Genomic DNA, 72089 nt, shown 5'->3' with positions numbered 1-72089 from the left:
ATATATATATATATATATACACATATATATATATATATATATGTATGTATGTATGTATATATACATATATATATATATATATATATATATATATATATATATATATATATATATATATATATATCAGTATGTATGTATGTATGTATGTATGTATGTATGTATGTATGTATGTATGTATGTATGTATGTATGTATGTATGTATGTATATATATATATATATATATATATATATATATATATATATATATATATATATATATATATATATATATATATATATATATATATATATATACACACATGTATATACAGTATATACATATATATATATATCATCAGACTTCAACTGTATATAAATTAAACTAGAAATCCCCATAATTAAAACTACAGATAATACATCTATAAAAACCTTTATAAAAGAAATATTTTCAATTTAAATTAAAATGAAATAAATAATCTCCTTAAGGTATATAATTATGGCTATAGAGTGACAACTGATATATTTATATTTTGTGTGTACTGTAAGCTGTCTGCTTTTATGAAGATCTCATTGATTTAAATAAGTTTTCAGACTTCCATCTGTATTTCCAACATAAATTACAGCACATCTACAAAATTGTCTATTTTTGCTCAGTTTGAGCCTAAGCAAAACCATAGTTAACTTATCCTGTGTAAATGTTTCTGTCTCATCGTAGACGGAGTCATCACACCTTTAATAACACCTACACAGATATGAGGTCAGCATCACAGAACTATTTTAGTCAAATTCACAAATGCATTATTATGATTGAACTGAGCTGTCAGATCCAATTCACACACCAGAGTCCAAACCACGCAGGCTGCTGCTGGGTGACATTTTACCCTTTTTACCCACAGCGTCTCTTGGGCTCACATCTTTGTCTCACACTTTTAAGACCTTATATTCCTCAGAGATGCATAGCGCCAGCAGCTGATCTGAGTTCAAACGCTTCATGGATAAATCCTCATGGATTTATTTTTGCCCTCAAAATATTTAATGTAACTCCGTCCCAAACCTTACTGGCTTTTGACTGACTATTGATACAACAATTTAGAATTTTCATATTTTTTTTAAGCTTGAAATGTTCTTAGTCAAAAATAATGGGCTCACAATTATATTTTTAGAAATCTCCCAATATGCTATTTTAAACTATAATAAATTCTGAGATTCACACAATTCCTTCATTAGTCCCACACAAATCATTTTTTAACGTACACAACAACTATTTACGCCAATAGATTATAACTAGTAATTAATTTACAATCAATCATTTACAGGCAGGCAGGGGCATAGCAATCGGGGGGATGGGGGGATACGTCCCCCTTTTAGAGACAGACCATTTAGAAACAGGTGATTAATCATTATATGAACGTAAACTTGAGGATCTCATACAGCTGCCTCCTCCCCCCACTTTTAAAATGCCTGCTACGCCCCTGTAGGCAGGTCAGTTCACAAGTCTTTTCCAGGAATCTGAACACACACAAAAGTGTTAAAACTAAACTAATTCTCCAGTCCAGCACTCAATACTCCTCACTTTCCTCCCAACCCAAGGACCAGTTTTCTCTAGAGGCTTTCTGCTAACTGCTAAACGGCTCCTTTTCACTGTTACAAGCACTCCAACATCCGCAAAGCCATTTCCATCTCGCAGTCTCCGGGTGCCTCTATAACCTATCGCAAATGTTCCAACGTAAGGGACGGGGAATGAAGGAGTCGCTCAGCTCAACTTCACAGCGAGACTCATTCAAGGTCGACATGAGAGAATATGACTGTATTTCACACACCGCCTGATAATGACTCTCTCTTTCTCATCTCACCCGAGAGTCATAACCTCTACTTGTTTCTCAGCTCTGAGTTCCTACATCTCAAAAAAAAACTCCATCTATTAAACAGCAGCTCTGGTTAATGGATGCGGCGCTGCGGTGTGTGTTTGCTGGACTGCACCCGGTAGTATTGAAGAATATAGACTTCCTTAAGCCTATTTCAGAGCCAGACCAGGGAATTAATTACCTTATAAAAATGGTTTGCAATCGAGTCATAATCTATATTTCTAATTTATATTTTATATCCCTTTAAGTCCAGTACTCAACTATATATATTATAGATTACATTTTTTACAATTTTAAAGGGATAGTTCACACAAAAATTTCAATGTAATGCATGGGATGCAACGATTATAGATTTTGGTTGTACGATTATTGTGTAAGGAATAATTTGGGTTTCCTGGTTATCACGATTATACAGTCATTAATTTCAAAACACTAGTTTAGAAAATCACATGAAAACTCCTTGTATTTTAAAGTGTTATTTATTGCTGCTCAGTAACCGAATAATATAGCACAAAATAATGATAATAATAATAATAATAATAATAATAATAATAATAATAATAATAATAATAATAATAAACAACAGTGCATTTCTCTTTGGACTTAAAAATAAGTGAAAAAACCTGACATTGACATTTTAACATAAGTAATATATTTTTTTAATTTACGTCAGAACAATGAATAAACAAATAAATAAGACATACTAGGCATCAACAAAATTGTATTCGTCTAATGTAAATCTAAGCTACACTCACCGGCCACTTTATTGGGAACACCTAACTAGTACCGGGTTGGACCCCCTTTTGCCTTCAGAGCTGCCTAAATACTTTATGGCATAGATTCAACAAGGTACTGGAAACATTCCTGACAGAATTTGCTCCATATTGACATGACAGCATCACGCAGTTGCTGCAGATTTGTCACATCACATCCATGATGTGAATCTCCCGTTCTACCACATCCCAAAGGTGCTCTATTGCAACGGTTCCCAACAAGGGGATCCCGGCCCACAAGGTCGTGTCATATTTTAAATATTTCTTAGCAGTGGACAATTAGGAGGATGATCATGTTGCCTTAGTTCATTTTATCCCACAGCTCAGTGGTCCTCAACCACCGGGCCATGGAACAATTGGTACCGGGTCGTACAAGAAATCATTAATTATTTCTGTTTTATTTATTATCTAAAGCTGACCAATCTTTTATTTTGAAAAGTCTTTTTTTGTAGAATGACCGTATTCTCTCGCTTACATCTTGGTCACTTGAGCGCCCAAATTTAACCCACATGCAGCAAAATGAGTAAGAAACAGACGTCTTTGGAAAGTTTCTTTGCTAAGGGCAAAAAGCCCAGTAAATGACCCACGAACTGCCAAGGTATGGATTCGCAACCCATGTGTCAATAAATCAGTTGAATCCACCATGGCTCTGCAAGAAGATCAACTGCTGGAGATCGCAAATGATGGCTGTTTGCATATCGCGTCCTTTGTAGAGTTTGCACAAGTTTGTTGTTTTCAATGGAGGAGCGCGCACAAGCGGCGTGAATACCGCGAGCGCACCGCGAGTTGCGTGACAAGAATTGCCCGATCAGCTTCAGCTTGTACGGAATATTCACATTTTGGTAAGACTAATTTTCTCAGACAAATACAGAACACCCAAACACTGCAGTGCTTTGTAATTTTCTCTATAAATAAAACTTGTATCAGAGTGACAGCAATGTTTTGTCAGCTTGTCATCCTCTGAGAAAACGGTTAATGATCGCCTAGCAACCTACAAAACAGTAAAATTTGTGCATAAACACATCAAGATATAGTAATAAACAATACCGTTTATTTGAAAACAACATGTTTTGTCATCATTACTGAAAACTTATATAAGCAATAATATCATTAAATGTTGAGGGGGGCCTTACAATATTTTCCAGGGGAAAAGGGGGTCTCAGGCAAAAAAAGTTGGGAACCACTGCTCTATCGGATTGAGTTCTGGGGACTGTGGAGGCCATTTGAGTACAGTGAACTCATTATCATGTTCAAGAAACCAGTCTGAGATGATTTACACTTTATGACATGTTGCAATATCCTTGTGGAAGTAAACCCTAGAAATGGTTGTGCGTGAAAATTCCAGTAGATCAGCAGTTTCTAAAATACTCAGACCGGCCCGTCTGGCACCAACAACCATGCCACCCCTGCTGAAAAATCCAGCTTAAACCAGCCTAGGCTGGTTGGCTGGTTTTAGCTGGTTTTGGCCATTTCCAGCCTGATCTTAGCTGGTTTAAGCTGGACATAGTTGGTTTTGGCTGGGCTCCCAGCCTGGCTAGGCTGGTCAAGCTGGTTTTACCTGGTCATCTCCCAGCCTGACCAGCTAAGACCAGGCTGGAAATGGCCAAAACCCCTCTAAAACCAGCCTGGTCAACCAGCTAAAACCAGCCAACCAGCCTAGGCTGGTTTAAGCTGTTTTTTTCAGTAAGGACATTTAAAGTCATGCAAATCCCCTTTCTTCCCCATCCTGATGCTCGGTTTGAACTGCAGCAGATTACCTTGACCATGTCTACATGCCTGAATGCATGTTGCTGCCATGTGATTGTGTTAGAGCAGTTGGACAGGTGTACCTAATAAAGTGGCCGGTGAGTGTTCATGTTAGCTTAGTATTTTCCTTTTAATGAAAACAAATGTAGTCAAAGGCTGCTGAAACTCTGTTTGAAAGGCACCTTTGATCAACTATATTACAAAATTGTTTGGTATTCTACTCTTTGGAGTAGAAATGTGTATACTCCATACAAAATATGAAGCTGACCAGTCAGTTCTTGTCACCTGACTTGCGGCATTCTTTCAACGAGGTGAGCACGTTTCCATTGGAAATAACAGACTTGTGCACGCAAAAGATGCAGTATGCAAATGCCCCTCATAGCCAGAGCCATGGTTAATCCAGTGTGTACTTATTAGCCTCAGTGTACAAGCTTGAAACTTTAAACTAGCACACAGTTGGCGTAGCTTTGTTTAGTTGCTGCAGTTGAGAAGCCGTTACAATTTATTAACCGTGGTGAAATAGTTGTAGTTAATCGTTGCATCCCAAAATGTAATCAATATTTACTTTCTCTCAAGTGGTTCCAAATATTTATGAGTATCTTTTTTCTCTATTGAACACAAAAGAATACATTTTGAACAAAGCTGGAAACCAATGACTTCCATAAAAGAAAACAAGTACTAAGGAAGTCAATGATTACAGTTTTCCAAAATTCTTCAAAATATCTTCTTTTCTGTTTAACAGAAGACACCAATAAAGATTTGAAACAAGTAAAGGGTGAGTAAATGATGACAGAATCTTCATTTTTGCTTGAACTATTCCTTTAAGCAAATTAAAAATCATTTAAATGAGCTCATTTGTTGATATGATGCTAAATACAGTTGAATTATTAGCCCCCTGAATTATTCTCCCCCCAGTTTATTTTTCCCCAAATTTCTGTTTAATCGAGAGCAGATTTTTTTCAACACATTTCTAAACATAATAGTTTTAATAACTCATTTCTAATAACTGATTTATTTCATCTTTGCCATGATGACAGTAAATAATATTTTACTTGATATATTTCAAGACACTTCTATACAGTTTAAAGTGACATTTAAAGGCTTAACTAGGTTCATTAGGTTAACCAGACAGGTTAGGGTAATTAGGCGAGTTATTGTATAACAGTGGTTTGTTAAGCAAAATATTGGGCTAATAATATTGACATTAAAATGGTTCATAAAAAATTTAAAACTGCTTTTATTTTAGCCAAAATAAAACAAATAATCCTTTCTCTAGAAGAAAAATATTATCAGACACACTGTGAAAATGTCCTTGCTCTGTTAAACATCCTTTGATAAATATTTAAAAAAGAAAAATAAAATTCAAAGGGGGGCTAATAATTCTCATTAATGAATCGTTAACATCATGAAATAAAATGTTTTTAAAGACTTTTACTGTCACTTTTTAATCAGCCTAATGCATGTTTTCTGAATTGAAAGTATTCAATTCTTTAAAAAAATACAAATATAAACTACTGTCCGCAAATGTCTGAGTGTTAGTGTATCTAATTAAAAAAACAGGTAAAGATTTAGAAAGCTGGTTAAAATTGTTCAAGAACACAAATAAAACAGACAAAAATATTATTTGATGTAGTTTAATTTGAAAACTAAAGCTTCTAAATTAAATTAAATTAAATTAAATTAAATTAAATTAAATTAAATTAAATTAAATTAAATTAAATTAAATTAAATTAAATTAAATTAAATTAAATTAAATTAAATTAAATTAACTTTGACTTCTGCAGATGTCTGCAAACCTACTACAAACTGTTTTTTCCAATGCACTAAATGTAAAGTGCCTGCATCAGTTTGTGTGATGAAGCCGTTGACAAGAAACTTTACTTGGCATTTCAACGACAGCCGGGATGAATGAAAACCTTCACAAGACTAAATGAAACTGCTTTTTAATGAACACAGAGTCCTGGTAAACTGCAGCCCAGTTTTATGAATGTGACAAAAAAAAAATCATCAAAGAGAGAAGCTGTCTGTTCATGCTCCAGCTGAAACTGCCTTACCCCAAACAGATATTATGAACAAGCTGGCATTTACAGTCTGACACCTTGCCAGGTTTCTCTCTCTCTTTCACTTCTTCTCAGCAGCAATGCGCATATGCTCTCCGAGCCGCACGACACCATTTGAAGTGCTAAACTTAATCCATCCATAATCCCTCACACGGAAAAAATGTAATCAAAGCAAAAACTGAATGATGAAGCACCCACGTTGCACAAAGAAGATGAGTTCGCTGAGATGGCTTTAATTGTGGATCACCATCTCCAGCGTTCGGCCACACATCTGCGACCAGCATCCTCGGAAAAACACTATGGACAAAAACGCTCCTCAGACGCTGACATTTCTGTGTGTTTAATCCTGTTTAATGCGGCTAAATTTAGCCTGTGTGTTGCACTGTGAAGGTGACTGGTCCCCACAGGAGGTCTTTAAAACATCCGAGGGGACCAAATGCACATCCCTGACGCCATTATGGCTTATGGGTTGAGGTTCACAACAGGTTTCCAGTTTTAATGGGAGAAATAATAAATGTGCTTTCTGAAGATTTGTATTAGGTACACCACACCTTGCTAATACTGGGTTGGACCAGTATTACCAGCTAAAAACGAATAAGTTAACTTATTTCCTTTATGTTCATCTAAAACAAATCATTTGTGCGGAACCCAACAATTACTGTACGATTAAAAAAGTCCCTACAATGTATGTTCTGTTTCTGGTTCTAGAATCTGATTGGCTGATAGCCGTGTGATATTCTGTAACAGCACTCCTACAGCCTCTTCACTCTTGTGTATTACTCCGCCCACACATAGAGTGACAGCAGATCAATAACCTCACTACAGTTTGACAAATATTGCAGCTGTTGGACAACATAATGTACTTCTGAGGCTTTTTAATGTGAGAATGTAGTTGTTTAGATTGCATCTATGCAGTTTATTTATGAGGATAGTGCTTATTTTGAATATTTATAATTTCTGAGATACAGCACGTCGGCATCCATCAGCCTGCCATACTTAGCTGAGCAAAGACGGTTGATGTTCCGCCACAAGGTGGCGACAGAGACTGCATAATAAGCCTTTAGAGGAGAAAAATTCAGAGTAATTTCAAGCTACAGCTGATCAAATCATTATAAAACAGATAAATAACTTCCTAAGTTGATCTTTCTTTTGTTTGTTGTAGTGCTGTATTTATACCATTGGCTGGTAGTGTTTCTGGGAGTGTTTCTGGTAGTGTTTGCTTTGCTTTGGATTTTTAAGGGTTAATTATTGTGATATCCCTATTGCAACAGAGAAATACTGTGAAATCTCTGTAGACTGATGGCATTTCATGCCTTATAATCTTAAAATGCGAGTAGAATCACCCGTTTTGTCATCACTTTAGACATTTATGCTAGAGAATCATTCAAATATTAGCTCTAAAGTGAACTAATTGAATTAGTAATGGTTTCTGCTGTTCTGATGTCAGCTGCAGATGTGAATAAATGGCAGAAGAAAGTAGTTCCTCATGCCAAAGGATTTTTAGACTTTCCGTGTTCGATTTTCTTTTTTATATACACGATTATGCCATCGAACTATTGTATAAACACAATATCACACTAGTAGCAGCGCGATGTGGCTGTATATCGTCACTGGTGGGATTCTAAGCCATGTGGCTAGAATGAATGCTTCCCACCAGTGCTGATATACAGCCATATCACCATACCTGCCAACACTCCCATTTTTCCCGGGAGTCTCCCGTATTTCAGTTCCATCTCCCATTTTGTTCTGCCCCCCACCCCCCACCTTTTAAACTTTTTGGTACTGTCTATAACACCCCCAAATCGCTGTTATTGGTGTAATGTCCGATGTCCGATCGCAGCGGCTGCCTGTCATAGTACATAGTACAGGTGCATAGTACAGACCAGGGACCCCAATCACATCACAAAAACAATTTTTTAACCGGTTTAAGAAACTTAATTTTGGCCTAAGCTTTTTCAATAACTTGTTATTGTGTATATCAAAGGCTAATCTCTCGTCAATCCAAGTGTCTAGATATTCATAAGAGCTAACTCTTTCTATTTGTACACCATTCGAAGATGTGATTTTTTGGTCTGTTACCTTAGTGCGGCCATGGCTAAAAATCATATATTTAGTCTTATTTAAATTGAAAAGTTACATTGTTGACAAAGACCAATGGAAAATGAAAAGTCTCTATTTTCTATGTCGATATATTTACAATATACTCTCAATATGGCGTAGTAATCAAGGAACTTTGCTGACTTTATTATTGTTTTTGTTGTCATTTTTTACTGTCTTTACTATCATTACATTACTAACATTGTTGGCATTCCATACCACTGATTGGTTATGTTTTATGCTTTATTTTTGCTTTATTTTATTCAGTTTTTGATATTTATGACCTATAATAATATGCCTTCCACTGTTATGCAAATTGTATGTATGCAATTTTTGTTTTCTTATTTACGTAGTCTTGTCTTGTCCACCTAGTATCTTTATATGCACACACACCTGCCGGTATCTGACTGTTTTTTTCAATCTCTGTTCTTTGTTTTCCCCTCTCTATATGTATGTGTTTCAATGTAATTTGTGTAATATAATAATAATAATAATAATAACAACAATAATAACAATAATTAAAAAAAATTACAAAAGGAACTTTGCTGCCGTACCATGCCTGCAGAAGGCACAATGATATTTTACAGATTCTATGGTGGTGCAAGCATAGGGCTTGGTTCTGGGGACTGTTTTTAAGTCCTGCGTAATATCATTGCTCCTGCTGCAGTCATGGTACAGCAGCAAAGTTCCTTGATTATTACATTAGAATGAGAGTATAGTTTCTAGCCAAATCAACTTAAAGTATGTAAATATCAACTTTTAATTTTCCATTAGTCTTAGTACAGGATGTAACTACAGAAGATTGGCTGAATGGATTCAAAAATGGTCAAACTCAAATGTTTAACTCTCTGGGAGTGGTAAAATTATTATTATTATTATTTCACTTAAGTAGAGCGGTCCTTTAAAAGGACATTGAACCTGCGTACCTAATAAAGTGGCCAGTTATTTATCACCTCTAACAAGCAGCACTAGTTTTTACAACTCTAATGGACAATGGTAGGTGGAAGTGACTTAAATATTGGCTGTGCACAATGGCGCGTTTACAATAACCATTTCACACCGTAAACACTGAAAATAAACAGGAAGTAAAAGGTGCTAAATGCTTCTGATATTCTGAAGTTTCACACAAGCGCAGTGGTTTGCCAGGAGGATGAGGAGGAAGCAGATGGTGAACTGCATTTAGCCATCTCCCCCTCCAGCCCCAATGAAGCAGACACACACTGTTTCTGCTGGCACCTCTGCATTTACTGACGGAATGAGGTTTATCTGTGCATTCGCCCGTCAAGTCGTCTGTCTGTCGGTCTGTCTGTCTCAAACTCTTTATCCAAATGTATCGACATAACTACAGCTATGGAAATAAAATAACAGATAAAAAGAGACAATTAAAAAAAAAAATTCTCTGGATGTAATGGATTTACTGTGATTACATACACAGAAAAAAATATGTTAGCTGTTTGTTCAAACTTATTTCAAATGAGCTTAACACAATTCTTACGTTTTTTGAGGGGCAACGTAATTGTTTTGTGTTCAATCTATTTCAATTTGTAAATAAATTACAAAAGTTAACTTGATTCCTTTATGTTGTCCCAAAACAAATCAATAATGTGGAACCCAGCAGTTTTTACGCGTGTCATGAGTTTGCCAAGTATGACGCGATCCTGGATTAACATTTATGTTGATCCTGGAACATTATTTTTGTTCGAAAATGTAATCCATACTACCCTCTAACCCTAAACCCAACCATAACTGTAAATTATTTCCAAAGAGGGATAACCATCATGTACAATCATGTCATTTTTTTACTTGTTCAAACTACTTAATTAAAATGAGCTGAAACAACAGTTCTTGAGATTTCACTGGGACAACTTAATTTTTTATGTTCAATTCACATAAATTTGTTAAAAGTGTTAAGTTAACTTGTGTTGGGACAACATGAATGAATTGTGTGGAACCCTGCATTTTTTACAGTAAGGAATGATGTTTCAAGATCGACATAGATGTTAATCCACGAACATGTCCTGCTTGGTGAAATCAGGTTGGTGAGTTTTTACAGTGTACACTGTAAAAAATGCAGGGTTCCACAAAATTCCTTCATGTTGTCCCAACACAAATCTATTAAGTTAACTGAATTATAAATTTAAGTGAATTGATTATAAAACAATTAAGTTGTCTAAAAAAAACCTTCAAGAATTGTGTTGTTTCATTCTCGTGCTCATTTTAAATAAGTAGTTTCAACAAGCAGAAAAACTCTTTTTTTGAGTGCATGAGTAAAATGTTCTATACATGTCTGATAAGAGTTCTTTTAAAACAAAACACAATAAAAAAAATGGTTCATTGCAAAATGTTGCAAACAATTTATATAAGCTGAATTTAGACAAACAAACTGAGTTAAACATTACTAAATTTCATTTGTTTGTTTAAATTTAGCCCATATAAATTGTTTACAACCACTTACCTTAAAAATATTCAATCATTTTTATTTTCAATTAATGATTTTTTATAGTGCATATTGTAACATTTTTTACACAAGATGGCATTTGTTAAAAATTACAAATGTCTTCATTTGTTGTGATTGAAAGTCAGGTTTGTTGCAGTAAATATTGCTTTCCTAACTTTTAAAATTAAAACATTGACTCAAAAAATATTGTTGCTTCTTGTTCAGACTACTTATTTAAAATGAGATGAACAACACAATTCTGGAGTTTATTTTGGGACAACTTAATTGTTTTATGTTTAATCAACTTAAAATCGTAAAAACAAGTACTGGATTGCGGCTGAAAGGGCATCCGCTGTGCAAAACATATGCTGAAATAGTTGGCGACTCATTCCGCTGTGGCGACTTTTGATAAATCAGGGACTAAGCCAAAGCAAAATTAATGAATGAATGTCTTTGCATTGGGACGACATTAAGGGATTGCGTGAAACCCAGCATATGCAGTAAATGTGTCTCAAACGCACATCTGTGGACACTTTTGAAGCGAAATAAATAACCAATTCCCCAAACTAACAGACCAATGCTAATGCAGTTACCACATGAATGCAGTTGGTTTGGCATTAGTAGAATAATCTTACATAAAAAGAGAATTTGCATGCAAAGTAGTAAAACGATCATATTGAGAAACATTTGTGACAGTTGTTTGAAAAAAAAAACATGTTTTATTAAGTTATAGTAAAATGTTTTTCCTCGGATGAAACTAAATTTTGAGCTTCTGTGTATTAGATGATCTTTGAGAAATCCTCAAAAAAAAAAGGTTTGGTGCTCAACTTAATTTTTTGTTTCAAGTAATTGAAAAACTCTTAAGAACAGAAATGCACAAAATAAAGCGTACATTTAAAACATAATAAGAAATGTTTTTATGAAAATGTGCATTACATGCCAGAACGGCTGTCTTTGTTATGTCTTTGAACCCGCCCAATGCCAGTTTAACCAATTATATTTCAGCACTCCGGGTTGCCTTGGTGGATAACCGCGTATTTCATTCATTCTGTCAGAAAGGCTCTCAAAGCATGCGTCCGTGACTGAAATGCGACCTCCGGTGGATAGTAGCAAACTCCGAAATGAGACGCAGAGTCAGAGTTCCAAATGAGGTGGTTATTAATCAGCAAATAATATAAATATTACAAATGTAAACAGTAGGGGAGCAGGTTACATTGTAACCACATGTACTAACGGCACGTTATGTGAAATTCAATTATTTTATTTTCAAGATCTGAGGTGAACTATCTGATGCTGCTTTCAGTAGTATGGCAATAAATGTCATGTACAATGGGACTCCCATTCTTAGCATTAAACACTGAATAAAGCACATGAGGTGTACCTGAGGCGATCATTATTAGTTTTCTGTTGTTCAGCTGCAAGAAATAGAAGCCATTTCTAAAATATAAATTTCAGAAGTTGGTTAGGAAAAAAACTGTGGAAAATATTCCTTCTACCGCGTGTCGTTGCTTTTATATAGAACATAACTTAAATCAGCCCTAAATTAGCCTTTAGGCTCAATAGTCACCACACTCATGTTCACCCTTCAATCTGGCAACCTGCGCTAGTCTGTGCTTTGATCCAGGAATACAATACCTAGTTCAACCACTGGGTGTCAAACTTATGTACTGCATCTTAAAAGGGTATTTTAGGCAAGGCAAATTTATTTCTATAGCACATTTCACACACAATAGTAATTCAAAGTGCTTCACATAAACAAGAATAAAAGAAATAAGCATAAGAAGCAAAAACAACCAAGAATAAATAAATATTAAAAACAGAAACAAGGAATAAAATGATTAAAAACAGATTAAAATGTGTTAAAACAGATTATTTTAACTTAATAAAATTCCACTTTATTTATTGCATTGTCCTTAAATAATTGGTGAGCATATTTTAAAAAAACTTAAACTATTTAACTTTTAATCATTTGAGTTAAAAGACCAAGATCTGAGATGGTTACAGATCCTCAGCGCACAAATCTGTGGGATAATAATGTCGACAAGTTTCCCCCCTGTGGGATCAATAAGCTTCATCCATTAATCTTGCATAAAGGCTGCATTCATCTCGACTTGATTTGGAACGTCAGATAAACACGTCTATTTCAAGAAGAGTGAAAAGGTCTTAAAGAAGTCTGTTTCGTGAAAAACATTCGCCGCTCTGACTGTCAGGGGTGTAACAAGCTTTAATCTGATGGAGAGATAAACATTACAAAAACAAAAAACAACCTAAACATTTGCCAAGAAAATTTATGAAGAAAAAAACTAATTAGCTTCTGTGATTGCATGTTCAGAGACTGAAATCACAGACGGAGTGACATTCAAAGGATGTGGAGATCTGAAGGAAAGCTGAGATCATGGACACACATGGAGACTGAACGGCAGGAGGACTGAGACTGACTGCAGTCTTATCACAGCCTGACGCCACTGTAAACACATCCTTCACCGGCCGTTGAGGAGGAGCGACAGCCCAAATACAGCACTGCAGATGATCACAACAATCTGGAGGAGCTTCAGAGTGCGTAACGCTCAACATGGCCTGAAAGTTTCCTCTCCAAACTCATGGATATTGAAGAGGTCGTTTCATGGAAAACTTTTTTTTTTTTTGCTCTTTTAAAAGTAACAGTTCAATATACACTCAGCGGCCACTTTATTAAGTACCGGGTTGGAACCCCTTTCAGAGATACTCTTCTGCAGACCTCAGCTGTGTGTGGTTATTTGAGTTACTGTTGCCTTTCTATCAGCTCCAACAGGTCTGGTCATTCTCCTCTGACCTCTTGCATCAACAAGGTATTTGCACCCACAGAACTGCCGTTTACTGCACATCTTCTCTTTTTCAGACCATTCTCTGTAAACCCTAGAGATGGTTGTGCATGAAAATCCCAGTAGATCAGCAGTTTCTGAAATACTCAGACTAGCCCGTCTGGCACCAACAACCATGCCACGCTTAAGTGGGCTAATAATATTGACTTTAAAATGATTGTTTAAACATTTAAAACAGCTTCCATTCTAGCCGAAATAAAACGTGACTTTCTCCAGAAGAAAAAATATTATAGGAAATACTGTAAAAAAAAAAATTCCTAGCACCTCATCTCTCCTCTGTAATCAGCAATAATCCAATCAGATCGATCCAAGCCTACAATAAATAGCCTAATTTCACCCTACTGCACCTCATCTCCTCCTTTTCCTCCTTAACCAGAGGGAGCTTTCGAGACCTCACCTGATCTCAGAACCCCTTAAGGCTGATTTATACTTCTGCGTCAAGCACACATGTATGCTCTAGCACAGCCTTCTTGCAGTTGCAGACCCCTCGCCATGGCTGACGCAGGCACTAACGCGCACCTCTCAAAAAATGTAACTATACATTGCAACGATGCATATCGCAAGCTCTGTGATTGGTCAGCTTAGAAGCTGTGACCAGTGTGAGCGGGACCGAGAGCTGCGTGACCTGTTGAAGCGAGTGTTTACAAGTGTCGAGTCTCCTGAAGTAGCTCTAGATGGAAACTGTTGTTCCTTATGATTAGGGCCAAGCAGAATCCGTGGACATTTTTTGCTTTTCCGCAAAGAATTTTGTAAAAAAAATCTATGTATGCGGAATGATTTTGGGAAAATCATACCTAAAAACTTAATAAATGAAATAAAAATAATATTTTTTCCACTTTTATTTAATGTTCGCAATGCAAATCCAATTACATCCACTTATTTGGTAAACAAAGCAATTTCTCATATAATATCTCTACTAAAAGACAGAAAATATTACTTTACAAACTGTATTGTAAATAAATCATATGAACATTTCATATTAGTCAATAATGTTACTAAAATTAAATAAAAAAACTGAATAAATATAAATGTACACACATTTACACAAGCAAATCAATATGGGTTAAAAATCAATGATGGGTTAAAAATCGGATCTCTGCACGGGCAGATTTCGTGTGGGCCTGCTTATGATTAATGTTGTTGCACGTGTGCCATTTCCCACCTCAAAATGAGCAAGTTTGAGCTACTTGTACATTAAGGTAGCATTCAGAAATAACAAAACACCCGCGAAGAAACTTGACACAGAGGAACATAAAAACCTACTTCCAGCTAGCGTTTCAGAAGTGTTATTGCAAAGCAACACAAACAGCAAAAAGAAGTAAAATGCAAGACTCGACGCAGAAGTATAATTCAGCCTTTACATGCTTATTGACGAGGCATCAACCCTAGGCTTAATTATCTCCAAGCTCAGGATTCTTTCTCAGGACAGCTTGCCAAACCTGCTAATAGTGTCAGCCAATATCTGATTTGGGAAATATTTGAAAGAAAAAAAATTCACAGGAGGGCTAATAATTTTGACTTCAACTTGTGTATTCTGCCATGTTTCCATCCAACAATTTTTATTCTATTTATGTGGAATATTGCGTAAAAATGCTTGATGCACTGTAAAAAGAAATGTAGGGTTCTACAGAATTCATTCATGTCCCAACACAAATCCATTAAGTTAACATAACTAATTTAAGTAGATTGAATATAAAACAATTAAGTTTCACAAAAAAAATCTCCATAATTGTGTTGTTTCAGCTTATTTCATATAAGCAGTTTGAACAAGCAGCAAAAATATCTATTTTTTAATGTGTGTAAAGCCGAGAAGCACATACATTTTGAAAATGTGCATAAAAAACCTTATGTAAACAATTTAGTGTAAACTTTTTATCCGATAAGAAAAAATGTGGATAAACTACAATAAGAGCACATTTACTGAATTAATTCCAGTATGTGAATCAAAAATATGTTCTGATTTTGTTTTAAAAGGTCATGTGATAACAAAAATAGACATAATGAGACAGCATAATTGCACAAAGCAGTGGACAATCACATTGTAAAACATCTTAAATGTTCATTCTGAAAGCCTCAGCCAAAGTCTGTCATCAAAAGTGGTTCAGTATTATTAACTATAGAACTGTAATGTAATGTAATAATGTTCACCTTTTGTAAAGCTGTTTTGGAATGATAATTATTGTAAAAAGCATTATATACATAGACTTGAATTGAATTGAATGAGAAACAGTTTTGAGCACCTGCGCTCCCAAAGAGTGGTATAAAACAGCAGTAATTCACAATGAAGGCATAAAGATATGGTAAGAGGGCTTTTTTTTAATGGAAAGCCTAACCATAATTAATACTGTTAAATAAATAATAAAAAGTCAATTAACACCTTTTTATGGGCAAAACTAAACACTAAATTGACATTTGACAAAAGTAACTTCATAAAAGATTTAATAAAAGTTTTGAAAAGTAATTTCGAAGTTATACTATTGAAAAAGTAGAATCATAACTGTTTTATTATAACATCATATTATACTATGTATTTCATAATGAAGTCATTTATTCATTTTAGGCCATAGTTCACCAAAAAAACAAACATTTAAGTGGAATTTTATACATTTATATTATATGAAGTAGGTTGGTCAAAAACAGCCATTGACATCCACAGTAGTAACAAAAAAAAATACTACTATGGAAGTCAATGGCTGTTTTTTAAAAGATTCTTCAAAAAATCTTTCTTTGTGTTCAACAGAAGAAAGAAACTCACACACATTTGGAACAAGTGAGTAAATGATGACAGAACATTCATTTCTGTGTGAACTATCCCTTTAATGTGTTGACATTATTGCTAAAAACCAGACAGATATTGCAGATTTTTGCGTTCTTCTGCTGTCTGAAAGTTATAAGACTTGAAAATCATATTTTCAAGCAATTTCCTTTGAAAAACATGAGACTGGGTCTTAATAAATCAACCATCCAGTCACAGTGTAAACAAAGAGGAATAATTCATGCTACTAATGTGAAAAACATTCTGCTGAAAAATCACAATGGCACATTAATAACAACAACAACAGTTTAAAAACTCATTTTTACCCACGACAAATTGAGTAATAAAACATAATAAACAGGCAACAATGTTTTCATGTTTTGTTCTGACTCTCCTAACAAGTAAAAATGATTCATGATCTTCCCGAATACATTAGTAGTTTGCTCTTGTGAAATTTAAAAGAGGCGCTTCATGAAAATCTGACATTTTCCATGTTTATGTGCTGTTAATCAATCCTGTACAGTCCACCTTTCCTATTTACTCACTGTAGCAGCAGAAACAAACTATTAGAAATGTTGTTGATATAAACATAAGAGTCTTCATAGACTGTGCTGGTTGTGTGAAGAATGCCAGCAAAGCGTCATACACAAGTGGCCAAGCCGGGACTCGACCCAGCAACCTTCTTCCTGTAACTTCCAGTGCTAACCACTGAGCCACCGTACTGCCTTGGATCAAAAGAGTTTTTCAAAATGGTCTCAATTGTTCAATAGTTTTAGGATAACTTTGATGAAAGGTTTTGAAAGGTTCAAATGTTGACTACTGTATTTGCATAAAAATGATTTTACACTGAACTATGCTTAACTACAAGCTCAACACTGTTTCTGAAGGATTGTTCAACTAAGTATTTTATTCCATATTTTGATCAAGTTTCTATATTTCATTTCTGAATGTGCTTGCTAGATGCTGTACGGCTAATGTGGCTAAAGCTACCATTGTCTCTGACTGTATTCACTTAGACTAGAGCTCTCATAATATTAATTCAGAAAATGCTCACCATCAGCATAATTCAGAAAAACACATTTATTACCATATAACCTGGTGATTAACTTTTTTCTGTCAAGACATTAGAATTGTACAAATGCAGCATTCGAACAGAGCAGTAACTCATAGTCAATGAGATTTCTCAGACACATTCTGGGGACACCAAATATTATTTAGCATCTTATGAAAAGGAAAATTATATGTCCCTTTTAAAACAGAGGTGAGAACCGAGGACACATTTGTCACTCTAGCACAAACAGCAGCCGCCTCAGAATCTGATAAAAGGTTCAAGAGGAAAAGAGAAAGCGATGATGTCTGGCCAAGGAAACTTCATGAGGTCAGCAGTGCTGAAAACGCCAGTGTTTTCAACAAGAGAACCACTGCTGCTCTTTGCAAAGGCCTGAAAGACTGAGGCGGAGGTAAAGATGCAGCTTGCTGAGTAAAATCCTGATTGCAAACGGTTTTTTGCTAATGTGCCTAATGTTTTAAACAAGAGATGTGAACAATTTATTGTTCTTAACCTGCAAAAAACATTTTATTTCATTTATTTCAACATTATTTTTTAACTTGTTTTATTGCTTAACCAGATTAATTAGGTTAACTAGGCAGGTTATTGTATAATGATGGTTTGTTCTGTAGACAGTCGAAAACAATTTGGTTAAAATGGCCAATAATTTTGACCTTAAAATGGTTCATAAAAAATTAAAAACTGCTTTTATTCTAGTCAAAATAGAACAAATAAAACTTTCTCCAGAAGAAAAAATATTATCAGACATACTGTGAAAATTTCCTTGCTCTGTTGCTCTGAATTCTGACTTCAACTGTGTGTGTGTGTGTGTGTGTGTGTGTGTGTGTGTGTGTGTGTGTGTGTGTGTGTGTGTGTGTGTGTATATATATATATATATATATATATATATATATATATATATATATTCATAATTATAATGGGTCTTGTTTAAGTTATTATTTCGTTTTTTATGTAATTTTGATGAAAAATGTATACTTTTACACATTTTTTACACAAAATGTTGCAATAATAAAAATATAATAATTACAATGGGGAAAATAAGTATTGAACAAGTCACAATTTTTCTCAGAAAACGTATTTCTAAGGGTGCTGTTGATTTGAAATCTTCAACAGATGTTGGTAAAAACGTAAGAAACCCAGAAACCCATGTATGAAAAGAAAACACATCTGATTATTTTACAAATGAAGTGCTGTGTAATAAAATGAAATGACACAGGGAAAAAGTATTGAACACATGAAGAAATAGAGGTGTAGAAAAGCAGTGAAAGCCCAGACAGCAGCTGAAATCTCTCAGTAGTTCTGAGCAACCCTCTGCCCTTCTTCATTGTAAATGAATCTCAGCTGGTTCAGTCCAACATCATTAGCAGTATGATGAAGAGGAAATCAGGGTGGACATTTCAGCAAGCACTCTCAAATGCTTTCAGAGAAAGAAAATCAAGCTGTAGAATGGCCCAGCCAATCACCTGTTTTAAATCCAACAGAAAATACAAAATAAAGATCAGACTTGATAGATGAGACCCACAGAAGCATCAAGATTTTTGCACTCTGTTGAGGGCTGTCACACAAATCACACCTGAGCAATGCATGTGACATCATTCTCCATACGAGAGGCGTCTTTAAGCTTATTTTCCCCACTATATAAAAATAAAACAAATTATACAACCTAATTATTAAGCTTTTGTAGCTTGCTATTTTGAATAATTATCATTTTTATGCACCGATACATTTCGAAAGATCTCCTCGGCAGAGTAATTTCAACAGCTAAAATACACATTTCACACACCAAATTCTACCATCAGCATCAACACGCATGACCTTGTAACCGTGTCATCATCAGTCCACCAATAAATCAAGTCCCTTCCCAGTGTCCAAAATTTCGCATAGCTAACCCTGACGCACAGCATAAAGTATGAAGTGATGTAATGAGACGCAGCCGGCACCTCATCTGTCCTCAAAAAAGACAGCGGAGGAAATTTCAATGCGAGGTTAATGTACAGATGTCAGCTTATGCAACTCTCCGAGGAGCTTCTTCAATGGACGGACATTAGCATAGACCGCAGGCCTCGAGGGGCCAGACTGATGGTCAGAATAGATGTGCTTGAAAACCCCAAGAGACTCGCCATCGGCAAAATGAATTGGTAACCAGAACGCAAGGCTGAATCAATGGAGCAGCTCTAGCAATGTAGAGAAAGAGAGAGAGAGAGAGCTTTACAAATACACACTACAGAGAGGAAGAAAGAGAGAGAGGCTTGATTAAATGCTCTGATTACAAAGCACCTGAAACACATCAGACGGATGAAATGATTCATGAGCCCGGAGCAAACACATTACCGGCCAATCAAACGCCAGCTTTGGTGGAGGAGGGTGGTTATGGGAATATTCGATTAGATTATGTGAAATGAGTAGGAGTCTATGTGCAAAAGTCATGTAATGGTAGGAGGTTGCAACGTTGTTTGAGTGTTTAGTTGCATTCATTCATTCATTCATTCATTCAGTCATTCATTTTCGTTAGGCTTATTCTTTTTATTCATCAGGGGTCGCCAAAGCAGAATGAACCGCCAACTTATCCAGCAACCCAGTACTGGGAATCATCCAAACACACTCATTCACACACATACACTACACTGAAAAAAATGATTCAAAGATGATTCCTTGGATTTACTCAATTTTTTTATGTTAAGTGGTTGTAAACAATTTATTTGGGCTGAATTTAAACAAACAAATTAAGTTGAACATTATTACATTTAATTTGTTTGTTTAAATTCAACACAAATAAACAGTTTTGCATGCAACACTTTTTTCAGTGTACGGATAATTTAGTTTATTCAATTCACCTATAAAATAAATGTAAAAATGAACTGAGTTCTTGTTAATGATGTCTTGTGGAATCTACAGTAACTTACTGGCAGCAGTTTGCCAGTAACTCACTGCAAATCAATTACAGCAAAATAAAACTAATTTTAAAAATAGCACCATTTATCTAATATATGTATGTATAGTCTTGTATATCTTTACTGTAAAATGTAAAGTAATTTTCACAATGCAACTTTAAAATACAGTAACACTGCATAACTGTTCTACAGTAAAATACAGTTTAATCATCAACAGTGAAAAATGACATTTTGCAATTGAGAACGGACAATAGGTTGATAAAAAATATTACATGTATTTAGACCTTAAATATTGAGATAATGATGTATATAAACATACAATATTTAACAAACACAATGTTTCTTGACACAATTTCTCTGGATTTAAAATGAAACTTTCAAAAAGTTTTGTGTTTGAGTAAACAACGGATGACATTTTTTCCCCAATTAAAACATAAAGGGCCCTATCATACACCTGGCGCCATAAGGCACAAGATGTGTATGATGCAATTTATTGCTGTTTTCAGAGCAGCACAACCCTAATTTTCACGTTTTGCGCCACGTTGTTCGAATAGCAAATTCATTTGTGGCACTTTGTGAACTCATGGGTGTGCTGGCCTGAAAAGGAGATGTTTTAAGGTGCATTGTTGACATGTTGCTATTTTGAGGAACTGAAATGGACCACGCCATTGACCAACTAAAAGCAGGTCTAAAGTCAAGCCCAGAGTGCATTAGTTCTGCGCCTAAGTGGGTTAATATATTATATTCTACATAAATATAAAAACTTCTACCTCAATGCCTGCTTCATGTCGAGGGTCTATTTTCAGTTTATTCACGACAATTTGAATTTCTATAATGTTATTATTACTAGTAGTATTATTTATTATATGCATATTTATATTTGCTTGAATAAAAACAAGTTTATATTTGTCCACTTGTGGGGGTTTGGAGACGTCTGCATCACATAATAAGAATAGGACGTGTGTTTGGATATAACTCAGTTTTAGGACCACACTATTGTTCATTTATTCATTTGCTGGAAATCAGAACTGAATTTAGAAATAGTTTTGAAACAAATCTTTGTGCTTAACAAATTAAATTCAGTATCTAGGCTAATGGATATCTTCAGCAAAGCCCGTACAACACCGTCTCCTTTTCCACGAAAGTAAAGTAGTAAAGTAAAAAGTAAAAGTAGAGAAAGAGGCCGAATAGAGGAGGCTCATTCTTTTTCCTCGCACTGCAAATGGTTTAACTGTTTTCTCGCTAGTGAAGCGTTCAGTTTTTCTACCTACAAAGTCGCAGTGTAAATAGCAAATGCGCCATGGCGTGATGCAACTGACTCTTAAAGGGAATGTGAGATGAGACTCTGATTGGTTTAATGCACATTCAAAACACACCCATAAGTCATTAAGGGAATAAGCACAACCCTGTTAGACCATGCACCAGGGTGCTGACTGTTATTTTTCATTCTTAAAATAGCAAATGTGGATTTGCATATGTCCTCAATAATTTTGCATCATGCGCTTTAGACTTTGTACCTAGATTGTTAAAATAGAGCCCAAAATGGCAATTGGTTAAATAAAAAAAGATGTTATTTTTTTAGAAAACACAAAACTTATGTTTTACAATCTCAGAAGCTGAGAATTTTCATTTTATTAATTAATTAATTAATTAATTCATTCATTCATTCAATTCTTCTTTATTTATTCACTTATTTATGTATTCATTCTTTATTTTTGTCTTAAATCTTAAATATTTTACACTGAACAGCACTGTAATAATATATTATGACAAAAGTTACAACAATAAAATTTTTTTGTTACTGTAATTTTAATCAGTAGTTTTTTCTATTTGTAATACAAAGTCTAACTTAACATTTTCAGTCAGTTTGACTACAGTGTATTCTAATCTCTTCATTTTTTCCAGAGCTTTTATCCAGTTTATTTTACTTTGGTATCTAGAATATTTTAATAACATTCCATTAAGTTATGAAAAATATAATTTCTGAAGGTTCAGTAAACAGAAAAACTATCCAGTTGAAAAAAAAAGGCTATGTATTGTTAGGGATGGCTTGGTGGCTTAGTGGTTTGCACCGTCACCTCACAGTAAAAAGGTAACTGGTTTGAGTCCCGACTGGGCAAGTTGGCATTTCCATGTGGAGTTTGCATGTTCTCCCCGTGTTCGTGTGGGTTATCTCTGGGTGCTCCAGTTTCCCCCACAGTCAAAAGACATGTGCTATAGATGAATTGGATGAACTTAATTGGTGTGTGTGAATGCGAGAGTTTATGGGTGTTTCCCAGTACTGGGTTGCAGCTGGAAGGGCATCCGCTGCATAAAACATATGCTGAAACAGTTGGTGTTTCATTCTGCTGTGGTGACCCCTGATAAATAAGGGACTAAGCCGAAGAAAATGTATGGATGAATGAATGAATGAAAGTTTTTGTTAAGGAAACACTACATTTTTCTTATTCTACAAACATTATGAAAAAGATACTGAAAAAACACACACACACACACACACAACAAAGTTTGATCATGTGTTTCAGAACATTCCCCGTGATTAACTGTTAGTTTAGCATTTTTCTTACTGGCTTTAGAACAAATATTACTAAACTAACAGCAGAAATAAGCAAGAAAGCACTCCTAGGTTCAGTCAAATTTTACAAGCTAAAAATGCAGCTGGACGATGAAAGCGGTTTATCTAAAAAAGATTAATTGATAAATGATCAAATAGGGCATAATTACCATTTGAAGATGCTGCATAGCACGCCATGTACTGAAGACAGGCAGTTCTTTCTCCATCGAGCGGCTGAAAAGTATCAGGAGACGAGTAGCGAGCGGAACCAGATTGTGCAAAAAGCCTGATTCAATCATATAAATGGCTTTCTTTTAATGAATTTGGTTTGGAATTAAACGAATGGGCCTGCATGGGTCTTTCCACTGACATTTCACATTCAATTAGATGGAAGTTTGATATTCACCAGGACTCCTTTGAGATAGCCATTAGATTCCTGCAAAACCATCAAGCTATTCCAAGGTTAAGTCTGTCTACTCTGTGGATTTCAAAGATGGACACTTTTAAGCTGACCTTGCTTAAAACGAACAGATAAAAGAAAATCTAACACGGTATATGGCAGCTCTTGAGTTTATGTCATCTGCTCTGCTGGATTTTAAATGGACTTTGAACACGATTTGCAACTTAGTTTAATAGTAAAGTTGCAGCAGAGGATCAAAAAGCTGGATGTAATTGGATATAAATGATTAAAAAATAACTAGTTAGCCTACTGTAATTAAATTACTAAGCCACTGACAAGGTAAAGTAAGGGATTACTTAAAATTTAGGTCATTTAATTCTGTCATAACTCTCAACTCTGAAACATTTAGTTTGGGAATGAATATTTATTTGGCAATGTTGATGTGTTTGTTCTTAGTGGAATAGATCTGCTACGCTGCTGCTGCTGCTTTGATTATTATGGTAGCCTAATTGTAGTTGTTATAATAAAATATCTAGTTAGCCTACTGTAATTAAATTACTTGACCACTGACAAGGTAAAATAAGGGATTACTTTAAATTTAGGTCCTTTAATTCTGTCATGACAACTCTCTGAGAGATTTAGAATGGTAATGAATATGTATGTTGATGTGTTTGGTCTTGGCGGAATAGATCTGCTGTGCTGCTGCTGCTTTTATTATAAAAGGCTAACAAGGTATTATAACAAAATAACAAGTTAGCCTACAGTAATTAAATTACTTGCCCACTGAAAAGGTAAAGTAAGAGATTACTTCAATAATTTAATTCTGTCATGACAACTCTTGAAGTTATTTAGTATATTAATGAATATATATGGCAATGTTAATTTGTTTGGTCTTGTCAGAAAAGATCTGCTACGCTGGAGCTGCTGCTTTGATTATTATGGTAGGCTAACTAGTTATAACAATAAAATAGTTTGTTAGCCTACTGTAATTAAATTACCCACTGAAAAGGTAAAAGTATGGGATTTTTGTAGGCAAATTATTTCTGTAATTACAACTCTTGGAGAGATTTAATATAGTAATAAATATGTATATGGCAATGTTGAGGTGTTTGGTCTTAGAGGAATATATCTGCTACACTGCTGTTGCTTTGATAATTGCGGTAGGCTATAGTTAACTAGTTAGCCTACTTTAATTAGATTACTGTAAACCCACTGTAAAGGAAAAGCAAGAGATTACTGTAACTTGATAGGTAATTTAATTCTGTCATAAAAGATTTAGAATTGTAATGAATATATATATATATATATATATATATATATATATATATATATATATATATATATATAGCAATGTTGATGTGTTTGGTCTTGGCGGAATAGATCTGCTATGCTGCTGTTGCTTTGGTTATTATAATAGGCTAAAGTTATCATAAAATAATTAATTAGCCAACTGTAATTAAATTACTTACCCAAAGGTAAATTAAGAGATTACTTGGATTATTTAATTCTGTCATGACAACTCTCGAAGGTATTTAGTATGTTAATGAATATTTGGCAGTGTTGATGTGTTTGGTCTGGCGTTATAGATCTGCCATGCTGCTGCTGCTGCTTTGATTATTATTATTATTATTATTATTATTATTATTATTATTATTATTAATAATTTTATTATTATACCATTTTATACTTTTACACTAATTATTTTAACTGCAATGAATTGCTATGCAGTGTTGTCTGCTCCTGATAGATTTCCCATCATGCATCACAGCCAGAAATTTTAAAAAGTATAAAAGAACACCAATAAATCAAACATAAATAAATAAAAATTAGACAGTTCCTGTAATCTTCTCCAAAAATCACATCCTGCACTTTCCCTCAGAGATGTTCCCTTGTTCCTCAACATCGCACACTTCACAAAGTCTTCATTTGACGGTCACAAAGCTAAACACTCCTGCAACATCACACAAACTAAAAGATGAATTTCGCGACATTTCCTTTCAAAGGCCCATTCAGCAGAGTCTCATTAATCAAGTGATGTCTCCAGAAGTGGCACTGGAGCTGGTTTTTTGGCTCTTTCTCTGGTGGTGAAGAATCGCCCCCCTACCGTGGGCATGTCTGCGTCTCGGGGAGCAGGTCAGAGGATTGATGCCCTTCTCCAGCCGAGTGTGTGTGATCTCCTCTGCACAGATATACTGCCACGGTGCAGGCTCTTTCAAAGGGGCTTTAAGCGCTTTCTAAAAGACATACAATGGCATGGCGGGACATCCAGCATTCCTCATGTCCATGTCATAACTGGGTGATGGAGCGACTCTCAGTGGGACTGAAGCGATCATGAGACAAACAACTCCAAATGTTTATGATGGAGAAAGCAAGCATGTGCGTGATGCTATAATATCAGCTTTAATATCAACCAATGCTAACTTGACATTTTAAAGGCCTGATTACACTGAAAAATATAGGATTTTGCTGCTTGTTTACCTACTTATTTAAAATGAACCTAGACAACAAAATTCGTAAGATTTATTGGGACAACTTAATTGTTTTATGTTCAATCCACTTAAATTTGTTAAGTTAACTTAATTTGTTTTGGGACAACATGAATGAATTGTGTGGGTTTTTTTTACAGTGTATTAAAATGATACATTACTTATTCAACACAGAAAACAAAGAGTTAAAATCCTGTATTTGTTTTTAAACATTTAGTAGCTTTGATCAGGACTGAGGTTTATTGAAAGATTTATGCACTTTTACAATAGTAACATTTAGTGGATGTTTTCATAACAAAAGGTAGTAAATTTTTACAGTGCACAAAGGAAATATACAGCTGAAGACAGAATTATAAGCCTCCCTTTGGTTTTTGTTTTTTAAATATTTCCTAAATGACGTTTAACAGAGCAGGGAAATTTTCAAAGTATGTCTGATAATATTTTTTTCTTCTGGAGAAAGTCTTGTTTGTTTTATTTCGGCTTGAATAAAAGCATTTTTTATTTTATTCATTTTTTATTAACCTTTTTTAAGGTCAAAATTATTAGTCCCTTTAAGCAAACTTTTTTTTCGACTGTCTACAGAACAAAGCAGAAATTAAGGAAAAAATAAACAGGAGGGCTAATAATTCTGACTTCAACCGTATATATGTGTGTATATATATATATATATATATATATATATATATATATATATATATATATATATATATATATATATATATATATATATATATATATATATATATATCCATCTATCTATCTATATCTATCTATCTATCTATCTATCTATCTATCTATCTATCTATCTATCTATAAAGTCTAGTGTTTATTGCTATCCATCCATCCATCCATCCATCTATCCATCTACTAATTTATTATATACAGTTGAAGTCAGAATTATTAGCCCCTCCTGAATTATTAGCCCCCTTTTATTTTTTTCCCCAATTTCTGTTTAACGGAGAGAAGATTATTTTTCAACACATTTCTAAACATAATAGTTTTAATAACTCATTTCTAATAAATGGTAATTTGGCATTTGGCATGGTTATTATGATGGGTTGTTCTGTAGACTATCAAAAAAAATTGTACAGCTTAAAGGGGCTAATAATTTTGACCTTAAAATGGTTTTTAAAAAATTAAAGACTGCTTTTATTCTAGTTGAAATAAAACAAATAAAACTTTATATTTGCAATAAATTAAAATTCCTATTTGCAGCATTTTTCTTTTTTGTTTTAACATGTCATGCATATTTGTCATCCTTAACTTCCAAATCAACAATGGCTAATATAATTCTTGAAAGAAAAAGTTAAAAATTGCAATATGGATGGATATTTATATGCTGAATTGTTTATTAATACATCTATTAATAGTTGTATTTATTGTAAAATTGAAATTTAAGAACTATTGTTTTATTTATAATTCCAATTAAATAAACATTATTTATTAATTATTGTAAAACTGTAAAAATAAAAAGTAAACAATGGCTAAATAAAAAGAAAATGTTATTTTTAAACAAGAAACTCATAATTTTCCACAAAACAGAATAAAATAACATTTTTTAAATGTATTTAGTCACCTAATGTAATTGAAAATACCAATAAAATGTACACAAAAATATTTATATTAAATTAAAATAAAATAAGTTATTATATTACATTTTTTTAAATAATAAAATATTAGATTATTTATTATTTTTATTATATAGGGTGAGACGTTTAAGCCAAATACAATATATTCCGTTGATACCTTCTCTTTGTCTCATTTTATCTTTAACAGTTTGCGCCAACCTAAATAATCCTCCTGCCTGGCATTTCAATAAAAAGCACGAATCCAAATTTCAATATGTATGATATAATCTATGAAATTGTTCCATTTCACTTCCTGCCAGTGAAATCCATTCAGAAATGCCACACTCAACATAATAAATGGTCACGCAAAAACAGCCTAGAAACGGCCTGATAGGTAAAACCCAAACGCAATTTAAAAGCCTGCAGTTTCGGACACGCCGAAGTCAATAGAGGCATGCTGGGAAGTCGAGAAGAGGGACTAATATTTCGTTTCGCATCAGTGCAAGCACTCGCTTATTTTAACAGCATTTTATTTGTTTACCCAGCACCAGCCAGACACACGGCATGAATTTATATTCCAATAAGAGGGAGGTGAGAGTTACGCAGGCTGTTACAGGCTCTTTGTTCACCACAAAAAGCATTACGAGAGCCTGCAAAACCCTCACTGGTCAGAGCCAGAGATGTACATTTACAAAAATTCTCCAAAAAACGTTTCTCTTTTTATTAACAATAAGAGTATGAATTAAAGGGATAGTTCACCCAAAATGAAAATACTCACCTTTTGGTTACACTTAAGTGGTTCTAAACTTTTATGGGTTGAACACAAAAGAAGATATTTTGAAGAATGATGGAAAACGTATCCATTATCCATCCATAGTAAAAACTTTGAAAAATACTATGGAAGCCAATTGCTGTTTTTCCCAACATTTTCAGTCCATCTTGTTTTCAACAGAAGAAAGAAACAGAACAAGTCGAAGATGAATAAATGATGAGAAAATTGTAATTTTTGGTTAAACGATCACTTTAATATCGCAAGATGTATCTACATCAATGGCCCATTTTCACAAGCATGACATGGATTTGCAATTGACAATCAAAACATAAGCATCCTCATCTAAAGCAAAATGTTTGCAATCAAAAGCTACAAAAGGATTGTAAAATTAATCATATAATAGAAACATTTAATGATTAATTGTAACGACTATACCTGTCACGATCACCAGCTATCTAGCGGCTCCAGACCGTTGGTAAACACGCACCTTCAGCTGGACTACAATTCTGTCACTTAACTAACTACAACTCCTGTCATGCACTTCATGTACACACACCTGTTCCGGTGTTCCGTTTACTATGACTTTGATTACTAGGACTATTTATACAGCACAGACGCACACATCAGTGCTGAGTCTGGTTTATCTGATTGATGGATGGATGGAGATAGAAACAGTGGGTGACCCTTCAAAAAGACCATTACCTCCACAAGTGGCACACTAAAGGACTAAGAACGTGTTGTTAGGTATAACTGCAGTTTGTGACTATGCCGCCAGGGGACACAGAGGGACAGGAAGATAGATAGATAGATAGATAGATAGATAGATAGATAGATAGATAGATAGATAGATAGATAGATAGATAGATAGATAGATAGATAGATAGATAGATAGATAGATAGATAGATAGATAGATAGATAGATAGATAGATAGATAGATAGATAGATAGATAGAGATAGACAGACAGACAGACAGACAGACAGGGTTTTTTGTTCATCAATAACTTGTATTGATTTACAGCAATAAACTGATCATTGGTTAATCGTTGTTATCCCTACTCTTTAAACAATGCTGGGTGTTTTTTTAACACTCAAGCTAATTTTTGTAACACCTTCAAAAATGTATTTATACATATATTTGACTGCAGTTTCTAGGTAAAGTGCAACTGCGAGCAAGCAGATAAAAATAAAGTAAAACCAAGATAAAACTATGTGTTCGCTGTGCTCTTTTTCCTACATCACACATGATGTCACATGGGTCCCCGTTTGCAAAAAGAGACTGGTTGCAATAGCAAACATGTCGTGTTAGGATGCTAAATTCGAAATAAATTCATCTTTGGCTAAAAGGGAGCTGAATGGAGTGAGGACCTAATTAAAAATGCTCGACTCTGCAGTTCTCATTTCATATCAGGTAAGTTCACGCTATGCTGAATCCTACACATTACTCATTTTTGATTGCAGCAATGATTTCAGCAAAAACAGTTACATATGGTTAAGTAAACTGCGGACACTGAATGCTAAGAATGAAATGTAAACACGCAAGTTAACATATCCTGCCTTACAGGTGCAGTTCGCTGTCAGAATGTAGTTGTTTTGCTTGTTGATGATTACCCAGGCCTTGTATAGCTCTGTCTTATTTCCTTGTCTTTGGCTAGGGCAGAACCTCGGTATTTAGCACTACAAAGTTTTGAATCTGGTAATCATGGAACATTATTTCTTGCACATGACCACACAGAACAAAAATATAGGCATCCAAAGAGTTGTAGGTCTTTAACTTCTCTCTTGTAAAAACACTTGGAGTTTCAATGAGATAGTTGTATATTTGGGGCTGGATGCTTGGTCATTTCATCTTTTCTAATATCCATTGGGAGGGTGCTATCACAAATAGGCCTGTCAGACAAACACCGCTTACTTTAATGTTAATTTTGCCAAATAACTGTGCTTATCACTGTGTGACGAGCTGTTATAATACACTGAAAGTATATTATGTATGTAAATAAAATATTTAATATGTAATCAATATAACTTATTTCTAAGACAACAACAAACTCTGTACCGCATCGGATGTCATTCCCTCACTGTAAATGCTAATGCTCCAGGTTTTTTTTCTGCAACCTCCCTGCGTGCGCATCCTGAATGTTTACAAACTGGTAATTTGTCTATTGGTCGTGTTTAGAAAAGGGTTTTGGTGTCCTGTATGACAAGCTCTGCCTTTTGATGGACGTACAGAAGACAGATATGTATCTGAAACATACAAGAAAACACACTAAATAACATATTTCAGATTTGCAAAACTGTAGACAACGCCCTCTAGTGGATTTTTCATCTGTAATGTGCAATAAAACATACCCGAAGCAATACATATTACATCTCGTAAAAATGTAGGTGGAGGCACATATTTCCACTGAGCCTGGGTTGTTTAAGCTCAATTATAGATCAAACTTGGAGTCAAAAAAATACCTAATTTAAGTTGAGTTTGTCCATATCTAACCCAAAATTTGGTTAAAACAACCCAGCATTTTAGGAGTACAATCAGAACGTCATTTTCCTCAATGATGGCACATAATGCTAAGATGCGCTACATGTAGATTAGCACATCTGCACTTGAGATGAACAGTGAGAAGAAGAAAAAAAGACCTAGAGGGTGACATTACAGTGAAGGTTATCAGAAGCTCAAAAGCAGAAGCTAATCCTGGAACATTGTGTGTTTAACTGCTGATGAAATTTAGGAGCTAATTGGTGGCTAACTGCTTTTAAATGAGCCCCTCGTGAGCTGTTGTGTCTATTTGATTTCGCTCTCTTTTATGTGAGGAGCTTTGGGGAAAACACATCGCTCACAACATGATATTGGAGAGCCTGCTCTCATCCCACCGCCGTAATGCAAAATATAAATATATTTAAATCAGCGCATCATTAGATGTTTTCTGGTAATCATTTCTCACACCATTCGTCAATTCGTTTTTCGCATTTATGCATAAATCTCACTAATTTAAGTAGTGTTTATGGTCTCTTATGTGATAAAATCATTAAGTGAGAAGAAACATGTGGATTGATTGTTCAAATGTTTTTAGGTTACTACAGACATATAAATCAGTACAATAGTTTTCACCATAGATAACAAGAAATAATTCCTGAGGATTATATAAATAAAACATGATACAAATAATGTACTAATTTATCTTATACAGTTGTATTTTCTCAAGTTTCTTACATTTGGAAAAGGTCTTTATTTACAGTTTATTTATTAGTATTGTTTAATTGCTGACAATATTATTTACCTTGTTTTTAAAATGTTCATATCCTTGACAAAAACATAACTTAAAAAGATGTGCAGTGTTGTGGTAACACATTTTGTAATCCGATTACTTTTTCAAGTAACTAGTAATGTAATGCATTACTTTAAAAATTTTTTCGAAAAAGTAATGCCAGTTAATTTATAGTCAAATTTTTTGACTGACAGCTCTCCTGTCTGCTTATTGAGAGTAAGTTCAGATGTCTTGTCAAAAACAGTGACGTTTCTATAAGTATCGATACTGGAATATTTAAAACGATTCGATCTTGCTTTTGGTTAGTACTAGCTTTGCTCTCTCGTGCTATGTTTGGACTTTAGAGCTGCTGACATAGGCAACATAGGCTCATTCTGAAAACATAGCACTATATACATTTCTGGAGATCATTTCAGAGCTACGCATGGCTGCATTTCGTCTTTAAAACGAACACTACGAGGTGGTATGACGCCGTTCCTTTTCACGCTTACCAGCTGACTGCTTACCTTCATATGGACGGCTTTCCCACTATTACCAGTTTGTCCAGCTCGCCATGTACGTCAGTGGATTTGAAACGCAAAGTGAAGCTGACCACGACAACGGGGTTCGAGTGTGGCGAAGAACAGTTCCAGAAAGTGGATAAAACAAAAACAGAAGCCAAAAAATAAAATAAACAAGTGAATAACAGGGTGAGTGTGGTAATAACGTGGTAAAAATCAGGCGAGGGCTTTTATTTTTCTGGATTGCTTTTTAAAACTGATTTAGGGAAGCGGGAGGGTGGGTCAGTCAATTGGTCAGTCAGTCATTCAGTAAGCCAGTCAGTTGACAGCAGCCTCTGGTGGATTTACGCAAGGACAGCAGGTGCGAATGGCACTTGTGAGAGCAATTTGAGATCTCAAAAAGGCCTCTGGTGGATTCCTGACAACAAAAACAGCAAAAAAAAAGTAGCTCCTGGGACTTATTTGGCGCTCCCCAGAAATGTATGTAGTGGTACGTTTTCAGAATGAGCCTGGGTTGGACATAGTCCAAATATAATATTTAATTTTACTTGAAAATGCAAAAGATTTTGTCGTTTTTTTAAGGCACTTTATTGCATTTTGAATGTTACAAAACCCAAAGTTTTTTTGAAATAAGTGCACAAAAACAACATGTTTCATTGATGTAAAAATATACCTCATTCTCATATCATAGCCTTTCATTTTCTTAATAAATTAAAGAGGGGGGGGTGGGCTTTCCTTGAAGTATTGAAAATGGTACTGAATATCAATACTTTTCAAGGTAACATGATATTTACTGTAGTTCTAGCTTAAAAGTGAACATGTATTTACTCCCATTTAGTCACTTGCACGTAAACATAGTCAATAACCCCTAAATTGATTAAAATGTGAAATTCAAACTCTAAATATTCATGGCTAAAGAGCTTTTTCATGCATCCTATTCTTTAAGTATTTGTTATTTGTTTGAGTCGAACCTCAAAAGTACAAACATGAATTTACATTTCTTACATTTTTATCCACTTTTTTGTGTAAAAGAGCCTTACATTTCAGAAAAAAAGTTTATAGATTAAAAAAGTTACGCAAAGCAACAATACACATCATTTTCCTTTAAAAAGTAACAAGTTACTTTAAGTTTAGTTACTTTTTTAAAAGAAGTAATGCAAGCCTGTAATATATTACCTTTAAAGGTAACTTTCTTCAACACTGATAAATAAATTGAGAAATAAAATGAGAAATGTACCTCATTTTTATTCACTTTTTTGCGCTAAAGGGTCATATATTTCTGAAAAATATGAGTTTTTATATTAATCCTAAAAAAGAAAGTCCAGCTCAGATTAAAAAAACTTGACGCAAAAGTAACAATACACATAACTTCCCTTCAAAAAAGTTACTAAGCAACAAGTTACTTTAAGTTTAGCTACTTTTTTCTTAATGAAGGAATGCAAGATTGTAATGTATTACCTTTAAGAGTAACTTTCTAAACACTGATATATAAAATGAGAAATAAAATGAGAAACTTCCCTCATTTTTAACCACTTTTTTTGTGTTAAATGGCCTTAATTTCTGAAAAAAAATTGAGTTTTTATATTAATACTTAAAGTCCGGCTCAGATTAAAAAAGTTACGCAAAAGTAACAATACACATTACTTTCCTTAAAAAACTAAGCACTAAGTTACTTTGAGTTTAGTTACTTTTTACAGAAGTAATGCAAGACTGTAATGTATTACCTTTAAAAGTAAATTTCTTCAACACTGATATATAAAATGAGAAATTTCCTTCATTTTTATTCACTTTTTTGTTAAAGGGCCTTGCATTTCCATTAAATTTGAGCTTTTATATTAATACTTAAAGTCCAGCTCAGATTAAAATAAGTTACACAAAAGTAACAATACACACTATGTTTTAAATAAGCAACTAAGCAACAAGTTACTTTAAGTTTAGTTACTTGTTAACAGAAGTAATGGAAGATTGTAATGTATTACCTGTAAAAGTGACTTTCTTCAACACTGATACATTTAATGAGAAATTTTCCTAATTTTTATCCACTTTTTGTGTTAAAGGGCCTTACATTTCTGAAAAATATGAGTTTTTATATTAATACTAAAAAAGAAAGTCCAGCTCAGATTAAAAAAAACTTGACGCAAAAGTAACAATACACGTAACTTTCCTTCAAAAAAGTTACTAAGCAACAAGTTACTTTAAAGTTTAGCTGCTTTTTTCTTAATGAAGGAATGCAAGATTGTAATGTATTACTTTTAAAAGTAACTTTCTAAACACTGATATATAAAATGAGAAATAAAATGAGAAACTTCCCCATTATCATCCACTTTTTTGTGTTAAATGGCCTTAATTTCTGAAAAAAATAGAGTTTTTATATTAATACTTAAAGTCCGGCTCAGATTCAAAAAGTTACGCAAAAGTAACAATACACATAACTTTCCTTAAAAAACTAAGCACTAAGTTACTTTGAGTTTAGTTACTTTTTACAGAAGTAACGCAAGACTGTAATGTATAACCTTTAAAAGTAACTTTCTTCAACACTGATATTTAAAATGAGAAATTTCCTTCATTTTTATTCACTTTTTTTGTTAAAGGGCCTTGCATTTCCATTAAATTTGAGTTTTTATATTAATTATTAAAGTCCAGCTCAGATTAAAATAAGTTACACAAAAGTAACAATACACACTATGTTTTAAATAAGCAACTAAGCAACAAGTTACTTTAAGTTTAGTTACTTGTTAACAGAAGTAATGGAAGATTGTAATGTATTACCTGTAAAAGTAACTTTCTTCAGCACTGATACATTTAATGAGAAATTTTCCTAATTTTTATCCACTTTTTGTGTTAAAGGGCCTTACATTTCTGAAAAATATGAGTTTTTATATTAATACTAAAAAAGAAAGTCCAGCTCAGATTAAATAAACTTGACGCAAAAGTAACAATACACATAACTTTCCTTCAAAAAAGTAACTGAGCAACAAGTTACTTTAAGTTTAGCTACTTGCTAACAGGAGTAATGCAAGATTGTAATGTATTACCTTTAAGAGTAACTTTCTAAACACTGATATATTAAATGAGAAATAAAATGAGAAACTTTCCTCATTATTATCCACTTTTTTTGTGTTAAATGGCCTTAATTTCTGAAAAAGAATAGAGTTTTTATATTAATACTTAAAGTCCAGCTCAGATTAAAAAAGTTACGCAAAAGTAACAATACACATAACTTTCCTTAAAAAACTAAGCAATAAGTTACTTTGAGTTTAGTTACTTTTTACAGAAGTAATGCAAGACTAATGTATAACCTTTAAAAGTAAATTTCTTCAACACTGATATATAAAATGAGAAATTTCCTTCATTTTTATTCACTTTTTTGTTAAAGGCCCTTGCATTTCCATTAAATTTGAGTTTTTATATTAATACTAAAAAAGAAAGTCTGGCTCAGATTAAAGTTACACAAAAGTAGTAATATACACAACTTTCCTTAAAGTAACAAGTGACTTTTTAAAGTTTAGTTACTTTTTTACAGAAGCAAGATTGTAATGTATTACCCTTAAAAGTAACTTTCTTTAACACTTAAGGTTAAATGGCTTTACTTTCTGAAAAAAAATTTAGTTTTTATATTAATACTTAAAGTCCAGCTCAGATTAAAAAAGTTACGCAAAAGTAACAAAACACATAACTTTCTTTAAAAAACTAAGCACTAAGTTACTTTGAGTTTAGTTACTTGGTAACAGAAGTAATGGAAGATTGTAATGTATTACCTGTAAAAGTGACTTTCTTCAACACTGATATATTAAATGAGAAATAATACGAGAAATTTTCCTAATTTTTATCCACTTTTTGTGTTAAAGGGCCTTACATTTCTGAAAAATATGAGTTTTTAAAAAAGAAAGTCCAGCTCAGATTAAAAAAAAGTTACGCAAAAGTAACAATACACAATTTTGTTTTAAAAAAGTAACTTAGCAACAAGTTACTTTAAGTTTAGCTACTTTTTTCTTAATGAAGGAATGCAAGATAGTAATGCATTACCTTTAAGAGTAACTGTATTTATTTATCTGTATTTTATTTCTCATTTTACTGATATATAAAATGAGAAATAAAATCCAGATAAATAAATACTGCATGAAAAACGAACAAAGGAGGACTTAATAGCAAAGACCAAGAAAATCTTTTTTGCAGTTGCAACACTGTTCCACATAAACCAAGCCAGACCACCCAACGATTTACCAGTAGAAACCCATATAAAACCAGCCTCCATCTGACACCGATTTTAACTGAATTATAACGTCCACAACAGATGCAAAGGCCTAGTTAACTGCACTGGTTCAACCTCGCCTCATTATCCATTTGTCATGCATGTGCCTAATTTGTTCATAAACTAACTAACATCTTTCATTTCCTTTCAGGAAGCTGCGAACACCCGCTCCTGTATTCCAGTGGAATGGTGTGCTCTCTGTTATGATGGCATGTTACGCTTCTGCTCCGCGACTGGGCTTGAATTATCCGTGTCTGAGAAGCTTGTTAGCTCACACTCCACTCGCTGTTAGAGCCGCTGATGACTCAAGGTGACCCAAGTGAACTTATAACCAGCACCGAGAGATAATTGAAGCCCTCTCGACTGCGCTGGATGCTGTTTTAAGGCAAGAAGACACTGACGCTGGCAAAAACTGTTTTCATGCACCAGTCAGTTTTTGAGAGTTTTAATTGAGTTTTTTTTCTATCCTATTGTAAAGAAAGTATCCAAAATACACTTTCAAGAGTTTCTTTTGTCGCACTTATTCAATTTGTGTCCACAATTATAGTAAATAATTTGAATTGAAGCCCTCTCGACTGCGCTGGATACTGTTTTAAGGTAAAACACTGCTGGGGAAAAAACAGTTTTCATGCACCAGTTAGTTTTTAGGGGTTTTAATTGAGTTTTTTTTTCAGTCTATTGTAAAGAAAGCATCCAAAATACACTTTTAAGTGCTTCTTTTGTCGCATTTTATTCAATTTGTGTCTGGAGATATCAATTATAGTAAATAATTTTAATTGAAGCCCTCTCGACTGCGCTGGATACTGTTTTAAGGCAAGACACTGACGCTGGCAAAATGCACCAGTTCAGTTTTTGGGAGTTTTAATTGAGTTTTTTTTTCTATCCTATTGTAAAGAAAGCATCCAAAGTACACTTTTAAGAGGTTTTTTTGTCGCACTTATTCAATTTGTGTCCGCAATTATAGTAAATAATTTAAACTGAAGCCCTCTCGACTGCGCTGGATACTGTTTTAAAGCAAGACACTGACGCTGGCAAAAACTGTTTTCATGCACCAGTCAGTTTTTGGGACTTTTAATTGAGATTTTTTCTATCCTATTGTAAAGAAAGCATCCAAAGTACACTTTTAAGAGTTTCTTTTGTCGCACTTATTCAATTTGTGTCCACAATTATAGTAAATAATTTGAATTGAAGTCCTCTTGACTGCGCTGGATACTGTTTTAAGGTAAAACACTGCTGGGGAAAAAACTGTGTTCATGCACCAGTTAGTTTTTAGGGGTTTTAATTGAGTTTTTTTTTCAGTCTATTGTAAAGAAAGCATCTAAAATACACCTTTAAGTGCCTCTTTTGTCGCATTTTATTCAATTTGTGTCTGGAGATATCAATTATAGTAAATAATTTTAATTGAAGCCCTCTCGACTGCGCTGGATACTGTTTTAAGGCAAGAAGACACTGACGCTGGCAAAAACTGTTTTCATGCAACAGTCAGTTTTTGGGACTTTTAATTGAGATTTTTTCTATCCTATTGTAAAGAAAGCATCCAAAGTACACTTTTAAGAGTTTCTTTTGTCGCACTTATTCAATTTGTGTCCACAATTATAGTAAATAATTTGAATTGAAGCCCTCTCGACTGCGCTGGATGCTGTTTTAAGGTAAAACACTGCAGGGGAAAAAACAGTGTTCATGCACCAGTTAGTTTTTAGGGGTTTTAATTGAGCTTTTTTTTCAGTCTATTGTAAAGAAAGCATCCAAAATACACCTTTAAGTGCTTCTTTTGTTGCATTTTATTCAATTTGTGTCTGGAGATATCAATTATAGTAAATAATTTGAATTGAAGCCTTCTCGACTGAGCTGGATACTGTTTTAAGGCAAGACACTGACGCTGGCAAAATGCACCAGTTCAGTTTTTGGGAGTTTTAATTGAGTTTTTTTTCTATCCTATTGTAAAGAAAGCATCCAAAGTACACTTTTAAGAGTTTCTTTTGTCGCACTTATTCAATTTGTGTCCACAATTATAGTAAATAATTTAAACTGAAGCCCTCTCGACTGCACTGGATGCTGTTTTAAAGTAAAACACTGCTGGGGAAAATGGGTTTTTATGCACCAGTCAAGTTTTTGGGAGTTTTAATTGAGTTTTTTTTTCCATCCTATTGTAAAGAAAGTATAATATTTAATAGTGTGTAAGTTGTAAGGCTGGTTTATAATTCTGCGTCGAGTGATCGGCCTGACCCACGGTGCCTGCCTTGTGCGTAGTCATGCATTTATACTTCTGTTTGCTGTTTGTGTTGCCCTGCAATAACACTTCCAAAACGCTAGCTGGCAGTGAGGTTTTTATTTTCCTCTGTGTCTAATTTCTTCGCAGGTGTTTTGTTTTTTTCTGAATGCTACCTTAATGTACAAGTAGCTCAAACTCGCTCATTCAGCGGCAGGAGCCTGTGGATGTGCAACAACTTTAATCATGAGGTAAACGCAAAACAAAAGTTTCCATGTAGAGCTCCTTCATGGGACTCAATACTTGTAAACACTCGCTACATCATACTCACGCCTCTAAGCACTCCGGAGCATATGCGTACGCTTGACGCAGAAGTGTAAATCAGCCTTTAGTGTCCCTTTAAGTCACAACTATAGGCTATGTTTTAACTCGGTTGGTGCAACTGGCCCCTGGGAAAGTATAACTATTAGGGTGCGTCTCAATCAGCCCCCTACTTCAGTAGTCAGTGCACTGACCAGGGCATCAGCCATTTTTAACACCGTCTCAATCACAAATTTGTTCCATTGCACTGAAATGTTCGTGCCCTTAAAAAAAAATCCCACAATGCACCATAAACATCAGGGTGGACTATAAACACTATGCGCCCTTAACGGAAATTCGGAAGCACAAAAAATAAGTCATGCAACCCAAATCATCAAGCGTAATGACAAACAAGATATGTTTTTATAAAAAGAATACATTATTTATTTATTTACTTATTTATTTATTTATTTATTTATTTATTTATTTATTTATTTATTTATAACATAAACAAACCCAGCTATATACAGTAGGTTAGGAAAAATCTAGCAAACATTTATACTTGTTTAAGGTTTAAAACAATCAAATTGTTTATGCATAATGTAGTTTTAATAACTTAGTCAAATAAATATATAAAAGTTATTAGTTCATCTGTTGTTTATAAATTCCAGTTTTGATGATGTACAATGAGGACATAAATGTCACAGTCAGTGTGTGCCAATGCACTCAAATTATTTTTGCTGCTTGTTCAAACTACTTAAAATGAGCTTGAACAACAGTTTTTGAAGACAACTTAATTGTTTTATGCTCAATCCACTTAAATTTATTAAGGTAACTTCATCGATTTGTGTTGGGTCAACATGAGTGTATTGTGTGGAACCCAGCAATTTTTACAGGGTAGTGAACCAAGCTCATCGGAGCCCTTACCAGAGTACAAATTTGTTCACACGACTTACTGATGAACAACCTAGGGAGCCAGGGTGCTAACTGAGATGCACCCTTAGTTCATATTTTTGCTGTAGGAAATTGAGCACTCCACTGGACACAAGTCTTTATGTTCTTTGAGTTTTGAACAAGAAAACAAAGCTTTTCACACAAGGGACATTGTCCCTCCCCAACTTCTTGTCAGCAAATATCGCTGGCTTGCAGTTAACCAATTGCAAATTCTCAAGGAAAAAAGTGAGAACAATACAGCCTTCAGGATCAATAAGCTGTCAAATGAATTTTCTCTGAATGTGTTTGATGCACTGCCGTAATTCTGCATCTCTCCCTGTGACTTCGCTCTGTCAATACTTAATGATTTAATATCAGTCCGTTCCTGGCCTCCGACACGATAGCTGGAGCACATCGAATCTGAAAGCAAGAGTCTCTCGAATGTAACTCGCGATTGAACAGGAAAGAGTTTTACTTTGCTCTAGTTTTCGGGAGAAGGTTATGAAATGCAATAAGAAAAAATATGTTTTTAATATCTGAAGCACTTCTCAGGCAATGAAATAAATGGAGAGCAAATGAAGATTTAGAAGTACAATAAAGACGTTTTCAGGAGGAGAACTCCAAATATAAATTGAATCTCTTTAATATCTCATTTGCTTCTCCAGGAAAGCATTGAGATTAAAGCTGGGTACAGCCTACATCATGTTTTTGTCTGTTACAAAATAGTACTTAGTCACAATTTTGTGATGCCGGACTACCTGTTGCTTCTCAGTCAATCAAACATTGCTGTCTTTAGAAGGCAAACAATTAAAGTAAACATAATAAAAAGGCATATATCTTTTTTTCATAGCTCCAGAAATCATCCGTCCATTGCATTACTTCCATTCGAACAAGAAACAAATGTTTTCAAAATTCACAAAAATCCCAAAATGCTGATTAGATGCATTTCCAACAAGTCATTAGAGGAGCTCACTGTAGTATTGGTAACCTAGTAACCAACAGTAAACAAAGGAAAGCATAATGGTGATAAGGGTGTAATGTTCACTTTGTCAGAGTTTATTCAAATGCGTTTCCAACTATTAACATGAACCATTTTTCAGTCCAAAACCACCTCAAGCGAGTGTAAAAACTTTATTATTATTATTATTATTATTATTATTATTATTATTATTATTATTATTATTATTATTATTATTATTTAACTATTCAAAATTGGCGCTTCTATCACTCGTGTCTCAAGTGATATTACAAAATGTGAATTAACACAGGCTGATGAAAAAAACAACTGTTGTGCCTATTTATATATATATATACACACTCACACTATTTTATACATAGATAGAAGATTACAAAAACGTTGCCTGGTCTGACGAGTCTCGATTTGTGCTGCGATATTCGGATGGTAGGGTCAGAATTTGCATCCATCCTGCCTTGTATCAACGGTTCAGGCTGGTGGTGGTGTAATGGTGTGGGGGATATTTTCTTTGCACACTTTGGGCCTATTAGTCCCAATTAAGCATTGTGTCAACCCCACAGCCTACTTGAGTATTGTTGCTGGCCATGTCCACCTCTTTATGACCAGTGTACGCATCTTCTGATGGCTACTTCCAGCAGGATAACACGCCATATCATAAAGCGCGAATCATCTCAGACTGGTTTCTTGAACATGACAATGAGTTCACTGTACTCAAATGGCCTTCACAGTCACCAGATCTCAATCCAATAGAGCACCTTTGGGATGAGGTGAAATGGGAGATTCGCATCATGGATGTGCAGCCAACAAATCTCCAGCAACAGTGTGATGCTATCATGTCAATATGGGATCTCTGAGGAATATTTCCATTACCTTGTTGAATATATACCACGAAGGATTAAGGCAGTTCTGAAGGCAAAATGGGGTCCAACCCGGTACTAGTATGGTGTACCTAGTAATGTGGCCAGTGAGTGTATATCATAGCTTTTTGATTAGTACAGCTGCCAAAAAAAGAGCTACTTAAAGAAACAGTTCATCCTAAATCTCTTTGTATGTTGAAAAGCTGACACTCATTAGCCGCGTTTCCACTATCACGCCTAAAGCGAGCGAGCCAGGGCGAGCCAAGGGCAGTCGCGTTTTCACTATCACTTCCGGGGCGTAATCGGGCCAAAGCGGGACTTCCTTGGGGCCAGCGTCCGGCCTTTTCGGCCCGCCGAATACCTTGGGCCAAGGAGGGCCAACTGGGGCTTCGGGGCGAGGTTACGTACAAAGGCAGAGTTTTCCTGTCAGGTAAAGAGGAGACAAGATGCTTTCTTCCCTTACATTTGTTTTGCTATCGCGCTTGATCAACTCACTAAGAAGAAGAAAAAAATCTGTGTTCGAAGTAAATGCCGCCGAACTCGAATGTCCTTATCCAGGGATCGCTGTCTGGCCTTACACCAACAGACCACAAACAGTAAAAAAGCAATCGCTTCTGTGTTCTCCATCTTCCAGCTCTTGTAGTGACGCCAGGTTGTGTTTGTGGTTATAATTTGAGTTTTTTGTTCCCGCTGAAGTGGGCGGGTTGTGTGACGTTTGATTCGGGGGACGTTCTGGGGGCGGTGTTTGCGTGACGCGCTGCGAGCAACTAGCCCGACAGTGGAAACGCGACATGATTTCGGCCTCATTTCTCAACCTCCCGGGCTATTGGCCCGGCCTGGCCCGATTAAAGCCCTGGCTCGCACTGGCCCGATAGTGGAAATCATATTGACTTTCACAGTCTTTTTATTCCTACTGCCATAGACGTCTTAGAGTGCCATCAAATAGCATTCTTCAAAATATCTTCTTTTGCGTTCAACAGAGGAAAGACACTAAACGATTAAAACCACATAAGGGAGAATAAATAATGAGGTCATATTAAGTGAACTATGCCTTTAAAAGTACAAATGGAATCAAAACTAAGCATATTGATTTTGTTAGCTCAGATGTCATTAAGAAAACAATAATCTGAAAATGCACTTCCTGTTCGTATTTAGTTAAATTCTTAGATTACATCAGTCTGATGTATTGGGCAGGGCTAACATACTTAAACACGCCCATCCAATTGTCAAACAGAAATGGTGAGGAGGAGGAAATGTCTGTTACGTTGTAATAACTCTCCCCAAACCCGTTTCTCAATCGTTCTTAATGAAATGCCTGCTTTACTACATCCAATCAGCTCGCAGTAGAAAAAAAACAAGCCACGCCCACCATTTTCTCAAATAACATTCCGTTTCTCTGCGTCACAATACAAAAAAAGAACAACAGTCGCAGCTTCTGGTTCATGTGGAACACCTAAACAACACATACTGTAAGCACAGAGCCATAAATCCAGATCCTGCAAGCTTGAGTAACACACACACACAAACACAGATACACGCACGTCCCAATAACACCTTGAGCTCTAAATCCGCCCTTATTGTTGAAAAGACGAGAGCAATCCTTCGGTCCGCAGACCACGAAAAAGGACAAGGTCGGTCGTCACGCACAACAAGGTGGGAACAACGCAGAGACGTCACCCTTGGCCAACAGAGCTAGCAGTGCACAGGACGGTGGAGACCCCCAGTGACGGACGCTCGGCCCCCCGGTATTAACCCAAACAGACACCTGCTATTTTTGTGCAGCACCTGCCTGGCTGGCCTGCTGCGCTGCGGAGATAACAGGGCCGCTATTCACTGCTAGTCAGTTGCAGAGAGTCAAGTCCTGTCTCACTTTCTCTGTGTGTGTGTGTGCGTTTTACTCTCTGACACATTGCTCTATCGTTCTGTTTACCCTCCTTTTCTGGGCAATGAACATTACTGTGACACAAATGCACTATCAATACTTCTCCAGCAATTCCTGCTTCAATCCATGCATCTTTATGTCTTTATTTTGCACACACACAAATACATGCATGCATATATACAGACACACACTCTATCTCTCGCGCTCTCTCTCTCTCTCTCTCTCTCTCTCTCCAGTCTGTCTGCTGCAGACTGCGGCCAGCTGATCTTGGAAGAAGAAAAGCATTTCAGTGAAAATCTTGTTGCCGGTTCCAGTTTTGTGAATAACAATCAGTCGAAACAAACAACTCGCAATCTGCAGGCAAACAGCGTGTGATCGTGCTGTAAAAAATGAAGTTGTGAAAATTAAAATTATTCATGGAGTTTAAAGCATACAAGCTGAAATCTTGCAAACATTCTCTTTAAATGTTCATGCTTAATGCAATGTGATTCTGATGGATTCTTTGTCTTTATATTAACTGCAGTTTTTAAATGGCACCTATTTTACCCCTTTGCTTTTACCTCTAGAATGTGTCTGTAAAGTTTCAGCTCAAAATATCCATCAGATAACTTATTATAGCCTCCAGAGTCTGCCCATTTTGGTGTCTGACTACAGTGTAGCTTTAAATGAAAATGAGCTGCTTCTCCCAGCCCACCGTTCCTATGTGTGTGTCTGCTTCTAATCCTATCTGCGTTAAGTCAGATAAACAGCAGTCAGTGATAGAGACAGACGCGAATGAAGCTGAAATACAGCTCATTAGTCAAAAATACACTGTAAAAAATAAAAAGTTGAGTTAACTTAAAATTTTAAAGCAACCGGCTGCAAAGAAATGTTGAGTTTATTAAGCTTCAGTGGTTGAAGTTGTGCCAAATATTTTTTTAAGTGGACTGAAAAGGCTGGTTTAAGTCAAGTATAATTTACGGAATAATTTGGCACAACTTCAACCACTGAAGCTTAATAAACTCCAAATTTCTTTGCTGCCGGTTGCTTTAAAATTTTAAGTTAACTCAACTTTTTATTTTTAACAGTGGTAAACACTCAAATGATCAAAAATCAAAATTTAAAGTCTCCTCAACTGAATTTTTAACTTTCATTGAACAAACAGCTCCAAACATGCAGTTAAATAATTTTTATGAGTAAATTCAACTCATAACTCAAAAATAAGTCCACCTAAATTACAATTTTAAACTGAGTTAACAATTTGTAAGTTGGATTTTTTACAGTGTACCAAGTAAGTTTATTTGATGTATTTGTGGTGGACTTTATTCAAGCCCATCTGGAATGCTGAGTCTCACACTAATGCTGTAGAGTAATGCAGTACAAACACACATATTAGCATTTACTGACACCATGCAGCCGTGGTGATTATAGCAATTAAGAATTACCGATTTAACTGTCTTTATTACAAACATGCTCTGATTTAAAAACGTTTTAAACTTATAAAACACACAGATATTTTGAACAGATTGTTTAATCCCAGTTTAAATTTCAAAAGAAATGTTGCATGGCGCCTGTCAATCAATTCGGTTGGTGGGGAAAACCGCACTCCTACATTGCGGTGGGGCTCAAAATGGGAGGGATTTGGATCCTATTTTAACATTAGTAAATAAAAAAAAAAGAGATTTATTGTCTTTATATCACTCCAATATGACAGTGGACACACTGAATGTCTAAATGGTTTAAATATACATATAGTGATCAGGGTTTTAATGTTGATAAATTCAAATTTGTTAAAGGGATTTTTTTTTGGTCTGTGATTTAATGGAGTTATGCTGGAAAGCACTTTGGTCAATGGCAGTTGTTTCTTAAATTTGCCATAGAAATAAAAATTCATTCATTCATTTTATTGAATTGTATTGCAGTTTAAAATAATTTTTGGTTTCATTTTTATTTTCATAGTTGCTTTTTATGACAATTAGATTTTAATGAAGATGAAAAAATGTTGTTAGTAATTAGTTGAGATAAATTGGTTTTTGTATTTAACTTTTTTTTTTCCAAATAATTTATTTTAGATTTATGGTTTGGGTTTTAGTGTACAAGTTTGTTTGTGTGTCTGAAATATTTTAGCTATTTATATGCATTTTTTATATTTATGGATGGATGGATGGATGGATGGATGGATGGAAAGACAGAACGACAGAAACGGGCAGAATAATAAAACAAATGACCAACATGACCAAAATGAATGAACGACAGACAGAAATAGTTTTAGTAACCAATTTCTAATAACTGATCTATTTTTGTATTTGCCATGATGAACATCCATACTATCTTATAGGTATATATGATACTAATACTCAGCTTAAATTGTAATTTAATGGCTTAACTAAGTTAATTAGATCAACAATTTTACATTGTTCTGTTTGGGTATGTTGTTGCATGTTGTAGTATTTTGCACTGTCTGTATTTTGCACTGTCTGGAGCCAGCACCTAAGCTTTTCACTCATCATAGCACACGCGCTGCTGATGATGTGACAATAAAAGTGATTTCATTTGATTTGAACTAGGCAAGTACGACTAATGATATTAACCTTAAATATTATTTTAAACATTTAAAAACATTTTTTTCTGGCCAAAATAAAAGAAATAATCAGAAGAAAAAACATTTGACAAAAATATGCAATTTCATAGGAGGGCTAATAATTTTGCCTTCCACATCTGGGGTTTATCATTCTCTCCATTTCTCTCTATTATTTGAAGAAAAACCTCACTACTAAGCTACCATTCTGTGTTTGTCATTTTAATAACCCCTATCCATGAATGCTACACCTATTACTTTTGCATGTGATCAGAGATTTGATTTTTGCTTGGTGAATAATTAAAAACATATTACTAAGGCTCTTTTGAATTGGTCTCCTACCAACCACCTGCATCGCAACATGTTAACAACTAACTCTGAACACCTTAGTAACTGCATAGCAACACCTTGGCAACTACCCAGGGCTCTTGCAGTGGACAGTTTTGCACAGGCAAGCAAACAAAATGCCTAAATCTGGCTGGTATTTACTGTGCGATGCATTCAAACAGTTTAGCTGCTGTAATTTGTACAACCCGCAGCAGCGCACATTTCCGCTCTTATCTCTAGATGTTATCGCTTGTCTGAATATTCTGTTCTCCTCTGCAAGTCTCTCTAGGCTGTCCTTACGTGTGATTTATTTTTCAAAGTCATGGAACCTATGGGTAAAAATAAATAAATAATATAAATAAATCATGCAGTGCCTAAGAGGGCAAAGACGAAACGTCAGCAGAAAAAAAATAAAAACAACAGGCAGTTACAGGCCAGCTTGTTTTTACAACACCTTGGTGGAGGACAATTCTGTCTTATTGATAGACAGACAGACAGACAGACAGACAGATAGATAGATAGAATAACAGATATAATGATAGAGAACGATAGAAAGAACGATAAAATGATAGATAGAAAGACAGATTAAACAATAGAAAAATAGATAGATTAAACAATAGAACGATACATAGATAGAACGATAGACAGATGGAACGATAGATAGATAGATAGATAGATAGAACGATAGATAGATAGATAGACAGACAGACAGATAGTGGGGTAGATAGATAGATAGATAGATAGATAGATAGATAGATAGATAGATAGATAGATAGATAGATAGATAGATAGATAGATAGATAGATAGATAGATAGATAGATAGATAGATAGATAGATAGATAGATAGATAGATAGATAGATAGATAGATAGATAGATAGATAGATAGATAGATAGATAGATAGATAGATGGAATGACCAATAGAATGACAGATTAACAAACAGAACGATACACAATGATAGACAGAATGATAAAATGAATAATAAAACAGACCGAATGATAGAATAACAAACAAACAGACTGGTATAGACCAGATCATTTTTTATTTTGTTTTTTATTTTCGTAGTTACTTTTCATGACAATTTGATTTTAATGAAGATAAAAAATATTGGTAATTAGTTGAGATAAATCTGTTTATGTATTTAACTTTTTTTCCAAATAATTTATTTTTGATTTATGGTTTGGGTTTTAGTGTACAAGTTTGTTTGTGTGTCTGAAATTTTTGAGGTACTTTTTTAGGTATAGGTATTTTTTATATTTATAGATAGATGGGTAGATGGAAAAACTGATAGATAGATAGATAGATAGATAGATAGATAGATAGATAGATAGATAGATAGATAGATAGATAGATAGATAGATAGATAGATAGATAGATAGATAGATAGATAGATAGATAGATAGACAGATAGACAGATAGACAGACAGACAGACAGACAGACAGACAGACAGATAGATAGATAGAAACATTTTAATGATCTTATTAATTTGTATTACTCATTTAAAATATTTAAATATTTGAGTTTCAGTAGTTAGAACGAACGATGATGGACAGGATGATGGAATGACCAATAGAATGATAAAATTAGAAAAGTTAAAATTGTATTTCTGAATTTTGAATCAAATAAGAAACGTCCATTTTCCACGTCCACCTCCATATCAAATTAAACAAGCAAAAATGATTTCATAATATACATAAAGCTTTTTGAAAATAAAGTGAACTGTCCATTTTCGGTGTTTCAAATGACTTTTGGGAAAACAAAATATGAGAGAAATAATACACCATCCTCAATTGGTTACACCAGTGTTTCCCAACCCTGTTCCTGGAGGCACACCAACAGTACATATTTTGGATGTCTCCATTATCTGACCCATTAACTTCAGGTTTTGGAGTCTCTTCTGATGATATGATAAGTTGATTCAGGTGTGTTTGATTAGGGAGAGGTTGAAAATGTGGACTGTTGGTGTGCCTTCAGGAACAGGGTTGGGAAACACTGGGTTACACTATAAGCAACTATACTTATGTAAACAATTAAACAACATTTAATCTGACATTGTACATATTAAAATATATACAGTGCTCAGCATAATTGAGTACACCCCATTTTGAAAATGAATATTTTTCTCCATTTCTGAGTGAATCAGACAATGTATTTTGGTGCATTCAAACAAAACAGATCTATTAAACAGATATATTTATTTAAATAATATTTTAGTGACCAAACATATTTAGAAATTGAAAAATAATACAATTAAATTCAAGCAAAATATTGCAAAAAAATTATTTCAACCTACAAAATTTCAACAATTTTTTTTTTTTTGCTTCTTTTGATTTTTCCTTTTTTTTTAAATTTGTATTTAATATTTTTCTATAACATATACATTTGGGTGTACTAGTTTTTGGACCGTTATCGCAAGTTATTTTGTTAGATAAGCTCCAGATTTTGCTTCAGTACTTACTAATCTAATGTATATGCAAAAATATTATATATTTAATCTATTCAGTAATAGAATATTCAATCTATTGTTATAGATTATTCCACATTCTGGTATTACCTTCAAATACTCTTTTAAAGAACATTTCCATTCGAGTTTAACTCACAAATGGTTGCTTTTCCTTGGAAACAAGGGAACCAGTTTCTCTTAACTAAGCTGATAAATTATGCAAACCTACAAGAGCAACAAACCCAGGCGATGATCACATAAAGGACAAAGCCTGGATTCATGTGGTGATTGCATTTCAGTCATGCATGTACATATACCCAGAGCACATGGTGAAATGATCCCCTGTCCTCCAAGCCAATATACCAAAAGCTTTGTGTTCAGAAACACCGCTGACATGCGAAACGTGCTTTACATAAGCCTGGCACTGGTGGAGAGGTTTGTTTATTACCAGCGAGAGCGGCAGAATTATGAAGCATCAGCGGGCCTGGTCTGTGTGTGTGTGTGCACGCATTCACAACAATACAGCAATGAAGCAGTGAAAGCACACCGCATCAGATCGCTCACCCCGCACGTGACAGAATTACAAACTAAACAGTTTTGCAGGATATGGATCCTGCATGCATGACCTGTAAGACATGCTGCTGGAAACCAACAAGCCCTGAATGAGATGAAAAAGAGCCGGGCTAAACCTGGGTAAAACTCATCAAGGGATGTGAACGGAATTTCATAATTATTTCAAAGCAAAAAAGATCATATTTGAAGTACATTGGGATTTTAGGCTCAGCTGATTCACAAAAGGATATTGCTACCAAATTAAAAATAGAATGGAAAAGGAAATTTAAACATCACAATTTTCTGTCATACTTTTCTACGGATCTAATTAATTTAAAATACTCAAATATTTAAATATCAAAATTGTTCTAATAACAAAACTCACTGACTAAATGTTGATTCATACAATTTGAAATGAATCAAATAAGAAACACCCATTTTCCTCTTCCACCTCCATATCAAAATAAATGAGCAAAAACTTAAAACAATAATAATAATTTAGACCATCAATAGAATTTTTCCACATGAGTTCCTTTAAATATCCAACAGCAAACATTACTACGTTACTCCAATAAAAATAACAACCCAAATCCTCAAAATCCAAACGTTTCAGTGGATTCTGATTCGTTCTGGATTCCATTAGAACTAGTTCCAAAGAAATGATCATTTTTCCAATGGAAACACCATTGTCAACACAAATGCAGACATATTCCTAATAGAATATGAATTGAATTTTATGTGGGATTTACCAATAATGATATCAATCATTAATAAGTGCAAGACATCTATAAAAAGATTATGACAAATCCAATTAGCCTCAACAATGAAGATCAAATATGATTCGAATATGACTTGAATGCTGCTTTCAATTGAATCTGATTCTGGTTGGATTCTATATTACTGGTTCCAAAAAATGTATATTATGAGTAATATAGTAATGTAAACCTTCAGTCGGATCTGATTCTGATTGTATCCTATATTACTGATTTCACAGTAATTTAATATTATAATAATATAAACTTTCAGTTGGATTCGATTCTGATTGGATCCTATATTACTGCTTCCAAAGAATTAATATTATAAGTGATATAATATTATAATATAAACTTTCAGTTGGATTCGATTCTGATTGTATCCTATTTTACTGTTTTCAAAGAATTCATATTATAAGTAATTTAATAATGTAAACTTTTAGTCGAATCTGATTCTGATTGTATCCTATATTACTGATTTCACAGTGATTTAATATTATAATAATATAAACTTTCAGTTGGATCTGATTCTGATTGGATCCTATATTACTGCTTCCAAATAATTAATATTATAAGTGATATAATATTATAATAATATAAACTTTCAGTTGGATCTGATTCTGATTGTATCCTATTTTACTGTTTTCAAAGAATTCATATAATAAGTAATTTAATATTATAATAATATAAACTTTCGGTTGAATCTGATTCTGACTGGATCCTATATTACTGGTTGCAAAGAAATAATATTATAAGTGATATAATAATATAAACTTTCAGTTGGATCTGATTATGACTGGATCCTACAGTAGATTACTGTAGGATCCAAATCATTTATCGGTAATGTAATATTATAATAATATCAACTTTCTGTTGAATCTGATACTGATTTTATCCTATATTACTGGTTCCGACTAATTAATATTATAAGTAATTTAATAATATAAACTTTTAGTCGAATCTGATTCTGATTGGATCCTATATTACTGATTTCACAGTGATTTAATATTATAATAATATAAACTTTCAGTTGGATTCGATTCTGATTTGATCCTATATTACTGCTTCCAAATAACTAATGTTATAAGTGATATAATATTATAATAATATAAACTTTCAGTTGGATCTGATTCGATCCTATTTTGGTTCCAAATAATTAATTGTATAAGTAATATAATTTTATAATAATATAAGTAATATTCCAATAGACTGTGTTTAACCTTTTTATGACTTATTGCAATATTTCAAAACACATGATTGGTGGAAAGCGTGGTAATCACCAATATAAAATGGCATTTATCAAACATATATATATATATATATATATATATAAGAAATATCTTTAAGCTTCCAAGTGATTTAGGTCTTTAACTGCCTATTAGGGTATAAGCAGAGTGCTCACATGACCATTTGAATTCAAAACAAAAAAGAGATATTAAAAATCCTGAAAGATTTTCAGTTTACTCTGTTTCCTATTGAGTTTGGCTGCAAATGTTCATGCTGTCGTAAATATTCCTCCAGGATCTTTTTTTTTTTTTTTTTTTGACCATAGGGTGGACATATACTGACAAAGAATCTTGCATAAAACCAAACGCTCATCACAGTCAGAGATTAACAAGGAAAAAATACCATTGAAAAACATTCAAATATATAAAACAATCAATCCTCCCTACAGTTTTAAACCACTAGTCATGATTTCAGTGCCACTGCAGATCCCGAAGTGTTTGTGACGGAAAAGCATTCAATCAACAAATAAAATCAACACAGACTAAAACCCCATTAAACGCAAAAGTTAATTTCCGACCCCCAGTGTACATCCATTCAATACATCACTAATGCGAATGACCGACTCACCTGGCAAGTTGTCTGTGCGTTAAAAAATCCTCAAGGTGATGCGTTTCTTCTTGGCGCAGGATGCGGGACAAAGCTGATAATTTCACCTGCCTCTCCTCTAAAGCAATCACGCGCACCGGACTGACATATCGGTTTGTCACGGGCGTCTTTGAGCGGCTCCGGTGCGCACCGGGCGTTAATAGCGCAGTGGATCTGCGTTCTCCGCGCAGACACAATGTCCCTTTCGCGACAGGATCCGGTGTGCGGACGCTGCTGCTGCTGCTGTAATTCGGTGAGGCTACAGCGGGTAGGTGTGGTTGGGTGAACGGACGGAGACAGACAACCGTGGCACGGGTCCAAAGACGCGCGGCGCAGTATGTATGTGTGTGTGTCCGCCCGCAGATTCACGTGCATATAAAGATATCAATGTCTGAGGATCCTTAAATGGTTTTGGAGATGGTTAATAACGCCATACATCCTCCTGCAGTCTGGAACCGAGAGTCCCTCCAAGCGGCTCTATTGGCGGTGCTCATAAATCACTCTGTGCGGCGTATAAACTGATATTTACATCCACCGGTGAGACGCCGAGCGCTGCGTAAACACGAGCATCATCCGCGGGCTTCTGACTGAGGCTCCAAACCATCCGAGAGGGGGATGGATCTCTCTCTCTCCCTCTTTCTCTCTCTCTCTCACACACGCGCGCGCGCACACACACAAAGACATTCAGCAAGGCTACGGGTGCGCACTCGGATGATTAGATGTAATTAATATCTCACTTGCTTTTTCCCCCTGTTGATTAAATGGAGAAGGTTTATATTTCTCAGATTTGTCCCCTGAGAGAAATATCGATCACACACTTATTCTGAGATTCACTGAGATCTCAACAGTGTCTCTAACTGGACCATTCAGATGGTCAGTATAAGCATCGATCTGAACTAAAATATAATGTATGTATTTTTTTTATCTAAAAAGACTGGTGACTTAATTGGGTGCAGAACTTTGAACATTTCATTTCTGAAGTAATTACAAACTGCAGTAAACATGAGTTCAATATTTGGAAATAACACTTTCATTGAAAATAACATTTTTTTCAAGCTTTTAAATGAAAATAAAAGTTCTGCTCTTCAAAAAATAAAATAAAATAAAGTATCATTCTTTATTTGGTTAGTCTACATTTAGTTTACATATTCTACAGAAACCACCAAATGCATCTGAAATGTTTCAACAAATAATATTACATCACAAACCTTTAGGACAGTCAGTTACTACTGCATTTTATTTATTTATTTATTTATTTATTTATTTATTTATTTATTTATTTATTTCCTTGCTTATTCATGGCTCAAATATAAGACATCCAATCCAACAAGTAAAAATTGTAAATAAAAATATAACAAAGCAAAATAAAATAATTTTATTGGGAAAAAATGGGACATTTCATCTACACATGGACAATATATTAAAAAAAATTATATATATATTAGAGGTGTGAACCTATACTGGTCTCACGATTCGGTTACGATTATCATGCCATCGACTCGATTCAATTCGATATTTCGGTGCATCAACGATGCTTTCCATACACATTGTTGTATTTTGGGGGGTGGCTATAACAAGCTGTCAGTATAAACACACATGGACACACAGCACCACACTGTCTCTCATTCACACACATAAACAAACATAGACAGCACCAAACAAACACACACACACACACACACACATACACACACACGCACACACACACTTGCTTGCTCGCTCGCTCGCTCGCTCGCTCGGGAGCTATATTGTGAGACTGCCCACGCCTGTTCAAATTACACCAGAGTTACCGACCGCTCCCGCGCTTTTATTTGGAAATTTATTCCCACGGCACATGAAATCTGGCCGGGTCCCGCGACAATGCACAGGTACAGCCGCGGGAATACATACAGCTGAGAGGAAAAGTCACGCCAGCAGGTGAAATGGGCCACAGTGAGAGAGAGAGAGAGAGAGAGAGAGAGAGAGAAATGGAGTACTTTCATTTCCTCAATCGCAGAGAAATAGGAGCTTCTGCTGTAAGTGCCAGTGAAAGACTTTCCAGAAAACACACACTGGGTCTGCATCGCAGTGCACAGAAGAAACAATTAATTTTGATACCCCTAATATATATATATATATATATATATTTTTTTTTTTTTTTTTTTTTTTTTTTTTTTTACTGGCAGTATACTACTACTAATTTATTTACTTGCTGGCTTGTTCATACCTCATATATAAGACATACACTTTGGTCCACTTCCAATAAATAGTAAAGGGTAAAAAGTGTTAAAGTGTTACTTCAGCAAAAAATAAATAAATAAATAAATAAATAAGAATAAAAATAATATAGAACAGAAACAACATATACTCTGACCTGTAATTAGCTGTAAATATGTGTCATCATACAAACTGTAGATTTCGAAAGATTAAAATCTATAAAATATTACTTTTTCCTCACAAAAGTAATCTATTAAAACTGCTCAATATCGTAATTGTTTTGATGCTTGAAAAGTCCTTTTCGTCTTTGATTCACATACAATGGAAGTCAGTGGGCTCTAATGTTGCTCAGTTCACAATGTTTTTCCAATTATCCTCTTTTGTGTTTCACAGAAGAAAGCAATGCGCAGTTTCACACAAATCAGGTAGAATCTTTAGCACACATAAATATGCTTTCAAAATAAATAGGGATATAAACTAAACCTACCATTATTGTTGAATCCCTGTTTATTTAAAGCAGATATTCTCGGGTCAAGACAAAGCCTTCTCACAGATAATGCACTGGCCCATCTGTGTTTGGTTTCTGACCGCCACACCTACACCAGCAACAATAGACATCAACACACTGAAGCAGTTAATGAACGCATAATGGTCTGTCATTGTCATTTCACTGCAGACACTGGTCAAGATTGACATCAGATCACCACAATATGTAGTTTAATCTGGATTCCACCAGTCTGGTCGAGAGTTAGTCAATATTATATTATATTTAGTGCTGGGCACTAAACTCACGATTGAATCCAAAATAAAAGTTTGTTTTGACATTATATGTGTGTGTGTGTGTGTGTGTATTATATATATTTATTATGTATATGCGATACACGCAAAACAAAATTTACAAAAAAAAAACAAAATACAAAATGGCTATATAGATATTTAAATTTATATATTAATAATTAATTGTATGATATACACATATATTTTACATCTAAATATAAATAAAAATTAATATATGCATGCCTGTGTGTATTTATATCTACACATGATAAATATACACAGCACACACACTTACATTGTCAAAACAAACTTTTATTTTGGATGTTTTTAGTAATGATTCATTTTTGCACAGCACTAATTATATTATATTATATTATATTATATTATATTATATTATATTATATTATATGTTCATTTTCCCGCCACAGCGGAATTAACCACCAACTTAGCATATGTTTTACGCAGCGGATGCCCTTCCAGCTGCAACCCATCACTGGGAAACACCCATATACTCTCATTCACAAACATACACTACGGACAATTTAGCTAACTCACTTCATTTATAGCGCATGTCTTTGGACTTTTGGGGGAAACCGGAGCACCCGGAGGAAACCCGCACCAACACAGGAAGAACATGCAAACTCCACACAGAAATGCCAACTGACCCTGCCGAGGCTCGAACCAGTGACTTTCTTGCTTTGAGGCGATTGTGTTACCAACTGTGCCACCATGACGCCTATATTATATTATATTATATTATATTATATTATATTATATTATATTATATTATATTATATTATATTATATTAGTTTTAAAAAAATCTCAAGTTTCTAATCAAAATAAATATCACACGAACAGCAGTTCCAAACCTAAAAACAGTTTGTTGGTTTTTTTGAAGTCTATTAAGTTTATTAAGGTTTCATTTATATAATGCTAATAAATTATTATACATTAATCATTATTATTAGAAACTATAAAATGAGCATGTCTTCAGTGCCACACAATCTTTCAGAAATCATTCAAATGATCTGATTTAGTAAGAATTAGTTTAGTGTGATGCCTTTTTCCTAGATTTTTGATGAATAAAAGGTTCATAAGAGCAATGTTTATTTGAAATTCTGTAACATTATAAATGTCTTTACTGTCATTTTTCACCAATCTGATGCATCCCTGCCACCAAAATATATTGCTATATTTTAACAAGTTTGAAAGTGTCTAATGAAATACACAGATAACATGTTCCATATCGAATTAAATTGTGAATAAAGACAAAATTACCAATAAAATAAAAAGGTTATTTATTGTGCAATGCAACGTTAACACTTTCATGTCAATAATATAATGTGAAAACCCTTTTCGACTTGAAATAAACTTTAGTTGAACTGAAATGCGTTTAAAACTTATTTTATTTTAGTCAGTTGCCATCGCAACACTTATCACTTTCATTTAATGTAACTGTAAAAAAACAAACTGTTAATAAAAGTTAAGTAGTTTACTGCTCATGATTAACAAGTATTTTTTAATTTAATTAAACTTTTAAAATGCCTTAAGATGTCACAAATCATACTGAAATATTTGATGTTTGAATTATAACTCCAATATACACATATCATTCTTTTAATTCATAAATATACAAAGATGTGTAGTGGAATGATGTTCGGTTAAACTTGCAATGATAAAGTGAAAAAAATAAAGCATCTACAGTATAAAAATAAAAATCCTTGTAGTCCAAAGTATTTTACATGTTGCATCTCACTCTCTACACTCTCAGAAATAAAGGAACGGGATCTGTCACTGTGGTGGTACCTTTTCGAAAGGTACAAATTTGTACCTAAAAGGTCCATGTTGCAACATTAATACCGCAAGGGTACATATTAATAGCTAAATAGTACAAAAGTGTTCCTCTTAAAATTTGTAGGTACTAATATATACTTTTGAGGTACCAATATGGACCCTACAAGTACAAATGTGTACCTTTTGAAAAGGTAGCACCCCAGTGACAGATTGCGTACCTTTATTTCTGAGAGTGTATAGGGAGTGAGATGCAAAATGTAAAATACTTTCTGAGAGTGCATGTATAATTTGAAGTATACCACAGAAAAGAGGAAATAAAATCTAAATATAGATAAAAAGATTTCTTAGATTTAGCTTTGTGTCATTTGAGTCACCATAGAGTATTTATACATTAATTAATGCATTATTTTACATTTACATTTATTTGATTAATCTTAATAGTCTTGTTAGGTCTTAAATGTTTTAAACAGTTTTTTCTTGGTTATAAACACTGAAGGGATTGTTCACCCAAAAGTTAAAATTTCCTCACACACAAGTGGTTGTAAAATTGAAAACGTGCATGCATATACAGTATAAAAAAAGTTGTAGTCCAAAAACATTTGCATATTAAACACTAAAACCCAAATATATTTTAAAGGTGACTGAGCAGTGTGCAGTTACACACTTGATCTCACTCCCCATTTATAATCTGAAGAATAAAATTCAAAGAAATATAGATGAAAAGATTTCTTAGATTTAGCTGTCAATTTTCACCTTAGAGTATTTATACATTCATTAAAAGTTGCTCTAAAAACAATAATCAGTCTTAAATGTTTCAAAATGTGTTATATATATATTATATATATATTAAAGGAACTGTTCACGCAAAAATTAAAATCTCCTCAAGTGATTGTAAACATGAAAAAAGAGCTCCCTTTTTAAATGTCTAATCATCTTGTTTAATCCCGCCCCTTTTCGCAGCACTGTACAACAGAATTTCGCATGCTCAAATTCAAGTGTGACCGTGGCGTAAGAGTTTGATTAGCTAGCCCAGATGTGTCTGATTGGGGTGGGAGCTAAAATCTGCAGAACACTGGACCTCCAAGACCGAGATGGAGAACCCCTGCTACAGTATTTATAAATTCATTTATGAAATATTTTACATTTAAATTAATGGTGGCAAAAAAATATCAGCCTTAAATGTTTCAAACTGTGTGTTTTTTTTAAATATTGAAGGAATTGTTCACCTAAAAATGAAAATCTCCTCATACACAAGTGACTGAAAAAAGGGAAAAAGCGAATGCATGTACAGTATATAAAAATCATTGTAGCCCACAAACATTTTGCATGCTAAACTATAAAACACAGATATCATTTTAAGGTGACTCAGCAGTGTGCAGTTACACACTTGATCCCTATTTATAATCTAAAGTATAAGATTCAAATTAAAATTAAAATATAAATACTCCTTAGGTTTACCTGTCAATTGAGTCATCATAGCGCATTTATACATTAATTTATGGATCATTTTATATTAAACTTAATGGTTGCGCAAAAAAAAGTAATAAAAAAATCTGTCTTAAGCCTGAGACTCAGCAGTATTTGAACTCAGTCCCTATAAACGTATAAGCATAAGATTCAAAGAAGAACAAAAATCTAAATATAGATTAAAAGATTGCTTAGATTTAGCGGTGTAAATTTTGAGTCACCATAGAGTATTTATACATTAACTTATGAATTATTTTACAGTAAAGGTTGCTCAAAAAATTTTGTCTTAAATGTTTTTTCTTGGTTATAAATATTTAAGAGATAGTTCACATCAAAACAAAAACTTCCTCACACACAAGTGGTCGTAAACTTGAAAAACGTGAATGCCTCTACAGTATAAAAAATCCTTGTAGTCCAAAAATGTGCTGCAAGTTAAACCCCAAAGTGTCATATCACAGGAGCCTCAGCAGTGTGCATACTTGATCTCACTCCCTATTTATAATCTGAAGTATAAGACGCAAAAATAAAAAATATTAAATAAATAAAAATATAGATGAAAAGATTGCTTCTATTTAGCTTTGTGTCAATTTTGAGTCACCATAGAGTTTTTATTATTTTATTAATAATAATAATTTTATTTTTTAACATTAAAGGATGCTCAAAAAAAAATTTCCTTCAGCTTAGTCCCTTTATTCAACAGGGGTTGCCACAGCGGAATGAACCGGCAACTTTCCAGCACATGTTTTACACAGAAGATGCTCTTCCAGCTGCAACCCAGTACTGGGAAACACCCATACACTCTCACATTCTCACACACACACACACACACACACACACACACACACACACACACACACACACTCATACATTAAGGCCAATTTAGTTTATTTATAGCGCATGTCTATAGAATCTAAGGGAAATCGGAGCACAGGAAACCCACGCCAACATGGTGAGAACATGCAAACTCCACACAGAAATGCCAACTGACCCAGCTGGGACTCCAACCAGTGACCTTCTTGCTGTGAGGTGACAGTGCTAACCACTGAGCCCCTTTGCGGCCCTTAAATTTTTCAAACTGTTTTTTTTTTTTTTTGGTTATAAATATCGAAGGGATTGTTCAACCAAAATGAAAATTTCCTCACACACAAGTGCTTGTAAACTTGAAAAAAGTCAAAAAGTGAATGGCTCTACAGTATAAAAATCATTGTAGTCCAAAAAAAATTGTGCATGTTAAACCATAAAACACAAGTGTCCTATCACAGGAGCCTCAGCAGTGTGCATACTTGATCCCACTCCCTTTGCAGAACAGATTTTCCAGATGGATTCTCATGTGCGGGGATTTCAGCTTCAGACTCTGATATATTCAGCAGTACGGCGTGACTCATTAAAGTTTAAAACACACTCAAAGACTACAAACACGCCGAACCGCAGGATCAAAAGCACATGCATGCATTTTCTCAAGGGTTGTTCACATCAAATAGCAAAGCTTAAATAAGACAAATTAGCAAATTAGCAACATCTCGGTATACTTGCGCTTCTTAAATAAATAATAAAAGAGTTTAGACGAAGCCTGAAAAAACAAGACTTTCAGAGTGTGCAATGCAAATATTTTTTCAGGCCTGAAAACAAGACTCTGGAAGCCCCTGATATCCCTCAAAAAAATAAAAGTACGATCAAAGAGGGAAAAGAGAGAGAGAGAGAGGGGAAGACTTTTTAGTAATATTCCTGTCAGGCAGGTTTTCATCACCCTTGCTTCTGTTGCTGAGGAGATGAGCATCAGGAAACCATTACGGCTGATATTTTTAGGCAAGCATTGAAACAGATGCTGCTTTGATATGGAACGGGGAGAAAGTATCCGATTCTGACATCTACAAATTGGACACAGGTCAGTGGCAAATCACTGCAGAAAGTGTTTTTTAGCCCTGCAAATGGAAAACCTATGTGCGAAAACTGGCAAAAACGTGACAAATCACCACAAATGGCAGCAGGCCACACCGCAACATAAAACACAATTTCATATTAATCAAATGGCTGAGATTAAATGATAATTCTGCCTGCGGCTCTTGAATTTGATTGGCGGTTGTCCAGTTGGTGATTGTGGAGAGAGAATGGAGAGACAACCAATGGGGTTGAACTCACTAATGTAAAATTTACCATTTTAAAACTTAAAATAAAATTATTTGTTTTATTGCCATGTATATGTTGTTTGAAGCATAAAAATGAATAATAATTATTAATAATAAAAGTTTATCACGATTAATCGCACACATAATAAAAGGTTGTTTTGACATAATTTAAGTGTGTGTACTGTGTATATTTATCATGTACATACAGTTGAAGTCAGAAATATTAGCCCCCCTGAATTATTAGCCCCCCTGTTTATTTTTTTTCCTCAATTTCTGTTTAACGGAGAGAAGATTTCTTCAGCACATTTCTAAACATAATAGTTTTAATAACTCATCTCTAATAACTGATTTATTTTATTTTTGCCATGATGACAGTAAATAATATTTGACTAGACATTTTTCAAGACACTTCTATACAGCTTAATGTGACATTTAAAGGCTTAACTAGGTTAATTAGGTTAACTAGGCAGGTTAGGGTAATTAGGCAAGTTATTATAGAATGATGGTTTGTTCTGTTGACTATCGAAAAAAAAAATTGCTTAAAGGAGCCAATAATCTTGACCTTAAAATGGATTTTAAAAAATTAAAAACTGCTTTTATTCTAGCCGAAATAAAACAAATAAGACTTTCTCCAGAAGAAAAAATATTATCAGACATACTGTGAAAATTTCTTTGCTCTGTTAAACATCATTTGGGAAATATTTTAAAAAGAAAAAAAAATTTAAATGGGGGCTAATAATTCTGACTTCAACAGTATATAAATGTACATACATGCATAGATTTGAAAATGTTTATTTATATTTAGATATAAGATGTATATACAAATGATACAAATTATCTAGCAATTGAAATATCTATGTAACAATTGTATTGTATAGTTTTATTTTTATATATCTGTATTATATATTTTTTATTTTGGATTTTTCCAAAATGATTTAAAGTCATTCAGATTTAAAGTCTGAATTGAGACATTTCCTCGCTATTTTTGTCCAAAAAATTTTGCATTGAATTGAGGGGGGAAAAAGGTTAAATTGTGGAATAAAATGAGAATTGAGAGGGGGAAAAGTTTCAAATCTGAGTAATCTTGCAATTTTAACTTATTTGCTATGAATTGAGAGGAGGAAAGTCTAAATTGTGACATACAAAGGATTGATTAAATGATTATATGAATGATTTAATTAATTATATTAGAATGATTAAATGGATATATTTTGATTTCTGTCTATATTTCCTATTTAAGGTTCATAATTATAATTTGAAGTATCATCTAAAGATTAAAAAAAAATAATATTAAAATTTAGATTAAAAAGATTTCCCAGCGTTGAGTCACCATAGAGTATTTATAAATTAATTTATGAAATATTTTAAATTAAAATTGATGCTTGGTTGATTAAAAAAAAAAAGGTTTTTTTACACTCAAACACACACAGAACTTTCATTTTTGGGTGAACTATCCCTTTAAGAAACATTCCATTTAAGAGTTTTAGTTTAAAATTTTACTTTTTAAAAAACACCAAACACTTTGGACTAACAGTTTATTCACATTATTGATTAAAAATAATTTTTAAAACTTTGACAAAACCTTACCATAAGGTTAGCCAATGTTCAACATTCCCTATTAGCCGAAAGCTAACTTTAAATCTGGCCAAATACACACACACACACACACACGCGCACGCACGCACGCACGCACACAAAGAGTTTTCCTTTTTGGGTGGACTAACCCTTTAAGCAATGTCCCATTTTAGGAATTTAAGTTTCAAACCTTACTTTTTAAAACACCAGATCAACTTTGTACTAACAGTTTATTCATATTATTATACCAAAAAAAAAAATACAAAACTTTGACAGAACCATGTCGTGGGGTTCCATAACTGACTTTAAACCTGGCCAAAAATACATACATACACACACACACAAATAATTTTTATTTTTATGTGAACTGTCCCTTTAAGGATCATTTCTTTTTAGGAATTTTTTATTTATTTGTCACTTTTTTAAATACAAGATGCACGTTGGACTAATAATGAAACAATTTATTCACATTATTGTTAAAAAATATACAAAACTTTGATATATAATGCAACAATAAAGTTACCCAATGTTTAGCATTACCTATTAGTCAAAAACTAACTTTAAGCCAAACACACACACACACACACACACACACACACACACACACAGACAGAATTTTCATTTTTGGGTGAACTATCCCTTTACAGAATGTTTCCACTTTTATTAAAACACAAGATGTACTTTGCACTAATAGTTTACTCACATTACTGTTAAGAAAAATGACTTTAAACTTTATATATAGCCAAAAATGCAGGCCCACATAGAATTTTAATTTTTGGGTGAACTATCTCTTTAAGGAACGTTCCCTTTTAGGAATTTAACATGAAATGCTATTTCTTAAAACACCAGACACACTTTGGACTAACAGTTTGTTCACTTTATTGTTAAAAAAAATACAAAACTTTGACATAACATGAGGTTAGCCAATGTTTAGCATTCCCTATTAGCCGAAAACTAACTTTAAATCTGGTTAAAAATACACGCGCGCGCACGCACACACACAACCTCCATTTCTGGGTGAACTATTCCTTTAAGTTTCTTTTTATGAATTTTAGCTTTAAATGTTACTTTTAAAAACACATTTTGGACAAAGTTTATTCAAATTGTTGATTAAAAAATTACAAAACTTCGACAGAACCTGGCCAGGAGGTTAGCCAATATTCAACATTTCCTGTTGGCCGAAAACTAACTTTAAATATGTCCAAACACACACACACTAACACACACACCCTTTCCAAACAGGTTGTACTAAATAATGCTAATTGTATCTGCTTAATGCTGAAAAATGTAAACTCACGTCAGTTTGAGCCAGTTGCTGTGTGTCAAGCAGGTGAGGATGTAGGCCTATAAAAAATAAACAGTTTTACACTTTTAAAGTAAATCATCTTGCGTACAGTGAACTTTGCATCACCCTGAGGAAACAAAGAGAGAGTATTTAAACAGAAAAAACCCACACACTAGCGCTTTAAGCAGATTGTATTTTAAAAGAGCCATTTAATCTAATTAGACTACTTTTACCTTTAGCTGACTCGAACAATTTTAATGACCTCTGTTGTGGAGTAGGTAAAAATAGACATAAACACATTAAGGTATCCCTGGAGATGCCCTGAAAATTACAAACAGGTTTATTGGATGTGATGATGTGCGAAGATTGTGGACAGCAGGTTTGCGTTGCATTTCAATACAGAAAGACTCTCCTGCCACCTAGTGCTGGCTGTCAGTAGTGCGTGCGTGAGCTGCTGCGGTGAAAAGACGCATATTGATTCAAAAGAACAGCATTTGTCTGAAATAGAAAACGTTTGTATTAGTATAAATGGTTTTAATGTCACTTGTAATAATTTTAATGCATCCTTGCTGGGGGAAAATTAGATTACATTTTAAAATATCAGAAAAATTGTTATTGTGTTTGTTTGTTTGTTTGTTTGTTTATTGGCTTGCTTATTGGCTTGATTATTTATTTAGGCTATTTATTATTATTATTATTATTATTATTATTATTATTATTATTCATTTTCTTTTAGCTTAGTCCCTTTATTAATCAGGGGTTGCCACAGCAGAATGAACCGCCAACTATTCCACCATATATTTTATACAGACGATGCCCTTTCAACTGCAACCCAATACTGGGAAACATCCATACACACTCATTCACACACACTCATACACTACGGCCAAGTTAGTTTATTCAATTCACCTATATCAGATGTCGGAAACCGGAGCACCAGGAAACCCACGCCAACACGGGGAGAACATGCAAACTCCAACCAGCGACCTTCTTGCTGTGAGGCGATAGTGCTAACCACTTTTTATGCAAAGAATCCTGAACATACCTTAGTGTGTTACTTTTTCTATAATTTTTGTTTAATTATTGTGCATTATGCATCCTTGCTGAAAAAAAGATTTAGTTTCTTTCAAAAAGTCTGAATTCTGTCAAAAATAATTTTCTTCTGTCAAAATTTCTGTTCTTATAATTATCAAAGAATCCTGATATAACCTGAAATAAACATTAAATGACATATAAAATACAAAACACAAAATATTTCTTATTTAATTTCTAGAAAAAAAAAACTTAAGTAAAAATACATTTAAAATACAGTCGTATATATATATATTTTTAAATACTACAATACTAAAACACTACACTAATAAAGGTGTAGGAGCTGTCATTATGGGGGTTCCTTTTTCAAAACAAGTACACATTTGTACCTATACACTGTAAAAATGATGGGTTTGATTTGTCAATCGATTTGTGTTGGGATAACATGAAGAACTTCAGTTAACTTATAGGTTTTTACAAACTTAAGTGGATTAAACAGTTAAATTAAAATAATTAAAACAATTAACCCCCCTTCCCCCTAAAATCTATGGTTACAAATTTGTACTCTTCTGAAAAAGTACCCCGTGACAGCTCTCGTAACTTTATTTTTTAAAGAGTATATCAAAATACACTAGCATAATACCATAATTGCATCTTGGTTATATCAAAATAGCACTGCAATGAGCAGTATTTTACTGAGCTTTTATCTACTAAACCACTGCATTTTTATCCAAATGAACTCATTAATTAAAGTTAACTGGCTTTGCTAATGCTACACAAACAGTCCATTTTAACCCACACTGTAAAAAAAAATGTGTTTCTGATCAGTTTCTGTATTTTGTGATTGACAGATATTTTCTGCATTATGTTGATCTCTGCTCTGTCCACTTTTAATGTTAGAAACTCAACTCTACAGTTTAACAGAGTGACTTTTATTGACATTTTAGTAGTTTTAAATAATATATGGAGAAATAAGTCTGGGAAGCATGGTGGTGCAGTAGGTAGCACAATCGCCTCAAAGCAAGAAGGTCGCTGGATCGAGCCCTGGCTGGGTCAGTTGGCATTTCTGTGTGATGTTTGCATGTTCTCCCAGTGTTTGCATGGATTTCCTCCAGGTGCTCCGGTTTCCCCCACAAGTCCAAAAACATGTGGTAGGTGAATTGGGTAAGCTAAATTGTCTGTAGTGTAAGTGTGTGAATGAGAGTGTATGGATGTTTCCCAGTAATGGCTTGCAGCTGGAAACATCCTGCGTAAAACATATGCTGGATAAGTTGGCGGTTTATTCCACTGTGGTGACCCCAGATTAATAAAGGGACTAAGCCAAAAAGAAAATGAATGAATGAATGAATGAATGAAGTCTGTATGTAAAAATGTCCATAAAAGTCACGTTTTTGAAGTTAAAAGTTGTTGGAAGAAAGTTCAAGGTCCAATAAAGCATAAATAAAGGGGGACAAATAAAAACATGAATCACAAAATATGTAAAACTGCTAATTTACGGATATGTTTTACAATGCAGAATATTCAAATATTGCATTAATGTAGAGTTTTGTGCACAAAATAAGGAAACCCTATACTCTTTTTCAAAAACAAATGTTCATTCTACTGGAAATAGAGTTAAGTCAACAGCATTAACTGTTTTAATTTAGACACTCCAATAGTCCAGCAAAATAGGAGAGTAAACTATTTCAGTATTCAGACTTTAAATCTGATTCATTCATGTTTTAAAAAGACATTTTAAGGGATCAACTCATTTGCAGTCAATAAATGTATACAGTTAAAGGCAAAATTGTTAGCCCTACTGCAAAATTATACTTCTTTTTCTGATATTTCCCATGCAGGTGATGTTTAACAAAGCAAGAAATATATTTTTTTTCTTGGAGAAGTTTTATTTATGTATTTTAGTTTGGCTGGAAAAAAGTAGTTATTTTTATTTTTAAAAGGATCCATGTTATATATAGATTTTTTTTTTATTATTGGCAACAGAACAAACCAATGACTTTCCTAATTACTGCAACTTGCCTAGTTGACAAATTAACTTAGTTAATTTAAAATGACTGAATATCCTGCAAAATAACTACACTGTTAATGATTTTTGTAAATTAGTATTTAACTGTATGTTACTGTATTTTAAAGTTGCATTATGAAAATTACCATATATTTTACAGTAAAGAAATACAATACTGTAAATACATATAGAGCAAAATAAATGGTGCCGTACATGTAAATACAGCATTTTTGTAGTAATTGATTTACAGTAACTTATTGGCAGCAGATTCTACAGGAAATTATTAACAGGGTAATAAATGTACAGTCAGAATTATTAGTGAATTATTAGTCCCGCTGAATTATTTCCCCAATTTCTGTTTAACGGACAGAAGATTTTTTCATCACATTTCTAAACATAATAGTTTTAATAACTCGTTTCTAATAACTGATTTATTTTATCTTTGCCATGATGACAGTAAATAATATTTGACTAGATATTTATACAGCTTCTATACAGCTTAAAGTGACGTTTGAAGGCTTTACTAGGTTCATTAGCTTAACTAGGCAGGTTAGGGTAATTAGGCAAGTTATTGTATAATGATGGTTTGTTCTGTAGATTATCGAGAAAAAAAAAAATTGCTTAAAGGGGCTAATAATGTTGACCTTAAAATGGCTTTTAAAAAATTTAAAACTGCTTTTATTCTAGCTGAAATAAAACAAATAAGACTTTCTTTAGAAGAAAAAATATTATCAGACATACTGTGAAAATTTCCTTGCTCTGTTAAACGTCATTTGGGAAATATTTAAAAAAGAAAAAGAATTTAAAGGGGGGCTATCAATACTGACTTTAACTGTAGGTCTGTCATAAATGTATGTCTGTGATAAATAATATGAACTGTCATTATCGAAAACAAATAAACAATATTCTCTTCATTAAACAGAGCTTAGGAAATCATTTTAAATATTGCTAATGATTTTTATGCTCTTTAGATATCAGTGATTGAAAAACAAACATTTAATTCAACCAAAAAAATACCACTATATCTTTACAACTTTCCTTTATTTCTCAACCACGATACATCACATCTTCCAGCTAAAAAAGAAAACGTTACCCAACACACACAAAGCATCTTACATCATAGGGGGAAACACCATAACCTCTTTATACAGACGTGTACCTGGAAATATACCGTAATATTCTTCCACATCACCATACAGACATGTGACTAGAAGTGTGATTAGAAATACAGCAAATTAGCTTTATAGCGCTATACAAAAATTGTCAGTCACCACAGAGTGCGGTGCTGCATCATTTAATGCCAACCCTTCAGATGATCACTTTGTGAAGTTTTGTGCGAGTCTGACCAATGCTTTCTCATGTCAATTCGTAACTTTTTGATTTAGTGGCTAATACATTTGAATTTGTACATTCTCATGCGTACAGTTTAGTATGATCTGCTTATCTCCCAGTGACAGGAGTGTTTAGGGGTGGGGTTTGGTGCCACGCCTCCTTTATTGTATGACTGAACTTGTATGAATTCGCACAAATTAGCTACTAAACTGACAAAATGTATAACAGTTAGATTTGTTCATGAATTCGTAAAATCTCATGCGTACAATTTAGTTTGAATTGTTCATATACCTCAATGGCGGTTGTGTTTAGAGGTGGGGTTTGGAGCCACCTCCTTTTGGAAATCATACATTTTCATACAAATTAGCAACTAAAATGACAAACATAAAATAGTTACGTTTCCTCGTGAATACGTATGATCTCATGTGTACAATTTGCTTATCCACAATAACGGTTGGGTTTGGGGGAAGGGTTTGGTGCCACGCCTCGTTTTATAAATTGTACACTTTCGAATGACTGAACTCATACGAATTCGTATGAATTAGCCACTAAACAGACAAAATGTAAACTAGTTACATTTCCTCGTGAATACATATGATCTAATGCATACAATTTAGTACGATTTGCTAGTCCCCCAGTGACGGTTGGGTTTAGGGGTGGGGTTTGGTGCCAAGCCTGCTTTTAAAAATCATACACTTTCATACGACTGCACTCATACGAATTCATATGAATTAGCCACGAAACTGACAAAACAAAATAGTTACGTTTCCCCATGAGTACGCACGCTCTCATGCTACAATTTAGTATAATTGTACAATGACGGTTGGGTATGTTGGTGGGGTCTGGTGCCACGCCTCCTTTTATGAATTGTACAGTTTCATACAACTGAACTCGTATGAATTCGTACAAATTATCCACTAAACTGACAAAACATTAAATTGTTACGTTTCCTTGTGAATTTGTATGATCTCCTGCATACAATTTAGTGCGATTTGCTCATTCCCCAATGATAGTTGAGTGTAGGAGTGAGGTTTGGTGCCATGCCTCCTTTTAAAATCGAACATTTTCATATGAATTAGCTGCTAAACTGACAAAACACAAAATAGTTATGTTACGTACGATCTCATGTGTACAATTTAGTACAATTTGCTAATCCTCCAATGACAATTAGATTTAGGGGTGGGATTAGGTGAAACAAAGCCTTTAAAAAATCATACATTTTCATATGATTGAAATAATACAAATTCATATGAATTAGCCACGAAACTGACCAAACAAAATAGTTACATTTCCTCGTGAGTACGCATGCTCTCATGCTACAATTTTGTATAATTGTACATTGACGGTTGGGTATGTTGGTGGGGTCTGGTGCCACGCCACCTTTTATAAATTGTACACTTTCGTACAACTAAACAGACAAAATGTAAAATAGTTACGTTTCCTCTTGAATACGTACGATCCCATGCGTACAATTTAGTACGATTTGCTCATCCACAATGACGGTTGGATTTGGGTGCCACGCTTCCCACGTACACTTTCGTATGACTGAACTCATATGAATTCAAACGAATTAGCCACTAAACTGACAAAACGTAAAACAGTTACGTTTTCTTGTGAATTTGTATGATCTCATGCATACAATTTAGTATGATTTGCTCATCCCCAATGACAGTTTGGGTTTAAGGGTGGATTTTGGTGCCACGCCTCCTTTTAAAAATCGTACATTTTCATACGAATTAACCACTTAACTGAAAAACGTAAAATAGTTATGTTTCCTTGTAAATACGTATGATCTCATGCTACAATTAGTACGATTTGCTGATATCCCAATAAAGGTTGGGTTCGGGGTGGGGTTTGGTGCTACACCTTTTAAAAATCGTACAATTTCATATGACCTAACATTGAATTCGTATGAATTAGCCACTAAACTGACAAAACGTAAAATAGTTACGTTTCCTCGTGAATACGTACAATCTGCTACAATTTAGTACTATTTGCTTATCCCCCAATGACAGTTGGGTTCAGGGGTGGGGTTTGGTACCACACCTCCTTTTAAAAATCAGACATTTTCTTTCGACTGAACTCTTACAAATTAGCCACTAAACTGACAAAGTGTAAAATAGTTACGTTTCCACATCATGAGAGCTTAGACGTTTGACATTATTGCTCAGTTGTTGTTTAGAGATGTGAATATTAATAACCGTTCTCATAAGAGCTCTAAAAAGCAAAACAAAAAAACATCCTATATCGTCCTTTTCATATATCAGGCTAAAGTCATAATATACACAAACCACACGCTATTAGTCCATTTTCTTGATTCGTTTCTTATCTATTACATGCATACTAATGTTGGATCATCGCCCGCCTGTTTTTAACAAAGTTTGCTATGTTCTTTATTATGGAAGCTCGTTTTTTGCAACGTGACAAAAACATCCATAATTAATTCCACAATTCTGAAATATGAAATATAAACAGTCAGAATTGGACTATATGAATTTGTAATTGAAAATAAGTGCAAATTGTGAGATACCGCAGGAGTTTGCAAGAAAAATTCTCAATTCTGGCAGGATGTAAACACACATTACTGAGAATAAAAGTCATAACAGCGAGATGTAAACTTAGAAATGCAAAATCTGCATTAATATCTTGAATTCTGACTTTTTACCCCCCATATTATACAATAAGTTCATACTTTTCCTTTTTTATAATTCTGCATTGAAAGACCAAGTAAAAGAAAAATAATAGACTGATATAAATTCAAAATTCTGTGAAAATGGTTCAGAAAATTGTGAAGAGTCTTACATTTTACATCCAATTCAAAGCTTTTTTTCTTGCAATTCCAAAGTGAAAGGTAATTCTACATTTGTATCTCACAATTGACTTAATTTATTTTAAAATTCCCAAGTCAGAATTGCTAGATAAAATTTGCAATTAACCTTTTTATGATTTGTTTTAATTCAGTGACAAAAAAAGCCTCCATTACACATTGATTTAGATCCCATTACGAAAAATTTATTTTATCTAAAATCTGTCGTTCCTAAAACCAGTTTAAAGCTGTTCTGTTTTACTGGCAGCATTTTGCTAGCAAAAATGCAGTGTTTTTATTTACATCTAACATTTTGTTCCTGAATACACACTGCATTTTACAGGATCTTAGGTCATAAAGTGTATTCAAAGTGTTAAGAAATACAGACATCGTGATACAAAAACTGGGTGAAGCATAGCAAAGAAGATGTTAAAGAGGCAGCGATGTCCGTTAAGAATAGTTCACCCAAAAATCATCATTTACTCTCCTTCACAGTGGTACAAACTCATCTTTTTTACACTGAAGAATTTCTGAGCAAAAAAAAATCACCATTCAAAGATCATAAACATTGGCTGTACAGTTGATTTGCATGAATAAAAAAAATTTAAAGGGACAGTTCACCCAAAAAAAAGTGTCATGCCTAACTATGACTTCTTCATCTGTGGAAAGAAAATACTTTCATGCACTGTAAAAAAATCTTGGTTGCCTTACATTTTTAAGCTGAATCAAATTAACCTTATGAGTCTGTTGAACATATATTATGTTAAACTGACTTAAAACAGCTTACGTAACTTATACAATTAAGTTAGAACATGGTCAACTTTGTTTAATAAGTTATAATGATCTAAAAACATATGCTGTCAGGACTAATTGATCATATAATTTTTTACAGTGTGAATGTTAAGACCCAAACAGATTCATTTTCCATTTACTTACACTGCTTTGACAAAAAAATGCAATAGATGTCAATAGAAACTGAAACTGATTTTCACATTTCTGTCTATTTTCTATGTGAGATAATAAATGTGAAACTCTTTATTGCAAGATTGATATCATATATCATATAATTGTGAATTTTACTTTTGACAGTTTTAATGCTAAAAAGAAAAGGCAGATTTGCAAGATATAGATTTGTAACTGAAAGGGAAAAAGACTTTTATTTTTAGGAAATAATGATTTTAAAACCCAAAGCTTATTTATTTTGTTTCTCACAATTCTGAATTGATATACAAGCTCATAATTGTGAGTCAAAAAGGAAAAAATGTAAGAAATACACTCAGATATCAGTGAATAAAAGGTCAGAATTACATTTGTCTCTCCATTTGAATTGAAATAAACATAGAATTGAGACAAAAACTCATAATTCTAAGAATTCTATGTTTATATGTCACAATTTATTTATTTTACTTACAAATTGAAGCTATAAAAACTGTTAAAAAATTACCAAAGAAGTCAAAATTGTCATTTTTTTCAAAATATCTTGCAAATCCAAACAGTAAAACTTCCTATTTTCTATCCTTTCACCAATTCATCATCTTCACAGAAAAAAAAAAGTATATTATTTGGTTATAGTATAGTTTTTAGAGTAGTTCTGAGCTGATCCTCTAATAGTTTATGGTAAAAAAAAAACGTCCCTAACCCATTTCAGGTGAACAATCCCATTTTAAGGGATAGTTCACCCAAAATTTACGATTCTGTCAT

Source organism: Danio aesculapii, chromosome 2 (assembly GCF_903798145.1).
Source record: "Danio aesculapii chromosome 2, fDanAes4.1, whole genome shotgun sequence".
Taxonomy (NCBI): domain Eukaryota; kingdom Metazoa; phylum Chordata; class Actinopteri; order Cypriniformes; family Danionidae; genus Danio; species Danio aesculapii.
This window is presented reverse-complemented; position numbering follows the sequence as displayed.